This window comes from Micropterus salmoides, unplaced genomic scaffold (genome assembly GCF_014851395.1).
Source record: "Micropterus salmoides isolate LMB-PRFRI ecotype aquatic unplaced genomic scaffold, ASM1485139v1 Ms_hic_scaffold_17, whole genome shotgun sequence".
In the NCBI taxonomy this organism is placed as follows: Eukaryota; Metazoa; Chordata; class Actinopteri; order Centrarchiformes; family Centrarchidae; genus Micropterus; species Micropterus salmoides.
Genome location: NW_024040817.1, coordinates 2,817,665 through 2,878,612, shown reverse-complemented (window position 1 = coordinate 2,878,612; position 60,948 = coordinate 2,817,665). Strand labels below are relative to the sequence as shown.

Genomic DNA, 60,948 nt, shown 5'->3' with positions numbered 1-60,948 from the left:
GATTTTTAGATTCTGTATCTCATCTGCTTTTATTTTCAAATACACAAGAGGACCAAAGTCCTGCAGGCATCTGCTCAGCTAATTAAATGTTCACTCTGCAGTTCACAACACCTGCTCCCTTATTGATTTTAAAAACACAAACAGTGCTCACGTTTAGACGTACAAGCTGCAGGCGGTGTGTTTCAGCACAGCCTGTCCTCATGCGCCCCTCACTGGAGTTATGTAATAATTCACCATCTCCACCCAGAAAGATTTAGATTTCAATAGAAAAGTCCCTGCAGAAATGGAGCATATTTCAGTAGCTTACACAGTCGGTTGGTTAAGTTTAGAAAACCATCTTATTTTATGTACGGTGGAGGCTACTAAACACAGCAGCGCTTTCATAATGCTTGAATCAACGTGACTTCAACAATAACAGTTTGCTTTGCATTGGTAAACCGTAATAGGCTAGTGCGAATGTCAATTTGACGTGGACCCGGAATTTCCTCGTTTTAATTGGTTGATTTTTGCTGTCCATCAAAATACGCTGTTTTGATTGGGCTAATCACCTTTAAAGCCCCGTCTCTAAATCGTCCTCAACAGTAGGCTAGCTAGCGCCCCAATCGCACTCTCTGAATCACCCCCATTGGTTCCCCGCCTCGTCAATCACACCATTCTTTGCTGTTATTGGCTGCTTTGTCAGAAATGGGCGGAGGTTTTCCGGAAAATGCGTTTCCTCGTCTGTCATATGCGGAGCAAAGGGAAGAACCGACAGGCAGACTGACCGGAGACACAAACAGAATACAAATAACACCTTTCCGACGGAGGAAACACCCCTTTAATTTGAATTATAAATAATATCCGTGCCCAATATCACCGCGGTACCTTACAGCTAAATTTAGCCGCTGTGTTCTGCCTGTGTTTGTTTAGCTGCTCTCCAAACACACCGCCTTTGTGGCTATGAGTACGGACCTACTAGCTGATTTGGACAGTCGTTTCTTCGCTGATAACCTCCTGACAAGCGAAGACTGGGGTGAGTTCACATTTAAAGCCTCTGTAACGGAAAATAAACATCTATTTTCATCGGTAAAAAAGCAAGCCGAGGCGTGAAAACGACCCAGCAGCCTCCCTCCTCCTTCTCCTCCTCCTCCTCCCAGGCGAGACGGAGGCGACGCGAGGGCGTTAAAAACGTCTTTAACGGTTAAATTTCTCCTTTGCAAAGTCTTCAATACGCACGTTAACGGCTTTATTTAATAAAGAAGGCGTGAAATTGCGCGTGAGATGACCGTTACACGCGGTTATAACGTGTACGTGTGCGTAGGCTTCCTCAATCACACCCGGATATGTCAGTTTATCTTTAGCGCTGCGGGTGTAGCACAGCGTGATCCCGCATTAACAGAAGCAGCACACGTCCCCTCTTCTCTCTCTTTCACTTTATAAAACCCGCACTTTACTGTCCTGTGTTGACATGTTTCCTGTCGCAGCTCTTATCGTGGTCAGGCAGTTGCATGTGGCTTTTTAGCTGGTGTAGTTAGTGTCTTAAAGTAAAAGCAGTTCTGCCTTTTGACTGCATGTGGGAATATTAACCTGCCAGGAACTGATTAATACCTGTCTGATATTATATATACAGTTTATACACCATGCATGAATTAAATCTAAATTTCAGAAGTACAAGCCGATGAGTTTGTGGGACAGGAAGGATGCTTGTTTTATTTATTAAGTAGATACCATCCACATTGGCATGTGTTTGTTTGCATATACAGCTAGTTAGAAATATCCTGTTGTGTTACATCCTGAAACATAAGAACATATTCGACTACTAACTGTTCAACAGAGGAGAATTTTGTCACTAAATGATTTCTTATGATGATTGATAGGTTTCATTATCATGCAGCCCCACAGACAGACAGGTGCTCTTACATCAGGACAGGCAGGTTTTTAATCTGGCTGTTTTCAGACTGAAGCATAATTATTTGAAAGGTATTAGAGAGGAGAATAATTACCATGTTACCTATCAGTTAAATGCTGTAGGCTGTGGATGAACCACCTGGGTCTTTAAGTAAATTTGAGAGTCAAACACTGAGATTGTTGAGATTTACCGCCTGCTGTGGCTGGTTGACAAACTTATTTTACTGCGCTGTTGCTGTGGTGGAAGGTAGTACAATTACTGTACAAATTCAAGGTACTTGAATTTACATTTCATCTCTCTTGTACTTCTACTTCGATACATTTCAGAGGGCAATATTATAGTATTTACTTCGTTTATGTGACAAATTTATTCGCTTATTTCCCAGCTTTAGAACGTGCTGCATTGTAAAATAAACTGCTACCCCTATAAAGATTGATCTTAAATGGTAAATTGCTTTGTCAGTTAACAAAACATGAATCACAGACTGTTTTGATAACTTATTAATCATTTAAAGTAATATCACTTGTAAAACTACCAGAAACATTTCATCGTTTCAGCTCCTCAGACGGACAGTTTGCTGCTTTTCTTCATCTCGACTGAAGTGAATTATTTTGAATTTTGAAGTGTTGGTTGGACAGAAAAAGGCACCTGAAAGTGTCACGTTGAGCTCTGTTTAATTCTGAATATAATACAGAAAACATTGATTAATTAAGATAACTTATCAGAATAATCTATAATGAAACTCAACCAACTACAAGAGAAACATGCTGCTTAAACATAGTAATAATAGTAATCTAACAATATACTAACAAATGTGTGTACGATATACTGCACACACTCACAGGGGACATTTCTCTGCACTGAATAATTCTACATTTGATACTTAATGTGCATTTTCCTGATTATACTTTTGAACTTAAGTAACATTTTCAATGCAGGACTTTTACTTTAACAGAGTAATTTTACAGTGTGATATTAAACTCTGTTAGATTAGATGAAACTTTAATGATCCCCGTGAGAGAACTGGGTCAATGCAGCAGCACGAGCTAATGCAGACGAGAGGTAGAAAACCACAAAAGACATTTTTACATTTTACGAACGAGAAAGCACTAAATAAATAAATCAATGAAACAAGTTATTCTGTTCCTTTTCAAATGGGCCCTTAAAGGAAAAGGAAAAGGCCCCCAAACCACCCAGAATCATTTTAGCTTTGGTATTTTGGTGCATAACAACATAACCGGTGACAGGGAATCATAAATAAAACGCATACAATTTAATGAATAATAAAGAATATGTAATTGGCTACGATTTCAATTGACCTATAATTTATAACGAAGTCATACTGACATGTTTTATCTAAGTTTCCACAGTTTAAAATAGTTTATACCTTAAATCCGACATTTCAGTTTATTTGTCATATTTACAAATATTAGTTTAAAGGACAAAGAGAACCAAGCATAGATGACACAAAGCAAGTGAACCCTCCCGTTTCTGTGTCTTATCTATTCGTCTATCAGCAGGACTTGTGAAATGTGAAAATATTCTGGTGTTACGCGGCAGAGACGAGCTGATGAGATGTAAACCACGTGCTGCTTCGATTCACACCTGCTGTCTTTCACGAGATGTAGGCACGAGAAATGGCCTCAGTGTTTGTTTCAGTTTCAAAGTCCAGAGTTGTGTTTTCACCTCTACATCATCAAAGCAGGCAAAGCATGATGGGAGAAATGGTGTTGTTATAAATACTTATATTTGTGGAGGTGACAATAAGATGCCATATAATATTATTTAAAGTGCTTAACTAATCTGTATGCACTTGGTTGTCGTTGTGTTTGTTATCTTTGTTATTTTGCAATGTGTGGTGTTAAAAATGAAAATACTGAAGCATGGCAAATTTTTTATTTTTCCGTTGAATATATTGGCTATTAATATACTTCTGTTCATCAGTATTCACTTGTTCCTCTCTCTGCTCACAGCATGATGTGTTTAAATCCTGTGTCTCTCCTCAGATGCCTGCCTGTACCAGTGTGAGAGCATGGAGGAGGGGGAGGACGGAGACTTCGGCCGGGGCCTGAAATACGAAACATCGGTAGGGAGACAAAAAGAAAGCGTCGCTGCTCGCAGCTCTGGTTTCTGTCCGGGACTGAGAGTGTAACCGATGCTCGGTCTAATATGCAAACACTCCCCCTTCATACAGTTCACGGTTTGATAGGTTCAGAGCTCAGTCTGCGGGGGAAAGTCATAATTACTAAAGACCATCATTCCCTCTCAGTAAATGGCTCCTTGTAACCGTTAAGGGCATCTGAATGTGATTAGTCTTTTTATTCTATTGTGTTTTTAGTCATGCTGGTGTTGTCGGGTTAGTCAGTCCACTACCTTACAGTGAAATATCTTTACAACTATTGGATTGGATTACCAAGACATTTGGTACGGGCTTGCGTGCATGAATCTGAAAGGCTACGGTGATCAAAATACGTCTAAAACTAACAAAATTCCTGTCAGCTTCAGCTACACTTTGAGACTAAAGGCCAATTTATACTTATCTATGAGTATGTGAGGAGTGTAGCCTGACGGGCTCCTCCCCAAAAATGTAACTACACATCAAAGAGACGCAGAGCACAAGAACTGTGTTTGGTTGGCTTGGGATCATTGCATCTGGCTTGTCCTCCTTCTTCTGGCTCAACCGGTTCAGGAGCCATTCACACCATCTCTCGTTTCTGCGTTTTAGTAATTTCACTAAAAGTAACTGCTGTTTAACATCGATCAGCTCCAACTCCAGCATGATCCGCCCACTTTCGGTCGGCATTGTTTGGAGCACCTGTTTCATGTTGCAGATAAAATAGCCTTTTTTTTTTTTATTTAACAAGATAAACTTTTTCCATGTTACTACGTGCAGCTAAGGCTGAAGCTGATGGATTTTGAGTTTAGACTGTCAATGAAATGCTCAGTCTATGTCCCAGTATAGCCACCTTCAGAGGATGAACCCTTCACATTTAGGTAACAATGTGGCTCTGAGGAAACTTTACATGTTCAACCAGCTAAACAAAGTCAATGTTAGAAGTTATTTTTCTTGTTCTCCACGACTCGTGGCAAAACTGATTCCTGGTTGAAGCTGCCGGTTAACCAGGAAGTGTGCCGCTCTTTTGTTTACCGTGATCCGTGACCCGGTAGGGGCTACTTAGAAGTGAAATGAAGATGTGTTTACTGTTGTTTAAAGAACCAGTTTAATGCTCACAATTAATGGACTCAGCTGTGCTGTTCCCACGAGAATGCTTTCCAGAGTGTTTACAGTGAATATAATCAGTGTAGATAACATACTGACTGAACGCACCACAGATCGTTCATGCTACATGCTCACAGAACTTAACAGATAATTAAATGTGTGTAAAAATAATGTATCGCCCCCACGAGAATGCTGCTACAGCAAATACGATTACTGCTACCACTATTTGAGTATTTAAGGAATACTTTTATATATACGCTTACTGTAGACTCTGTAATTAAACATATTCACTTTGTGCAGCCTGCAATGCAAATCAGGTCTTTCAACCATCAGTGAGTACAGATGATGGGTCAAAGAATAATCAGGCTAATTGTTAGTCGGTTGGCTGAATGGAACAGGTGCAGATGTGATGGATCCAGCAGTTGTTTGGCCTAATTTTCCACCCGCCTTTTCTCTCCCTCCCCTTCCTCTGCCAACCTTCCTCGCAGTTTGAGAACGACCTCGTGCTCACCCTCGATCCTGACAACCCCACATCGCCATGGCAACACCTGGACGACAACCTTCTCACAGGTAACAGGACCAGCCGACCGTGGGCACTCGCCGGGGAAACCTTAAACCACCTTTTGATATGCGTTTTGCAGAGTATTATGCAGTAACAGCATAATAAGATACTATAATAATGTACAGCCTGGATTTATTCCTTATTTTTTAATTTATTGTGTTTCACCCACTTCGGACACTTGGTGTCATCTGCCATGTTTTGTTACCGCAGATTTTCTGTGTGAAGTTTCTAACATGAATTAACATGACACATAAATGATGTCATGTCTAAGTGTTTAGTGATTCTGTGCTGTTGATATAACTGTTAAACATCCTGGGTTTTGGTGAAATTCATGAGAAAACACTGAGTCATTTAAGTTTTCAGGATGAAAATCATCCAACTCAAACCGTAATCTTTATATTTATATTGTATTGCATCAGAAATCGTAATAATAAATAAAGGTATTATAATTACTAAATCTAAACTATTGAGTCACATTCCAGTCACATTTAAACCTCAGCTGCTGCCACTTTGATGTCAGATTAACTCTTGTCTTTGTCTTTTTTCTCTGAAGGGGAAGCTCCTGTGATTAAAAGTGAAATGACTATTACTCAGCCGTTACCAGTGGAAATGTGTAGGTCTCTTTTTAAATCTAACTCAGCTGTTGAATATGATTTCATTCTCTGCAGTTCTCATTTTACTGGTTGGTTTGTGTGTCCAGTGTTCCAGGTGAAAGCAGAGCCTCCCTCTCCTGCATCCTCGCTCGGGTCCGACTGCTCGGTGTCCTCGCCAGACCCACAGGTGTGTGTTTAAGAAAATACTTCATCTGTGAGAGGAATCTCCATTAATCAGTTAACTGCTAGTTGCAGCCTTATTGTGCATGGTGGGAATTATTGTTGTGGAAATGGACATTATACGACATTTATCAAGACAACATGTAAACATGGAGGAGGTTTGCATTAACTGGGGAAATGACAAGTCAAGGCATTTCTCTAATAGAAGGCCTGATTCTCTTTACGGCTGAAGTAAATAAACTTATACCACTACTTATTTCTTAAATCGTGGAAGTATTCTTTTAACTCTATAATTAAACATATTGGCGTCTTCTGTTCAGGTCTTTTAACCTCTTAACATTCCCGCAGGCCGTCAGGTCCTGTCCCACACAGCTGCTATGTTAACTTCATACTCATATGATAAAGCTAAAATCCTCGTGATTCGACCAATGCAAAGCATTTCAAGATACAATCCCCACAGCGGGTACAATCAGCGCCTCTGTCAGACCAACCAGTATAATCACAATTGACGCGACTCACCTATGAAGCCTCACAGTAACTTAATCCACCGATTGATTATATTCCAACAAAAATGGTCTTATTACGTTGTCAAAGGTCCAGTTCATCCAATCCAGCAGTCCAAAACACATTATTGCATCAGTAAATCCCCACAGACTGCTGCCGCATCATTTCAGATTTGCTGGCAGACGCGGCTCGTATGTCATTATAACCGTAATAACACTTAGAAAAACCTGTGTAAAATAGTCATTTTTCATGGTATTGGTATGAAATTTAATCTTGGACTGGGCCCTACAGTGTTTTCCAGCTAATAAGCCCCAGCTATGGTTGTCTGCATGCATTTGTTAGCAAGCATTTTCAGGCAGAAATGAAAAATATACTGTAAAACTTTGAATAATAGCCTGGGCTTTTATTTGAAGAGAAGTTAGCAGAGAGCGACGGACTTCACATGACAGGATTCACAATTTGGATTAATTTTTATGAAAAGCTGTTTTGATTCTTTTGATGGGTGGACCCTCACAGACTAAAGGAAGATAAATAATCAAGGAAGGGACACATTCGGGCTTAACGAGGCTTCAAAGGTAAAGCAGTCATCACTTTTATTTATTTTTTTCTTTCCTCTCTTGTACCAGGCAGGGTACACCGGTACATCCGGTCCGTTAAATGAACTGAACTATTGAATTGTGGAGAATCTAACCGATCTAACGATGTGTAGCATGTCCATACTGACACATTGATCATACGTTTAAGCAGCTTAGAAGCATCTAAAGTGGGCGACTCCGCGGGGTTTAAAATGTTTTATACATCCAAAGAACTTTTATAAAAACCAGACCAGGCGTTAAATTGTGGCAGGCGTTTATTTGTCAAAATGTGTTCCCACACCAGGCCAGTAAATGATAGGCGGAAGTTTTACGGTATTAGTTTTAGTGTGTTTAAACTTATATTAATCTATTCCAGTAGCACTTAGACACTCCAGAGCGTTGTCTTTCAGAGAAGCCCAAAACCAGGCGTATACTCCAAATGGTTCAAGAACTGCATTCAATTTACTTTGGATATGCCTTGAAGAGGCGTTTAGCATGAATTTTACAGGAATGTTAAGAGGTTTTAACTCTCAGTAAGTACAGATGATGGTGTCAGAGGATGATCAGGTTAATGCAGCGAAACCCATAAAACAAACCTGGATATCAGAATCTGTCTTCTCTCCCGTCCAGATCACAGTTAAAGGTGAAAACCCTCCGACTCCTCCATACATGTACGGAGACGTGCTCTCTCCTCCGCTGGGGTCCATGGAGATCACGGTGGCCACTTCAGCCGTACCCCCTCAGCAGACGCAGCTACAGACGCCGTTAACGACACAGATCCCAGCAGTCATCAGTGGACTCCAGACTCAGGCTACAGGTAGGTTCAGCCTCTCGCTGGGAGAGCTTTAAGCTTTAAGGTTGTGAGCAGAAATAAACATGTTTTCAGCCTGGTAGAAAAACCGGTTTGATCTCTAAAGCTAATTTCCCCGTTCATGACGAGGGTGCAGGGGGTCACTTTTTATATAACTCACCTGTTTATGTTAAAGTTATGCATATTTTAGGACGTGCCTCTCAGGTGGCTAGCTCACTAGGTGGTTCAGCATCCAGGCTTCATTTAGCTCCACCTCTTTGCACATTTTTGGATTAGCCAGTCAGGCCGCCGGGAGCTGAGCGTCACAACAGCTCTTCAGAAACCCATGTTTGAAGTCAGTGGGCACGACATCCATGCTTATACGGTCAATGGGAAAAACACTACTACTTTACTACTGTACTTTAACTATATGTCATTTTGTTCTATATGATGCACCAGATTTGTGTTGATGCGACGCTCTCTAACCCCCAAACAATATCTTTTTGGTTGTTTCATTAATTGTGATTTTGCCAACATATGCAATCTGCATCATACACACAAATACAAACAAAACAAAAACCCCTAAACATGACACCAAAGCAAAACAAGAGGGGGAAACAAAACGCAACGATAACACACATTTACATGTTACATTAACATGTCCGCCTCAGTGTCTTCATATCTGATCACTTTAAATATAATATAAATAAACAAACATGCATCATATCAGAAGTCTTTGAATGCAGATCATCTTTATCTACTACTCTAGTATTCTTCGACAGTAACTTCACTTAACTACATTTTAGTAGTAACAAAATAAAACAAAGAAAGCGACACCGTCAGTTAGGTTTGGGCGGTAATATTGCATATTACAGTATACCAGGGGGAGCTCCTCTTTATATTAAACTGATATGGGGGTGAGGTAATGTAGGCAGGTAATGCCGCGTGCAACTGCCTGACATCATCTTCAACTTGGTAACCCCTTTCATTATTCCAGCGGCGTGGAAACAGAGCGCGCACACACACACACACACACACACACACACACACACACACACACACACAGGAGCTTTATCTGCAGCCTTTATTCACTGACAAGCTGTAACCTACACCGTAAAGTTACAGCTCACCTTTCCCTCTGTATTCTCTGTGCCGCTCGCTCGCTCTTGCTCAAACACACTTTTACTACACTCACAAAAAAGAGCTACTTGATGGTGAGTGGTGGGGATAAAATAGATAAATATCTGTTGCACTTTACACCACTGTACTCTGCTGCAAAACTGTAGTCGTTTCCTTCTGAGTTGAAAGCAAAGTGCCGCCTGAATTGAAAGACGCTCTCATATCTGGAGGTCTTGCTCACATGAGGGTTAAATGCAGCGTGAGATCGACTGTCAGGTTGGTGATATCGGAGCTGAGCCTGAAGGTAAAGCTCATCAGAGGAGGTATTCAGTACTGAGACCACAGGACAGACCTACAACACAATGCACGGATTACTGTTTGTCTCATCTGGTGTGGGAACTCTCGTGGATCTACTCCGCTTAGTCTTCTTTCACTGCAACAATAGCGGAATAAGTATTCAAATCCTTTTGTTAATATACTCAACTACAAGTAAAAGTCCTGCATTTAAAATCATGTAAAAGTTATAACTTAAATTTAAAGTTCTGCTGCACAGATTAAGTAAAAACATTTTAAAACTTTTCTCTTTTTGGGAAATATGAAATAACTTCACCTGTTTGAGCCTCAAACAATTGTTTAAAGAAAACAGTGTGAGAAGTTTAGAGGGAGAACAACTCAAACATTTGAAACATGACAAGCGGCTACAATTAGACACTGATTTATTGTGAGGGGTCACAAGCCAAAAGCTTGGGAAACACTGGTTTAACCTTAACCAATTGTATTTGCTGAATTTATGAAAATTTTGAGCGTTAAACAGTTAATTTCCTGCGCTCTGGAAATGTTTCTATTTATGTAAAGAGAAACGCAAAATTCAGGTGGCAGGTGACGATTCAAAATATAACAGAATATAATGCAGTGCACCTCTCATGCGGAGACTGATGAAGATTTATTATGGTTCATTGAGCCCGGCCGAGAAGACACAGCGCCAGCTTACAACATGTGAACACACTGAATGCCAACACCAAATCTGAAGAATAACATCTTTTGGTCTTCCCCCTCGTTCATGTATGTTTCCCTTTTAAGGTCATCTTTAACTGGCTTTAACCTAGAACAACAAATCTATCTGATGTTTAGACTTCAATGCTTCACCAGGTCCACGAGTTGTTCTCTTATCGGTGGAGCCAGTAAATTCTTTTAGGACTCAGCCTTGCCAGATTCCCAGAGAACACCGATATCTGCCAGCCTGACGTCTGAGCTGCTGTCTCTACCTTATCAGTCTAACTGTTGCCTCCCTAACAAGGACAGTTACATGAGAGAAATAAGAGCTGGAAGCACTTGTGGGGTCAGCTAATGACTTTAAGCCAGACCTGTCTTACCTTTCCCTGTTACATCAACAAAGCTCCTTAAGAAATATCCTCAACACATCTCAACAGCAATCAGTAAATCAAATGCTCTGAAACAAAAATGAATAAAATCAGCTGTTTCAGGACTAAAATAAGCATGTGTTTTGGGGGAGTGTCTTTTGAGAGAGGCCTGAAGGGAGGGGGTGGGATTTGATTTGGTTGGATACTTTTAAAAAGTAGGTCTGCAATTTTGCAAGCACCTCAAAATTACAGACCTAGATAATAATAGGGGTTTAATGATACACCGAATCCACAGTTGGAGACATCATCACGTATTCATGACAAACGTGCAGTTGGAAGACAATAAATTGGTTGAAGGTGTAATATTTACAAAATAAAGACCTACAGCTGGCAGAGAAACACAGAGAAAGATGTTATCTGATATTACGTTAACGGGCACGGAGGAAATGTTACGTTACGGAGCAACAGTGAATGCACCACTGCAGACGTCACTCAAAAATGTTTGTTTCGATCCACATGCTGCGCACTTGAAAACTGAATCGCGGGTTATTTTATTAAACACGGCGACTTTGTGAAACGTACTGCTGATGGAGAAAGTCAGCAGAGACGCATGCAGGGAGAGAGAGACAGAAAGAGGCGGAGCCAGACGGTGAGAGACAGGCTAGGTTAGCTACTATAACCTACAGTCATATAAACACTGCTACGACCCCACCGGCCGCCGCCACAGTCTGCACAACTGTCCGGGAGCGTCTGTGTCGTGATTCTGTCTCTCGATTCCACGACACGAGACCGTGGACTTTTGTGTCACGGTTTCAGTCGCGGTTTCAGAACCGTTACAGCCCTATTGAATAATAAACAGCAGATAATGAGCGGATAGTTTGGTGTGTTTCAGGACCGCAGTAAAGAAGCTCCTGGCAGACACACACACACACCTGCTCCTCCAAACACCAGCTTTTCTTTGTGTGCATGCAAATGATTCAAGTGATAACATACTCATTTGTGTAAACTCAAATGACTTGAGAGTATGATGGGAGCGATCAGCTGGAACTTCTATTTGCATTGCAAGATTTTCCACTTCACGCCACAAGAGTACTGAGTCGTGTATTGTTGTTGTGTTTCTACAGTGCAACGCAGTTTAATGAGGCTGATGTAGGAAATGCATCAAACTCTGCTGTTGGTGTTTCAGAAAGATCCTGACGTCTGAAAATGTTTGTTTTTCTCTCAGTTCTGCCGGGTTCGGCCACATTAAAGGCCAGCACCATCCTGAGCACCAAACCTCCCATCCAGCCCAGGCCGGTGTGCGTCACCACCCTCCCCGTCCCCCAGACCCCCGCACCAGCCAAGACCCTCATACTGCAGGGCCTCCCCTCCATGGACCAGACCAGACCTGGTAAGAGGTGTTTAATTAAGCTCATTATCTATTTAGTTATAGAGTTTTGGGGGAACATTCAAACACTAAATGACTTTCTACTGGCCGTGTCATGCGGTCAAACTTGTTAAACTTTCAGCCTCTGGCATTAATACCAGAGGCTGAATCTAAAACCACATCACTGTTGTGAAGGCTTAGTGGTGGACAAATGGGATTTACAGGTTCTTAGCCACGCCCGTTTCACAAAAGCAGTTTGCAAGCACTGTTACATGCAGCTCACAAATATTGGTCTGATACCTGTTTCACAAATGACTGTCACACACAGACACTTTTGAAATCATACCGGCCTCTCGTATGTTCTCCCATGAGTGTGAAAGTGTAAACTTGTTTTTGTGAAACTTGTTAATCACAGCTTGCAGTTTGCCCTAACAGCTTTGTTCTATCCACCACCCTGGTTCAGAGTTAAATATCTGGACAATTGTTTTGGTGGTTGGCAACACATTTCATGGTAGCACAGCGGAGTCTAAGTGCAGCTGAGTCCAACTAAAGGTTGGACCAAGTTTGTCAATAATGCAAGGCTGAAATTGTCTAAAATGGCCACCATACAGAAGAGAAACCCCTTTTTAAATGTAGGTAACAGGGTCCTTTGAGTCCAACATCCGAACATCAGTTCTTTGAAGTCAGTGCCTTGTTCTACGCAGGGAAAACAACCTGTATCAGAGCAGCGATGATGCTTCTCTTCCTGTCTTCCCTCCTCCAGTCGTCCTGTCTCCGTCCGTCTGCCTCGGTTCAGCTCCGGCCATCGTCAAAATGGAGCCCGTCTCTCCCAGCATCCCCCAGCACTGCTCCAGCCCCACAGCTCCGCCCACTAGCAAACCCATCGTTCCGGCGACGCCGCCATTACCGTGCAGCAACTCCAACGACATTGACGTGAGTTCTGACTGAGTCCATAGTTTGGACGCCAATGTTGGCATTAACTGTGTCTTTAAAACTCATCACAAGCAGTCAGCCTGTAAGAGAAGTTTGTTTCTTTTACTCAAAAACATAACAGGACAGTCAGAGGGAGGTGAAGTGCAGGAACATCAGACTGAAGCTCTGTAGTTCACCTGACACCTCTTAAATAATGGCTGTGATATAAGAACACATCAGTTACTCTTAGGTTTTGGATTATATCACACACCTGTTGAACTTTCCCACTTTTGTTTCCTCTTCCTTACTTCTGCTCTACTGTTTTAACAACCTCTAACAATCATCTTCCCTCTTGCTTTCTCATTTCATCTTTGCATGTTTACTCCACCCAAACCTCCTCCTCGCTGACGCTTCTACCCATTGTCCTCTGTCCTCCTTTTATTCAAACCTCCTTTGTGTTATTTCCATCCCTTCTTCCCTTTTCTCTTCTCCTCTTCCTCCTCGTGCAGATGAAGGTGCTGAAGCGGCAGCAGAGGATGATAAAGAACCGGGAGTCGGCCTGCCAGTCGAGGAAGAAGAAGAAGGAGTACCTGCAGAACCTGGAGTCTCAGCTCAGGGAGGCCCAGCAGGAGAACGAACGTCTCCGCAGAGAGAACCAGGCGCTGAGGGAGAGGCTGGCCGGGAAAGAGGTGAGGATGTGACTCTTCATCAACTTTAGCTCCTCCTCTAACCATCCACCACACTTTGTCCTCCAAAAAGTATGGAGCACTGACTTCAGGGGTCCCTTAGAAAAGACAAATGTATGAAAGACGGACAACTTTTTAGAAACCTCTACTGTTCATCTTTCCTCTTGAGCTTAGACTTCATTTAGACAGTTTAACCGCTGCACTTTGACATTTATGTCATGACTAAATTTAGTAACATGTTTTCAGCCACCAAACCGTGCAGGTTGGTGTTACAACAAAGATCACACATGAAAAGGCAGAAAACTATTTTAGAAAGATCATTATAAAGCCAGTAACTCTAGATTAGCCGATAACACTAAACATTTAAAAAAAAATTGATATTTTCAAATATTAAATTTTGTTAATTTTCAAGTTTTATCGACAGAAGTGCTGTTAAAGTTTTTGAATTATCATAAAAAAATCTCCTGGTCAAAATGATAAAGTTTTACTGTCCAGTCCACATTTATCTCCCTAGAAACCCAGAAACTTGTTTCAGCTTTTCAGAAACAGTGATGAAACAATGAGAGAGCCAGTAGGTGACTGCAGCTCCTCTAATTTGTTTTTGTGGTGATTTTGAAAATCCTTTTAATAAGATAATGTGTTTACAGAGGCATTTGTTGCAGATCTTTAAATGGTCCAATCTGGTTTAACTTCCTCTTCTTTCTAATGTTCCAACTGACAACGATGGTCTCAAAAATGAGATTAATTAATGAATGATAAAGAAAGGAATAAATAGCTCATACTGTACTTGGAATATGGAAAAGGCTGGGATTAAAGGAAATATCCTGCTGATTTCCCCGTAGGCTCTGACTGCAGCACAGAGGGGTTTAAAGTACAGCTGCAGCTTATGAGTTCAGTTAACAACAACAGGTTGAACAGGAAGAAATAACTCTGAGAAAAGGAGAGAGGAGAAGATCCAGACTGAACCGCAGAGAACAAAAACATTCGAAGGGAGAGATCTGTTCAACCTGTAAAACCTGATGATGGAAATCGGTGAGAAAGTGTTGAACAAAAAGTCACACACTGCTAGTTTAGTTTAAACACTGAGCATTGGTTAAAGGAAATAAACCTCAAAGACTGTTTGTTTTCTTAAAATCACAGGAAAAAATCTTGTTAATCCAGTTCAAGTCACAGAGCAAGCAAGGAAAGAGCTGTAAGGTGCTTCTGTCTGCATATGGTTTTGCATGTAAAATATTTTGTGTTTTTCAGGGCAGCGACTCGGCGAACAACAAGAGAGCCATATGCGTCATGGCCGTCCTGCTGTTCATGACCTTCAGCTTCGGACCCGTCAGGTATCCTGCGCACTGCTCACGGCTGTTTCTGCATCTTTTTCATGATTTTATTACTTGCTTTTTATGTGTTTTTTACATATTTATCTTATTTGTTTATTTAATTTTTATGTCCCCTGAAAAGAAAAGTGACCTAATCAACTAAAATATCCAGTACTTCCAGGATCTCATGTGTATGATGACACTGAAATACACAACACATAAGAGAACGGTTAAATCCGTTCATTAGTCCCAAATTTAACTTGAAATCTACAAATCCAAAGAAAATGGTTTGATTCTGGAAAACAAGAGTTTTGTGACTGAACCGCCCCGCTGGTCTTCTTCACTGCAGCATCACAGACAGGAAGCTGACGGACCTACAGGAAGGTGTGGTGTCGTATACGGGCCGGCGGCTGCTGGAGATGGAACAACAAGACCAGCAGCAGCAGCAGCAGGAGGCAGCTGCTCCGCCTCCGAGCAGAGTGGACGACAGGACAGATACGGAGGAGGAAGCCGGAGACGAGGCTGCAGGGTCGTTTCAGTTCAGGTGAGATAAAAAACATTCCAAGACTGACTCGTTCAGAGTCTTTCTGTATTCATTCAACATCATATTTGAAACTATCATCTCCACAGTATTCACTTTCCTGAGCAGAACATGTTTATTTTTATACTGCAAGTTACCAGAAAATCAAACTCACAATGTTCATTTTTGTCGTTCAACTAGAGCTGAAACTATTAATGAAAAATAAACTAAAAATGAAAAATAGTGCAAAGGTTGAACACAAATGTAGTATTTTGTTTTTTGTTAAACTTTGACCACGTAATATAAACTAATTGAGACCTGATGCAGGAATCTTGTGAAGGAGTCTGTGGTGTTTGACTGCCAGATTTTAAATAAACAAAACAACTACAGAGTTCAGAAAACATCTCCAGACCACTGACACTGCCTTCCACCAGGTTTTCATTGACATTGGCTGCTTCTAACTTTGTTTGACGCTGGACAGTATTTATGAAGCGCACCAATCCGACACGGTTTTAATTGATATTGGTATTTGAAATGGTAACTCTGGTTTACCATTAAGCCGGTAACCGTTTTATAACCCTAGTGTCAGCTCAGCTTAGAGAAACACATGCTGACGTGTTCTTCAAAGAAATGCGTTGCTGACTGTGTCTGTGCAGCATCCTGATCTCTGTGTGTGTTCGCAGGAACCTGAGTGACGTGTTCAGTGACATGAAGGATTTGGTGCTGCAGGACATCGATCGTTACTTCACCTCCTCAGACTGCAGACAGTTCAACCGCTCCGAGTCTCTCAGGTCAGTCAAAGCTCTTAAAATCTAACAAGTTTGTGTTTGGCCGGGCAGTCAGTCCCGCCTCTGATCCTTCCTCATCCTCCTCATCTCCTCCTCCAGCTTCCTCTTAGATTAACTTGATATAAACACACATACAGTACCAGTCAAATGTTTGGATGCACTCTCTCATTTGAGTGAATGGAAGGTGTGTCCAAACTGCGACTTTCTTAACCTGCAACGCTCGGTATGAACTTCGGCAGCTCTAAAGATAATTTCATTTATACACATAAAAAGTAAAATTTAATAACCTAAACTTTGTTCATACCTTATAATGGAAATGCCAAAAATCGTGTAGCCATAGTTTACATGTTATGGTAATAATGTACTACATCATATCTCAATATTACCACAGACAAACACTACCTGTCACCATCATATATGGTTCTGGTGTTTGCTGTTCTATGTTACCCTGCATGTACTTTAAGTAAAAGTACAGTACTGAAAGCAACAATACTGTTACTTTTATCAAACTGTGATACTGTTGTTGCAGAAATGTTTGAAGGATATAAAATGATGCTCTATTTAAGACCGTTTCACATGTGATGGAAAAATGTATGTATGAGAAATAAATGTTAACGAAATGAAATGTTAAGATTTAAATTCTACTTTTTCTAAATTGGGCTAAAATGAGCGCCGCTGATATTTCTACCTACACGTCTCTTTTCTCCTGTGCTGAATTAACCTTTTCCTGTCTCCTCCATCCTCAGTATTTAAAGTATTACAGCTGTTAGATTTTCTCCTGCCGTTGCTTTTGTCTCAGGTTCATGTTTCTTGCTGTGTTTCTGTCCCTGTCTGGATTCTAAGCTGAACTGTTTTGTGGATTTCAGGCTGGCAGATGAGCTGAGAGGTTGGGTCCGCCGACACCAGATCGACCGGAAGAAGTCTGGAGGAAAACCAAAAATCGCCAAGAAGGCCAAGATTGCCCAGGTTCAGGAGACTGTTTTCTTCCTCTTAACACTGACGCTTCTTCTTCTTCTCTGTCGGCCAGTTTTTCAAGCTCCATTTGAATATATTTCAGAGAACATATTTGCTGCGTCTGTACAAGCTGCTATTTGCTTTGCATCTCTTAGAGATCAGCTAATCTGATTTCCATATTAGGATCATTAAAGTTTATATTAATTATGTTTCAATCTCACTTTATTTCCTGCAGAAAGCTCAGATGAGGAAGACAAACTTCTCCAGATATCTGCCGATCCAGACTCACCGCTCCATAGAAAGGTACTGCAAGCTGTCATTAGAGAAGATTCAGTCCAAGCGTGAAGAGAAATGCAAACTCTCCCGAAACTGAGAAAAAAAAAAAAAAATATATATATATAAAAAATTTATACTTAAAGTAAACCAGTGTATTTGTGTCAGCTGGGTGAAGTGAAAGACGAAACAGTGTACAGTTACATTAGAAACAGGAAGTATACTTGAAAGGTTTGCATGTTTCTTACATTGTTTTCTTACCAAAAAAAAAAAAGAACTACTGCTAACAGACTTGGCAACTAATAAAGTTACATAAAACATCCCTAAATGTTTAAAAGCCATTTTCAAGTTAGAAATCCAGTCCGACTAAACTGTTTGTGCGGCGATCAACAAATCAAGTGAACTGTCGCAGTAAATTTTAATAACAACCTTGATCTTTTTTTTCTGTCTGCAGTCAGCTGCAGGTGCTTCCTGGTCCTGAGGTCACCTACAGCGACTTCCTGGACGCCATCGACCGCAGAGAGGACACTTTCTACGTCGTCTCTTTCGGACGGGTACGAGGACAGCTCAGTCCAGGAAAACATTTCAACACAAACTAAACTTCTGTCTAAAAGGAAGCTGTAGCTGCGTGTGTGTGCGTTTGGCTGATCTCTGGTCAGCAACATTCACAACAGCTGATCAACTCACACAGATTCTCTACATTTGTTTTAAGGATTCCTGAAAAATAAAATACTACAGTATGTGTTAACCATAAAACATGTACATTGATAATAATAATAAAAACTTTGTGTTGTTTAAGGATATTTAAAAATCGCAGCCAGAACGTTAGTAGTTCAATTTCTTTTTTCATCCCCGTGTTTAAAAAGAAAGTTTTGAGATAGAGAAAATAGAAATCTTTCTGACTTTAGTGTCTCTCTCTCTCCACAGGATCACCTGTTGTTACCAGCCATCAGCCACAATAAAACCAGCAGACCTAAAATGTCTCTGGTGATGCCGGCCATGTCTGTGAACGGTGAGTCTGTCTGAAGGTTAAACTGCTCTGTTGTACTGTGAAATAATGAGATGGTGAACTGGGCAGAACTGCAGGCCAGAGGAGTAAAATTTGCTTAAAATGTCATTCAAAGCAACTGCATGTACTAAAATAAATTGTAAACTAAAGCAATGTGTTAATTCTTGTCATAACATTTTCACATAAATGAGACCTGATATAAATGCGTACAGTAGCGTCAGCGTCAGAGACAACAAGTTTGAATTGTGCCCTAAATTCCACACGTGATGTTTGTCAATTGAAAAGATAATTTTGCCAAGTCAAGAAAGTCGCAGTTTAACTGTGGTGAAACTGTGGAAGCAACATTTAGATTTGTGTGAAACCGCTCTGTGAACTACATCTCTCGTCTCCAACGTGTTAGCGCTGTAATGCTAAGCTAATGTTTGTTGCCTTGTTGCTACTAGCTAGGTAGCTTAGCTATGTCCCACGCACAAATCTCACCTGATGTGTTTAATCCAAAGACTCCTGGTCTTTTCATCACATCATTTACTTCTTTGACGTTAGCTTTAGTCATTGAGACAAACTGTTATGACGTCACATACGCGACTTTGGGGAAGGGAGGGTTCCCTTTCAGTTAAATCAGAACAAAAGTTAAAACTAATATCTGATTAAATAGTCAAAGCCTGTTGACATAAAACTGGAGTGGAGAGGACTCCCAGGATGCACTTCAGTAAAAAACATCCAGTAACTGATCGTCGTGAGAGTGTTTTGGTCACAGCAGCAGCAGCTGAGGCTCATGGGAATTGTGGTTTTCAAGGCACAAATAATCTAATCACAATCGCGATGTCGTCATGTGCGATTACATAACCGATTGTTCGATTTAGTAAAACTGTAAAAGTGTGCGTGCATGTGCCCCTGAAAACAGATAAGCCTGCGTGCGAAAAATGAGAAAAATAATTTATGAGCAGTGTGCGAGTAACTTTTAAGACAACAAGCTACCATAACCCCCGCTAATCGTTCAAAACATAGTCGGGTTCGTTGGCGGTGCTCCAGTCGCTCTGTGACAGAGAGACGTCGTCAACAGCTAAAGCAGTAAGACAGAATAAGATAAAGAAGGTTTGAGTTAACATTAGCTGGATCGATGACTTTTGTTGTTCAACATGCTCAACTTTTCGCAGAGCCGACATGCTTGTCAGCCGCTTCTCGTCAACCGACCAGTCGCAGCCTGGATGGGGCGGGACATTAAAAAAAGTTTGACGTGCTACAGCAAATCTTTAAATGTTGAACAATATGATTATTGACAAGTTTGTGCTCAGCATTAACAAATTAGAGACCAGTGTAGAACCTTTTGCTTGCACAAAGATTAAATTTAAAAAAAACAACCTACAGAAATGAAACAGCTGGAACTGGTTTTAATACTCAAGTAAAAAAGTAGACGGAGTGCCAATATTTGATGCTTCTAGCCGCCTCGTCCTGAGAGCAACACGCTCCCCTTCTTCTGTTTTACATCTGTTTTACTTCCTGTAAATATTGTTTATTGTTTAACTTTGTTCAAGTTGAGAAAAACACATTTCAAAATGTCAGCATTTTCTGCTTTCCTTAATAATTAAGTAGACTCGGCACCGTTTTTCTCCAAATCGTGCAGCCCTAAAACTGCATTTCATTAGCTCTGTACACGTACTTTGCATAATGACAATAAAGTTTAATCTAAAAAAGAACGTAAATAACGTCTCTCCCCCTTTCCTCCCTCCCTCCTCCCCCGTCTTCCCCCTCAGAGAGTCTGTATAACTCCTCTCAGGGCTACGAGATGATGATGCAGGTCGACTGCGAGGTCATGGACACCCGCATCGTCCCCATCAAGTCCTCCGCCGTGCCGCCGTCTCTCCGTGACCCGCCCCCGCCTCCCCCCTCCTCCCACCACAGCCCCCACCATCACCACAGCAACCACACCTCGCTGCGAGGGCGCCACCACCATCACCCCTCTTCCTCTTCATCGTCGCCATCCCCGAGGCAACCTTTACCCGCCCGCCGACAGACCGCCGAATATTTAATCAGCCAATCAGAAGGGGTCTGATGGAAAGAGACAGCGATGGCAAACAGAAAACATTACAGTTTGACGCTTAAAGATTTGTTTGTTTTGATGTTGTCAAAGACGGATATCTTTAAAAATAACGTCATCATCCCTGCGGCAGGTAACAAATACACATTTCTTCTTTCTCCATGAAACACCTGCAGAAGGATTTTAATCAGTGACCACTGTCACCAAGCTCTTAGAAAATAATGTCCTAATGTATAAATTTCTAAAAATGAAAGTCGGATGCAGACGCGGGAGCGCACCGCACTTTGAACGAGTGCTGCGTTTTAATATTTAATTGTGAAAATGTACAGTTTGAATGCATGTTGGACACGTCTCCACTTCCTCCCACTGTACAAAATGTCTGTCCTACCCAGTAGCGAGCGGGGCTCAGCTGTCAATAATGACGTGAAACCATCTTTTATAGTTCGTCCCCACCTGTACTGCAGCCAGCCGCCGGGGGCGATCGAGCTGTCATGTCTTCCAGTCTGTGGTTGTAACTGGTTCGGCCCACGGGTGGCGCTGCAGGGCTGCACAGTTACAGTGAAAAGTTCCCTGGATATCAGGATTAATATTTTTCTGCATAATCTCATCTGTTCTAATTCAGTCGGAGTGAAATATTTTCATCAGCAATAAGAGAAGCTAAAATCAAGACTGTGCAGCTCCGGCAGGGGTGTTTTCCCCGACACGTCTCCCGCTCGGTCGTGGTTCCTGTGGAGTTTCCGTTTGTATATTTGTGTTGACGAAAACCGAAAACATGTAGTCTGGATGTTTGAGATCAGTTCTGACGGCCGCTGCGTGAAGTTGGATCTTGATGTTAGCAGGAAGAAGAATAACTCCACTGTTTAAACATCTGATATAAATATGTCCGTCTCTGTTAACATCAGCAGAGGCTAACATTTCTCATTAATCACATACGGGAAAAACATGAAGAAACAGCATCTTTTAGTTCCTGACAGAAGCTCTAACAGCTAAAACACGTGTTTTAATGTTGAGTTGTTTTTCACAAAGAAGAGCTGATTTGTCATTCTTGTAGTTTCTTTATAAATTATACATCTTAAGGAAGCTGGACGGATGTTTGGCCTTTTGTAGAGAAGCTCACAGCACACCTGAAACAATTAGTCGATTTATTAGTTAATTAGTTTATCAAGAGAAAAATAAGTTGATTAATAGTTTCAGTCATTTAGTTTCAAGCCTAATTACCACATATTTGCTGGTTGCATCTTCTCAAATGTGGGAATTTGCTGCTTATCTTTCATATATCATTGTAAGAAACTTTAAAAATAGGCAAATTAATCCAATAAAAGAAAATAAAAATTGTAGGAAAAAGTGCTCTGTCTACTCAAGTAAGAGAAGTAATTTCACAATAGGAAAAATAATTTAAAATGTTACTTAAAGGACTTCATGATTCGGTTACAGCGTCTAGTGGAGCTCGCAAATCCTCGAGTTTGATGCTGCAAAGATAATGTGTCAGATGAAAGTGATAGTTGCATAAAAACAACAGTAAGTTAGTGGTTAGTCAGCGATTTGGCCGACTGGTTTGGCCTGCTCATCAACAAGACCTGATTGCTTCACTTTGCCCTAAAAAACAAAACAAAAACAAACATCACGCTCCTTCTGAGTCATATCTGATATCTCTGTCCATCACAAATAAACCGTCCGTAAATTAGTTTAAAAGTCGTAGGAATAAAGACAAATCGTGTAACTAACCAGAACTTGCCTGAGAATCATCACAGTTTTAAGTTTTGTTCAGGATCACAGTAATCCAGTGATGGCTGTTGGTACATCCGGGGGTACGCTGCTAACAGGAAGTGCTAACTCGGCTACTTTGGATGCCTCCAGTTTGCCAAATTAAGGCTACAAACAAATACAGCAAATAAAGTCGAAAAACCTCAGAGAAGCTGTGACCAGCTTTTTTTTTTTTTTACTAATCATTCAACAAAGTTTCAGATCAGCTGATTTCCGTCTCTGTCTGATAAACGCATGAACAGGGTGCTGATGGATTTTTGCTGAGCAGCACTTGATGTTTGGTGCCTTGCTCAGGGACTCTTTACCCTCCTGTTCAGTAAGATCCAACTTTGTGTGGCGGCCATCGGGTTTATTCATGTTTGTCCTTTTTTTTTTTTTTTTTTTTTTTTTTTTTATAGAAAAATCTCGTTTTGAATGGGGATTATTTAATAGTTGTAAATATCAGTGTTGACTTTGTAGATATATTGTTTGTTTGTGTCACCTTTTTTATAATTATTTAATTGCTTTTGTCTTTTTCACAACAAAAAGTAAAATCGAAGAAAAAAAGAAATAAAGTGGTTCCTGGAATAACGAGGCTCGCAGTGAAACAAAACAGACTGCTGTTGAATTTTATATTTTTGTGTTCAGTGGACCAACCACCAAGTCGCTCTGCGCTAGTTCATAGTATGAACTCAGGATATTCTGTCCTGATACAATATATTTATGGAAATATATACACTGCTTTGTACAGAATAAACTTGTAGGGAGTTTCAGTTCCTCCTGCAACTACAGAAAAAGTTTTGTTCTAAAAAGGTACCGAAACCATCCCAGAAAAGATCATTACTGCCAAAACAAGTCACCATTGTTGAGCCTCTTTCACCTGCAGACACGATGATTTTTTTTTTTACTTGTAAAATTGAGTTTGTAAAAAATAACAGAACGACATGTTTCAGGGTTTCTTTGTTTTATCAAAAAGACCTTGTTTTTCTTCTCGTCTTTGTGTTTTTGCGTCTTAAATTGAATCTTTTCATCAAATCAAAAAGCCTTTAAATCTAAGTTTAAAGTGTCATTCCAACAATTTTACATATGAAGATCAGTTTACTTGACATTCTGTAGGCTCAAAGTTTTTTTTTTTTTTTTTTAACGCGTTACAAAACATAACACTATAAAACAACATATTGACAATCAAATAACTAAAACTTGCCATTTAGCAAAAAGAACTACAGGAATATTTAGTATTTGCTGATGAAATAGGATTCAAAAGAGAAAACAGTTAATAATTTTTCATTTTGTTGCCAAGAGTCTGACACATTAACTCCCTGTAAAGTGATGAATTGTCGTTTTTACACTTGGATTTTTGTACAGTTTGAACAAACAGTATAGATGGTGTTATTCAGTGCGAGGTGGATTTTGTTACTTTTGACCAAAACTAGCTGTTTCCCCATTTCCAGTCTTTATGCTAAGCGAAGCTAAACAGCTTCATATTCTCTGTGCAGACATGAGTGGCATCAACCTTAACGTCTCTCTAAAAACTATTACTTTAACTAATCTGGGTATTTTTCTGTTTGTTTATTTTTTATTTAAACGGATAAAAATCATAAATATGTAAATAAATCTTTCTATTCCATCCCCAGTGATGAAAAGACAGCGTTTGAACTGCTGGAATGTTTTGTAGGAAACAAAGAGATGACTTTCATAAAGATATAATAAACTAAAGCTCAGTTCTCCTGTTGTTTGTTTAAAAAATGTTCTCGCATCAACACGCTAAACTTCACATCAGCTACATTAAATACAGAGACACATAATAAAGCTGTGTCCAGTTATTTAAATCAAGTAGAGACACAAAATATCTGTTGGCACATTTACTGAATGAGCTGAAAGTGATTAATCTGCTGTAAAAACAAACAGTCTGCAGCCATGATCACAGCTCGGTGAGACTGTACAAACTGACACAATGCTAACATTGAGATGTTTGCAGATATATTATCTTAGTTTGGTGTGTTGGCATGCTAACATTTGCTTAGTAGCGCTACACACAACTTACAGCAGAGGCTAAAGAAAATGTCATCTGTTCTACAGGGTCATTTACCAAATTGGTTGCATCCTCACAAAGCATGACTTGCATTTATTCAAAGATTTATTTGTACCATCAATACCCGTCTCAAAATGCTAACCATCAGCGCTACTGATGTTTAACAGGCATGTTTACCGTGTTCAACATTTACTGATTGGCAGTAAACACAAAGTACAGCAGAGGCTGATGGGAAATCATTTCTTTTTCAGGTATTTGGTCATAAATCACATTAAAATGTTGACCTGATGATGGCGCTAGAGGTGAAGTCAGGATCACCAAAGTTATTACAGTTCACCCTCTGAGGATTATTAAAGACAGCATGGCTAAAAACTTCAGTAAACAACACTAAAGAATGTTGAAACGTGTGAATAAGACGCAGCTTGAAGATGCTCCTGAAACTCTTCCAGTGGATATCTGACCTGCGACAGAGACAACGTGACCCAGCTGCAGACCACCTGAGGCCTTCAGCTCTCAGTCTGACAGTCTGATTGTGGAGCTGTTAAACGTTCAGTTTTACAGCGTCACTGAGCTGCTGTGGAATAAAGTTCAGTCATAAAAACAGCCGTGGTCACATGCTGCTGCAGCTGCAGCAGGTTAATGAGTGCACCTGAGGAGACCTGAGGGTGGAGGGCAGCACAAACGCTGCCAGGGGGCCCATATGTACAGGTGTCCTCACCCTTACCTGAGGGACATCTCTGGCTGAGAGAACTGGGAACGAGGTAACGTCAAATGTCTGTGTAGATAATTGTTATCCAGCTGCTGCAACAAATTGCAGCTTACAAAATTACTTTTCATCAAGTACAGTTTTGCTTTACTTACTTTACTTTTTACTGCACTACATTTATTTGATACTAGTTACTTTACAAATTAACAGTTTACATTAAACACATTTTATGGGCTTATTAAGGACGACAATTTAAAAAAAAAAAACATTGTGTAGTCTTTTCACAGTTCAGAGTTGTTGGCAGTTCCACCAAAGAGACATTTCACGTCTAAACTTCTCAAATGTTTTCATTTCAATAACAGTTCGAGATTTTCACAGACTTTGTCATCTTTCCCCTCCCTTCAGTCATTTCACGGCCACTCAGATTTATCTGGTGACCCTGTAGAGGGTTGGGAACCACTGGACTAAACTACACTGCATGCACAATTATTATTTCTTCTCCATGTGCTTTGTGAGCCCCAGTTGACTAGAAGCAACAAAATGTTTGATTGTCTCACAGGTTTAGCTATTTTACAAGCATCTGTCTGCAAGGCATTTTACAATTTTTGACTTTGAGTTTGAGATACATCTCTAAGAATCCGCCTAATAATTATGCACACCTTGATGTATCTCCTGAGGCCACAACCTCCCTCTTTACACAAAAACACATCACCTGATCTGCTTAAATCCAATGAAAATTCAACTTTATACAGCTTGGAGTTAGAAAATTATGATATGGTCACTCGCCTAATAACTGTGCATGCAGTATAGCTGACTGTATATAAAGTAGTTAAAACTATCTCCACCTTGAGCAGCTACAACATTACAACACCAGCTAATAATGAATCATTCACAGCAGAACCACTTTAACTTGTAATCCTTTAAGTATATTCTGCTGAGTGGTACACAAACTGCTTTTAAATGGCACTTCACCCAGGAACTAAACTGAACACTGACTGTGTTTACAATCTGTTTTTGACTGATATCTCCTTGTTGCTGGTGGTTCGTTCAGCAGCTGGAGGGCGACGCTGCGCTGCAGAGAGAGGCTGAAGATCATCCTGCTGCTCCTGGAAAGTGACCGTAAGTACTGTCAACTGGTGTCGGACATACTTTTTACATTTAAAAAAAAACAGGCAAAGACAGACTGATATTTGCTGCCGACGTTGTTTAGAAAAGTTTGCACCACTAATTATAGCTCTCTTCTCTCCAGCGTCTAAAACCCATGAAAACACAAACAACATGTTCAGATCAACAAGTTAGTTGAAATGTAGAAAAGTGCAGAATAAAGAAACATATCTAAACTGTGTAAATAAAAATTACACATTCTCATCATGTTTTTAATATTTTAAATATACATATTTGTATTAAATCAACAGTATTAAGGATGTTTAACCCCCTTAAATGTGTCTCAGAGGAGCTCAGAGACAAACAACAGGTTTATTTTAACCTTTGCAGGATTATTAGCTGTAACTGTTTGAAGGAGGTTCGTCGCAAGGAAGAGATGCGAGTGAATGAAGAGCTGCAAGCTGACAGCCGTCTGACCTGTTTTAGTGCCCACGAGCAACAACACTGAATCCCAGACAGGTTCAGAGGTCACTGCTCTGTTTGACCTCCGACAACATTTACCCAGAGAGAATTTTTTTTTAAAGTTTCACAACCATTAAAACAAAACAGACAAAATATAATTGACTTCATAAATTATAAATAAACTGCAGATGGACGAAACGCACGCACACACAGTGAACTGTCTGCCAGGGAAACTCATCAATGAGTTGATTACTAATCCTCAGCATGATATCATATCCTAACTGTGTGTGTGTGTGTTGGATGAAGTCATGGTGTGTACTTCACTGTCTGGTTTCTTAGCTCTGTATTAATGATTGTTTTCCTCCTCAGCAGCCTTTAAATCTGCAGCTGCTGACAGATGCTGGCGAGAGAGAGAGAGAGAACACGCTCTCTTAGTCTCTCGCCCACTCCCTCCCTCTTTCTCTGACAACTCCCCATTTTTCATGGAGGATCATTAGCGACAAAACGGGGGCCAACATGCGGTTTTATTTTAAAAGAGTTATGGCTGATTTAAGAAAATGTGTGCGTCCTTTCAGAGTCAATGCAAGTAGGAAATAAGACAGAGGACGGAAGACAAAGCACAAACAACTAAAAACAAATTGCCTTTAATGGATTTAAACTATCTGTAAATCCAGATTTCAGGCAGTCTGAGGGACATCGTTTTAATTATCTATGGCTCTTGATTTGACTGACCTACAGTCCTTTTGCTTCTTATCTTCGCAGCTTTTTACTCTCGCTTTGGTTGTTTTGTGTCCCTCACAGATTTGACCTGGAAGTGAAGAGAAATTCTGTTAAATATTACAATTTTGGTCTTATTCTTAGTAGTACTGACAGTCATTTCTATTGTGCTGTAACCAAGTTCTTTTCTGAGATCTGGAAACACGGTGACAAACTGGAAAGTAAAACAGAAAGTGAGTAAAAAGACCTGTCGTCGTACAGGAAAACTGTGCACACAACAGTACAGTTACAGCTCTGTGTTAGCCTAGATTTGTTCACATGATGGCAAACCGTCGGCATTAAAAGTATATCGAATTAGGTATTAGCATTTCCTGTGTGCAGTGCACCAATGTATGCACAGACAGCTATCACTGGATTACTGTGATACTGAAGAAAACTTAAGATCTTGAGGATTGTCAGCCAGGCTCTGCAGATTTATAGATGTGTGTTTGCAGAGAAAGTGACATTATCATTTGCACATGTTTACGCTTCCAAATGAGACTAACCTGGAGGATTGTTTCCAACCTGTTTGATAATTGGACTGTTTCTGGTTCTTACTTCATTTTAAGCCCCCGTCAGACCAGAAAGTGGCACGATGAATATATCGGTGTGTCCTCACAAAACATGACTCCTCGCAGGGATAGTTGGCGAACTACTGGAGCAATTATGCTTGCTTAACTATCAGTTAACTTTTAGCTAGTTTGCTTGGTCATCCTCTTGAGGACCGGAGGCAGCACGCAATTCTCGCGCAAAATGCAAATGGAAATTTCATGTCTGAAACTAGTATTTCATCACCCTATCCAGGCTACACACCTCTGTGAAGCTACGAGGCTCAGCTAGAAGCTCAAACCAACCATTTCTATCCAGATCAAACACACATCAATCACCAAGCATCTAAATAAGCTTATATCACAACATAAATCGCTCTGTGACACTGTACATGGCTGCAGTTATAAGCATCCAGTTATCTCTAATCACAACGTATCCTCATGTCCAACCTTTCAAACCAAAGCTAATCTCTCCCTGAGATCAGCTGCACATCACTCAAATCACCAAAATTATAGACTAATTATCTGGATAAAAGTAAGAACAAACGAGCCAATATAAATATACAATTACAACCGCTGACTCACTTTTGCCGATTTTTGCCGTTTTCAGTCCAAAAGTCAGCTGATTTCTTTCTAAAAATATCTCCAGGCGCCATCTTGATTATTGCACAATACCTGGCGCCCTGCCTGCCTTCTCTGACCTTTTTCTGCAGAGGAGAAGCGCCGCTTTGGAACACCTGGTCTTTATTGCGGTCTGGCGGTCGACCCGTAAGGCAAGGCAAGTTTATTTGTATAGCACATTTCAACAACAAGGGTAATTCAAAGTGCTTTACATAAAACATTAAAGCAACTGGGAAATAAGTTAAATAGAAAAAAAAAACAGGCAGGTCTCCCACCTTTGCTTATTTTACTTCCCCATCTCCCACTCTATCCCCCCTTTAGTTACTTGGGGACTCTAACTCTAAGGGGACTCTTGCCCTTTAACAGTTAGGGACTTAGGGACCATAAAGCTACATAGACATCTAGGGTATCAAATAAAAGGTCTGCTCAATCCGGATCAATATATCCAATATATACGACTGTAAAGCACGGGAGTGCTTTTGGTCATAGGAATATTGATCAATATTTACTGTTTTTATCAATATTTCAATGTTTTGGTAACTTGTTATGTTATTTGGAACGTGGTTTTATAGACATAAATAGTGTTATAAAGGTAAAAGTCAACAGTTAAACAGTAAATATTGCCAAAATATGGACAGAAGATATTCAGTTTCATTATGATCTATATTATGATTTTTTTGATGGTTTATTGCATTAATTTTTTTTTTTTTTTACCAGACGAGGATGAAAATATCATATTTTTCTTTATTGCAACTCCATTTAGTCTGTAATGGTAAAATAAATATGTTAATGGATACAATGGCTTTATATTCCTTAGCTTCTGACCTTTCAAAGGAGACCAGAATTATCCATCGAGGCCAAATGGTTATGGAGTTATTCCTGATTCATTTTGGGTTTGTTATTTTAGGCCTTTTTCCTGGAAAAAGGCGGCAGTTTCCAAAAGGTGTCAGTAAGTGAATTTTTTCAAAGCTGTACTTTCAATACCTGTCTCATAATGCCAAACATCAGCACTACTGATTTTTAGAAGCCATAATGTTTCCCATGTTCACCGTTTAGTTTAGCGTGTTAGCATTTGTTAATTAGCAGTAAACACAAAGAGGTGTCATTCGTTTTTCAGGTATTTGGTCATAAATCAAAGTTTTGGACATATTAAAATGTTGACCTGATGATGGCGCTAGATAGAAAGTCAGAGAATCACCAAAGTTATTACAGTTCATCCTCATTTCATCACAATCTGTCCAACAGTTGTTGAGACGTTTTAGCCTGAACCAAAGTGCAGACAAACCACAGAGTCGAAGACGGAGACAAACTTTTAATAAAAGACAGACACTTGAGGATTATCAGTTTAACACCTGTCTGTCTGTCTCTTTCCAGTCATTCTATTACGGCGCTGACAATTTTTAAAACTGCAACTACAGATTCCCATCTCACATCATACGTCTGTGAAATAACCTGAAGGACGTTTATGTGAAAACACAGAAAAAAAAGATTCAGACACACGTTTTCCCAGACAGACATATGACCGATAAAAATATAGTGTTTTCCGACTGGTAGATCATCTGTGTGTGCAGACTGGTTTACGTTCAGTTCACACCAAATTACTTTTAAAGGAAAGGAATAAATGAGCAAAATCCTCTAATATGGATGTAATTCCCAGTAATACTCAGTTTTGCCCCAAGCACAAAGAAAATACAGCCTCCTCTTAATGTATTATCATTTTATTATTCATTTAAATTTAGGTCTTGTAAAAATGAAAAAGTCTCAAAGAGCTGTCAGTAATTCATTTTGGATAAGAACATGAACTTGTGTGTAAAGTCAGCAGGTAAACAAAACAATCTTTATGTTTAAATTTATAAAAGTTACATTTTGTGATGCAGTAAAAAAGTGTGTTTTTAAACTTAAAACTCTCCCATGATGATGCATCTTAATAGTTTTATTGCAACCGGAGAAAAGCAACTGTGGCCGCCCGACTAGGTGCCTACAGACGCCTTGCTCCCGCGAGGTTTTAATGTCATGTGACATGGTGACGTTTTGCAGCGCCGGCGAAAGTCGGACACAATTTCTAACCAGCATGCCTTGTTTCAAGTCCAGCATGCATCACGTTAAGTCAGTGCTGCTAAAGTCAAACACACCTTGTGTGTGGACACGCACTTACACGCCCTGGATATACTTGCTTTTAACTACACATTTGCGTACGCAAGATGGCTGCCATGCAAATCCTGCGTTCCTTTGGAGCGTAGGTTGTGCACGTCTCCAGGAATTAACGCTACGCGTCCGCAAGATGCAATTCAACACATGAACATGAGTATGTCGATCTGACCGGCAGGTCAGCAGCAATCTACCAGCCCAGGTGGTGGCGGTATGCAGTTCGTTTGCCAACCGTCATTAAACGCAAAAGAAGAAGAAGAAGAAGGTCAGCAGCAGACTTTAAAAAAGGAGCTTTATGGCGGGATGTTTACAATAACACTCCTGGAGCTAATCTGTAATTATCAAGATCGTTATGATGTCCCATTAAAATCACAACCTGCTCGAGTGTCACTATGTTTGGTTTGTTTACGATGTGCAAATTTGGAGGTTGTCTGGTGTTGGCGAGGGATGATCTGGTCCTGGCCTGCCCCCTGGAGGATTCAGGTTTAATCCTCCAAGTACACGCAAAGTACGCAAGCAAGTATGTGAACAATGCCGTTTGCGTTGCCGACGCCTGTCTACGCCTATGCATTGTTAAAAAGCAAGTATATCCAGGGCTTTACAAGCACGGTCGTATGAGGTCACCGAAGTCTGGACCTCCGTAATTATATGTACGGATGTATAAATAAAATCATACGAATAAAAACCATTGGTTACACGATCAACTTAAATGAAGGCCATGCAGGCGCAGCTGATGACACCGTCGCTACACGCATTTCAACTTGAAAAACTGTTCCACGCTTTGGGCGAAACTTTTTGTGAATTTCGGGGTGCGTGAAATAATGTGAAGCGTCTCCACATTAAAAGAGACGCTGTGCAAATTTACGCACGAGACACAGCAGCATAACTTCACATTTCTATCTCCAGACGTGCCGACAGGATCAGTCAGAATCTAATGTTGATTCATATTTTGTGTTCTTCTCACACACAGTCCAGGTTCAGCGAAACTGTTTGGAGTAAAGCAGCCGTCCTGCTGATCAATCCTGAGCTCCATCAGAGTGTTTAAACTATTTCAGAAGCTAAAGGTTGAATTCTGTTTCCTCTGCAGTTTCCTCTGTCTGTCCTGTCAAGTTAAAACTACAGCTTTTAGTTTTGCTGCATAAATGTGCCACGGTGACTTTACCTCGCCCATGGAAACGTTTAAAATGACTGACAGCAGCCTTTCTAATCATGAAAGCAAACCGTTAAAGAAAAACACTCATAGGTTACATCAACCAAATAAAGCAATCACCTGGAAAGTTAAAAGGACCCGTAGAGGTGGGATAAATCTGAGAAAATAATTAGTTGGGTTGAGTGCGGGTGGATGATTTTTGTGCACATAATTTTTCCGATCCGCACATCACACAAATGTAGCTCCTATAATTGTGACAAAAAACAGCTGCTAACTCAAATTATTAGGCTGTAACTTCAAGAGCAATAAGCATTGTGCAATGGTGCCAATTATATAGTCTGCACATGTAATTTGCACATGTCATTACAATAAATTTACACATTTAGCTGACTTTTATCCAAAGTGACTTACAATTGCTATACAGCTCAGAGGTCGCACTCTGGAGCAACTAGGGGTTAAGTGTCTACAGAATGGCAGGCCTGCCTTTAACCACTCGCGTCTTACTTAACATTTTTTGAGAGATTTAGGTGATGTTTCTTGCTTTCGATGGTCGTCCCGGCGGCTTAATGTTTCTCTCGACCTCCTCAAAGCTTCACTGTCTTCATCCCTGAGGAGCAACACGAGTGTAGATTTACACCAGCGTGTCTCAGTTACAGGATCAGATTTAGAGCTTTTGTTCGAGGGCCAAACGCTCCTGCAGCCTCAAACACGAGTTCGGAGAGAAAAACACAGAGGACGTACAGTAAGACTCTGGTTTGGGAGAGCTGCACTTGTTAACTCGGCCGCCTCAAATGGCACCCGAAGGCAACTCAAAAACGTGAAACCTGAACATGATTTTTAAAGAAAACAAGTTTTACGTTCTCCTTGTGGATGAGATCAGACTGAATGTTTCGTAAAACATCATAAACACTCCCACACAGAAACAGGCAGCCAAGTCCTGTCTTTACTCAGAGGCCACACACTCTCCTTCCCCCTGTTAATAGCTGTTTACTGTTTATTATTATTTTAACACACTTGCAATTAGGATACTTATCTATTTATGAAGAGCCATTAAGGAAATGTCTTAAAAAATAACTTGGGCTCTTTGGCGCTGCTGTTTTGACAGACTATAGCAGTTTTCTCCTCATAAGAGGAGCTATAGCTCGTAACAGAGTCTTTAGAGAGGCTGTATATGTGGAGAAATATATATATATATATATATATATATGTGTGTGTGTGTGTGAGAACTCGAGTACATTATGTGTATGTGAAGGTATTTTCCGTTATAAACATGCTGCAGTGATTCGCTAAACAGGCAAATAAATCAGCATGCAAGTGGCTGAGAGTCCTTGGAGCTGCAGTTGTTGTTAAACAGAATAATCTTATTTAGTCTAATAAGAACCAAACATCAAGATTTGTTTTTTAAAAGTTTAGTGTATTTTAAATGTATTTAATTTGATGCATTTTGTTTTCTGCAGCATTTAAAAGCAGCAATTGTATCATCATGACTGCTTTGTCAGTGAGGCGGTTGCACACAGTTTGTTGTATTTGACATTCAAAACTGCTCTCACACACACACTCCTGTAATCCAGCAAAACATGCACAGAATATGCTTTTTTAATCTCAACTCAACTTTTTTTTGTGTTTGGCCAGCCTAATCTTAACTTTCCTGACTCCAAATGTACACTTCATGCTACTTGATCACTGAGGTATGTTAGAAGGTTTACTCTAAACTTAAGGGGGAACTCCAGTGCAGTCCAGGGCACTACGGCATAGTACATTTAGTGTGTCAGAGGAAACGGTGTATGACAAATGTGCTCAAGGGATGTCACATGAGTCAGCGTTGGTTGGGGCTGAAAATGAAAAGAATCAGAATCAGAAGGAGCTTTATTTAAGTAGTGTTTTACACATAAGAGGAATTTGCTTTGGTGATACACGTAGACAAACATACAGTTGACATAAATAAATGTAGAAATATATAAATATGGAATAAACAAAGGGAAGTACTATAAGAATAATAAAAGATAATACAACTATTTGCAGACAGTGAGGAGTTAGAAAGAAGTGAGCTCACCAGACCTCTGTAGCTGCTGCTCATCCCTGCTGCAGCTGCTACCAGCTTAACAAGCCCAAAAAAAAGACTCAGTGGTCAGGTTGCATTGTGGGTAATGTAGGCGACAGGTTTGACATGTGTATTTTGATCCTTTTTTTGTTCTGACTGTCCATCATTAGCAGAAGAATATTATGCAGAACTCTTTTAAAAAGGAAAATATTTTCTGCTGCGTGCCCTAAGGCTGAAGCACTGGGGACGTTTTGCTCAAGAGCACTTAAGCTAACAACGGGAGGAGGGTGTCAATTCAGGGACTCACACAGCTGATTTCTTTAAGGACGCTATTTTCTTCTCATAACATCATCCTGACAGTGCGATTTGTAGTCTGCTGCAGAGAAGCTCGCATTATAGAAAAGTGGTTTGAAATGGTAAATGATGGAGCAGATTTACAGTCGCTGTTATAAACCAGTGAGAACAGTTTGTCTTTTCCTGAATAAAAGCATTTTATAGACGCTCAGAGGCCTGCCTGCTGAGGACGGCCATGTTTGACGTGTCCCAGGTCTCAGATGAAAAACTCATCAGGGTCCTTTAAGTCAACGACAGTTCAGTGTCCTGAGTTTCCGAGCCACTTTTCTCAACGTTTCCAGCAAGTCATTATGTGAAGAACGAAACGACAAGAGGCCAGTGAGGGCCACAGATGATCTTCTGCTCTTCACATCCACCTCAGTCTGTCAGTACGAGACTTAAATAGACAACAAAAACAATTAACTAAAATTTTAAATGAATAAAAAAAAATCTGTTTGTGCCTGTTTAGTAATGTTTTGTCACATAAACTGATTGAACCCTTGATAAATACATTTTCATTTTACATTTTCAAACGTGAACATTTAAAGGAATATGCAATAGAAAGAAAAATCACTTAATATAATGTTATATATGTTTTAATAAGCAGTTATTATGCAGCTGAGAATCATGTTTACCCATCCTGTGATTATCAACGATAGTATTATACGTTGAATCTCAGCTATAGCACCTCCGTAGAGCCTTTATTTTGGAAGTATTCTCTATATGTTGCACCTACCAGTGATTTCATGCCTTTGATTATGACAGATGAAAATCTAGCTAGATTTTCATTGATATGTAGTGCAAATTAATAAAAAGTGTGTAGCTTGTCACGTCTCTCGGCCGAGTCACGGCAAGAATTTATGACTCTATACACGCCTAATCGGACACAGTGACCATCATAACAACCATTTACATTAAATTTACTCATTTGGCAGACGCTTTTATCCAAAGCGACTTACATTTGAGGAACAACATACAAGCATCAACAGAGCATCAACTACAGATCTACAACTGACAATACATACTAGTAAGAGCATCAATAAATACTAGTAAGAGCTCACAGTACATATCACATCAATGGGGTAGATACCTAGGGAAGGAAGTAAGAGTTAGCAAAAGGTGCAATCAATACAAGATCATTGTAGGGGATAGAAGAAGAAGAGCACAGGAAGTGCATGTTAGATGTTAGGAGTTAGAGGTGTTATAAGAGGAAGTGTTCTCGGAAGAGATGAGTTTTCAAGAGCTTCTTGAAGTTAGAGAGGGACGGTCCTGCTCTGATGGCGTGTGGTAGCTCGTTCCACCATCGTGGTGTCACAGATGAGAACAGCCAGGACTGGGATTGCTTTGTGTGAAGGGATGGCAGAGCCAGGCGGCGTTCGTTGGAGGAGCGTAGCGGCCGAGAAGGAATGTAAGTTTGTATTATGGAGTTTAGGTAGATGAGTGCAGACCCAGTAGTCACTCTGTATGCAAGCATTAGTGACTTGAATCTGATTCTGGAGGCCACGGGGAGCCAGTGGAGGTCACTGAGTAATGGAGTGACATGAGTCCTTTTGGGCTGATCAAAAACCAGACCCGCTGCTGCGTTCTGAATCATTTGTAAGGGTTTCACCGCACAAGCTGGGAGACCTGCTAGGAGGGCATTGCAATAGTCGATGCGAGAGATAACCATGGCCTGTACCAGAAGCTGGGTGGCGTACTGAGTGAGGTAGGGCCTGATTTTCCTTATGTTGTATAGAGAAAAGCGGCATGACCGACAGTAGCAACATGGTCTGAAAAGGACAGCTGGTCATCAATCATGACACCCAAGTTTCTCACCACCTTGGCTGGAGTGATGGTTGCGGAGTCAATTTGTAGTTTGATGTTATGGTGGATAGATTGCTTGGCTAGAATGACCAAGAGTTCAGTCTTAGAGAGGTTTTGTTGAAGGTGGCGAGCCTTCATCCATGCAGATATGTCTGATAGACAGTCCGTGATCCGCGACGAGACAGTGGGATCGCCTGGCGGGAAGGATAGGTAGAGTTGCGTGTCGTCTGCGTAGCAGTGGTAAGAGAAGCCGTGCGAGCGAATGATCGGCCCCAGTGAGGTGGTGTAGATTGAGAAGAGAAGGGGCCCTAGCACTGAGCCTTGGGGCCCCCCTGTGGAGAAGCAGTGGGAGGAGGATAATTGTCCTTGCCACAAAACATTGTAGGAACGCCCCGAGAGGTAGGATTCAAACCACAGGAGTGCTTTACTCGAGATGCTCATTGCTGAGAGAGCGGATAGCAGGATCCTGTGGTTGACTGTGTCAAAGGCAGCTGATAGGTCAAGCAGGATAAGAACCGAGGATTGGGCTGCAGCTTTAGCTGACCTTAGGACTTCTGTTACAGACAGAAGAGCCGTTTCAGTAGAGTGGGCACTCTTAAAACCAGACTGATATGGATCTAGGAGGTCATTCCCTGAGAGGAATTCTGAGACCAAAAACATAATGGAGTCAGTCCGACAGAGTTATTTTCACGCTGCAAGAAAGATCAGGGACGAGTCACCAAAAACATAAAGATGCATCCTCTTGGAAAGACGAAGCATGATGATGTAGAGGCATCTCACTATACATCCGAGTGTTGAATGGACAGAGCAACTGACATCACCGTCCCTCAGGCTTCACCACTTGTGAGGTAAAGGTAAAATAATATATGGATGTTGGCATCTAGCAGCCAAAGTAAATTCCAACCTTTCCTCCTGCCAGCAGCAACGCTGAGATCAGTCAAAACAAATGAGAACCTCCATATGTTGGTCGTATAACTTGTTCTCTCTCCGTCTTTATGGCTTTTCACAGTTCACGTGTAGATGGAGGAAAAATGTCAGAGAGAGATCCGTCTTTACAGAGAGAAGTAAACATCAGGAAACACCTCCTAATGTGATTAATTAATGTTAGATGTTAGAGATAAATCGCTCCTTTTGAAAATCCTGCTGTTTATTCATCTCCACTTTGAAAATAACAAGATTCAACAGGTTACCAGTCTGTTTTATATAAAGCTTCACTTGTATACTTCATTCGAGACATTCATACAATATGTTTCACAATATAAACTAACTAACTGTAAAGTCCTGGGTATTTGTGATTGTCTTCTATCAGCACATGGACTCCACCACTGTTAGCTCGTCATTTAGTGCTTCAAGTTCCCCTACAGAACTCCACCAGCTGAAATGTCAGTTTCTTCGTGGCATGACACAGATAGAGACAGTTTGATCCTGGACACTGGATCCTCAGACTTGCTGACAATCTGACATTTTCTTCAACCTGGAAATAAGTACATGAAATCTAATTCTGGCAGCAGTGAAAAGATCAGACTGATTCACAGTGTGGAAACCCCTGATCTTTATGGATAGGCAGTTGTCTTTTCGTCTGCTGTCTGAAAAAGACAAAGACGTCGTTCTGTGTTTTGGCTGAGGTGGAATATTATTGTCACAGCTATAAAAAAAAAAAAAGGAGTTAATGAGAGAAAGGGGGAGAAAACATAAAGGCAGTGGAAAAGAAGAAAACAAGGCAGGGAATGTCTGGCAACACCAGCGTGTAAATCGGTGCTAATCTGTTCCTGGGGCTTTTAAAAAGGAAATTAAGTCTTTTCCTGCCCCGTAGAACAAAATCATCACAGTTCATCTGCAAAAGACTCAACCTGTGTCCCCAATTCCAAACTTCACAGTAATTCTAAGCAGGTTTTCAGTCTTTAGTCTGTTCACACTGGAAAAGAATGAGCAAAAATGTAAGTGTGCAAACTAAAACAATTGATTTTTCAACGTTTCATGCAAAGCCTTTTTTTCCCAAAACAGGAAAAAAAACAGCACTGTGGCAGTGATCAATAACTCAACTCACGTCTTGATCATTTGGGTGAATTTTATTTACAACTAATGAACAAAGCTGTTGACATTGAAGGAGCTCTCTTTCTGAAAGGAAACATACTGCAATCAGGAGGAAAACAGTTGCACCTGTTGGAGCCTGAGGACGTGTGCACAGCTGCTAAAAGGTCGGTAAAGTGCGGAAAGTGGTGACACATATTGTGCAGTAGATATAATGTGACGATTTCTGTAAAACTTTTGTTAAGGACACCATGTTTAATTTCTGGGAATTTAGATTTTTGAGGAGTTCGGTGTGTGCAAAGCTGCCAATAACATGACCGTGAGTAAAGGTGGAGCTTATTAAAAATGAATGAGTTGCAGCTTGATTACAGGTCGTTACAGGTGAACAAAACTTCATCTGTAAAATGTCAGTTCACCACTGAGACAAACAGCTTCTGAGATAAATCTGAGGAGGTGTCCATTAGTATATAATTCTTTTAAGTGGCACATATGCAAAGGAATAACAAGCCTAAATGGGAAATTTGTGAAATGTAAATTATTGATAATGCCAAATGTTTTTCATGAAGGCTGCAGGAATCAGTTAATTATAAAGGAATCACTGTCTGATCAGGCAGTCTGCCCGGATAGGTGAAGTTAACCCACTTGACTGGTCCACGTAGTTCAACATTGATCAACTTTGAAGAGCATATTTGCTCTGTTGACCAGTAACCTTTGTGGGGACAAGTCCGATCGAGTCAAAGTAGAACAGCTTCTTGGCTGTGTTGCATCATTCACTTTATTTTACCTCTTCTGTTGGAGTAAAGACAGTTACAAAAGAGGAATTGTTTGCACACAGAAGATGCCTTTTGAAAAAACTGTGAGAAGTGTCCCGAGCTAAGCTAATGAGCAAATAAGATTGTGGTTTGAGGTTTATACAAAGCAGAGGAGGAGGAAGACGGAGGAATCAGAAGACACTGTTTTCTAAACACTGATGTCTGTGTTTGAGTGTCCTGTCAGTGTTTGTTGAGGCTGTTTTGGCTCGTCGCTCCCAGCTACCGCTCCAGCCCTCTGTGATGACCTCATCCAACCCCATTTCCTGGGTCAGGGAGGGCCTCCAACTCCCACAATCCAACATTCCACAAGCACGTTTGCAGGTCGCCGGGTGACCAAACTATTTGTGTGAGTCTGACTCCTGTGGAGGGTGAAATGTGTAAGATGAAGTTGTAAACCTGTTCTAGGTTGAAGTACTAATCTGCCTTTTTGCCAAAACATTCTTTGACTTGTAGGCGTTTCTTTTTTCAGTCTTCCGTGTTACGACGCCACAGGAAAAACAGTTTTCTCCTCAGACCAACATCTGCCTGCAGTGTCAGATGGTGTCAGCTGTATCAACAGCAGCTCGCCACACAGAGCTGAACCGCAAACATTAATCTTCAAAGAAATAGTTTCACTTTTTGGCAAACTGTTTAAAGATTAAGGCAACACCCTGCAGGTGAATAGGTGTGGTTGATTACTAACTGTAAGACAATATTTTTTAATATTACAGGTGAAATATTGTGTTTAAATTTGCAAATGAGGCAGTATCTAATGAAATATGCATCTCTTTCAAGAACTGAAATCTGAACCCTGGATTAAGTCAAGCTATGAATGATATATGAAAAAACCTTCAGAATATAGTCAGGAATACGACTTTAAAGTTTTGTGTCTGTATGTACTACTGAAGTGCAGATTTTCGGCTCAGAGTAGGAAAAACTCATTTTGAGAAAACAGTCTGTAAAGATTTCAGGCTTAGCTTAAATCCGCCTCTTTGCTTTCACGATTGGTTGCTTGTACAATAGAAATGACCATATTTGGATCCAACAACTTAATGCAGCAGAGAGAGGGCCTTCCAATGGTACTGGGGACGGGTAAGGTGCAGACACCGACAGGCAGGAGGTGTTGCTGCACAGGTACAAACTGTACTAAGCCCAAAATCTTAAAATTGACCAGTGCATGATAAAACAATGTTTTTGCCTTCTGTGTCTCGCCTTAAACAAACAACATTTTGATCAGTTAGCTTTAGAGATCTTGGTGAGTGTATCTGTTTCTCACTGCTTCCATTATTTATGCTAAGCTAAGCTAATCACCTCCTCGTTCTTGTTTGTGCTCAACATGAGATTAATTTTCTCATGTCACTCTGTCGCTTTTTAACACCCTGGGTAGCCCTTTAGTGTTATTTTATGTAGGGCTCCATGGTCAAGTTAGAAACAATAAATATGCAACCGCATTCTCCGGTTAGACTTTCAAAATAAAACGAGTGGTTAGAACTGTGAAATGCCACAATTTGGTTAGGTTTAAACACCAAAGACTACTTGGTAGGGTCTAGGAAAAGATCATGGCTGGGGTTAAAATAACTATGTTACTTACATAACTTATGTAACATATGTAATAAAAAGTTACAAAGCGAAGGTATTTGATGCCCTGGGAATGAGAACGGGGTGCTGCTGTAGGTGTTGAGCTAATTAGCCAGGTGTTAAAGCACACAAACACATTTAACATCACAAAATTAAAATGAAGAAGAGTATGACAGTAAAGCAGAATCATCTCTTAATTTTGCACTGTACAAACTTCGGTGAGCTTTGACACACAAACTTGTGTAAATGGTGAAATTGTTGAGTTCTTTAACATGCTTTGTTGTTTGTTGGTAAAGTGGTGAGCTTACTAACGGGTTAATGTACTATAACCACACTGACAACAACCGTAGTTTCATTTAAATCCCAACACAAACGCATTTTCATATATTTGCTGTGTTGTTTGGGTTTAGAAAGTAGTAAAGTTGAATGTTTAATTTGGAGAAAAGGAGCAAAGCAGTTTGTGATGATGGCAACTTGAACATTAAGCGAATGGAGAATTTAAAAGCAATAATACTGGAATTGTTCTTGAAGCGTTTATGATGTCTCAAATGTCTCCCCTCTACAGAGACAAATCATCCATTGCCTGAAGCTCATCATTCAAAACATCTTAACTCTTTCCTCAGCTGCCAGTGTCAACCAGCAACTGCCATTAAAAAAAAAAAACCTAATAAGTTTTGAGTCTGTGCTAACAGCCATTTATTTCAGTCAGACGCTGTCTTTAAGGATGGAACAATCCTCTTGATTTCATGGCACCGGTTCCTGGCTAAATTGGATCCATCCAATTATAAACCCATTGAAAAGCTCACTCCTTCCTTTCAACTAGTTTTATTATTCATTCTAATCACCAGCAACGCTGTCCCCATCTTCTGCAGTATTACCCGAATTGGTCGGACATTTTTAAACGATGAGCTCGGCCCATTACTGTTCATCAAATAAAAGTCACTGCGCCGCGGCCACCTCACTTGTACCCACGTCCTTTTATTTTCCATTGCAGCCCAAACCACCGTGACCAGCTCCCTGTTCCCCCGAAAAACCATTTCATCTGATCCCAGAGCTGCTCCATCATACTTAATTATTATCTGAAAACCAAACCACATCTGCCTTACATTCATTATACATGAAAATGACCTCAAGTGACTTTATTATTGATTAAATGGACTGACACAAATATTCCAAAGTTACTGTCTGCATTAAAGAAATCTACCAGAGGTGGTTGGTTTCACTGAAAAAGAAAGAAAACTTTAGTGGTTTGCATGTTGGACATAAAAAGCACGATGGACTGTGATCTGGCCAATAGAGACGTGTATTTGTGGCTAAGCTTCTCTTGAAACAAGCTAAAATAGGATCCAAGTTGAAAGAATGATTGGCGTTTACATTTGTCCCACTCCCATTCAGACACACCTGCCCAGGTGCAAATACTACTTAATTAAAGGCCCTGCCCACCCTCATGCAGGTGTTTTCAATTAGACCAGTCTTCATCTAAAGTAAATACTGTTACTGTGGAAAATATAGACTCTAGTATTTTGTTTTACAACCAACAATGTTTCCAAGAATGTAAATGTATGTTTTGTTTTTGTTTGTTTGTGTATGTTTGCTATTTAAGCTCGTCACATTTGGACGCTTAAGCTGCGTTCCATTTACCTTGGAAGTTGGAGGTCCGAGTTGGGTATGATGTCACACCCGAGTTAACGGTGTTCCGGTTACAAGTTGGTTAGCTATTTCTACCAACGGCAGTTGATTTAAAAGATAAAAATAAAAACGCATACTAAACTCAGGAACAACACGTCCAGCAGTTGGACAGCACTTTGGGTCAGAAAATTTCTATGAGACCAACCCGATCTCATCTCATGCGTCACATGTACACGCTTTGGAAAAAACGTGGCTACTGTACGCAAAATGGCAATTTTGTGTGTGTATACGCTGCAGTTTGCAGTAGCGTTGCAACACAAAGGAGGCTAACCCTACCTGCTAGCTGTAGGGTTAGCTGGTCGATATTCATATATTTAATGACTTCTGTGACGGTTAAGGTTAGGGTAAGTTGCCTCGGGGGGCTGTCAACTCTAGCTACAACGCTAGCTAGCTACTTAGCGACCGGAAGTCCGCTACTAGCATTTCCAGTCACCCCGGGGCATCATATAAACACGTGGCCTGGATGCGTCTCATACACAAAAACCTGGGGTGTCTCCTACACACGCAAAATCGCCGTTTTGCGTATAATAGCCTCGGCTTTTCCAAAGCGTGTACACGTGACGCCCGAGCATGAGAACAGCTGATGAGACACAAGTACACAGAAATGCTAATAAACAGTATAAACTACAGCTTTCACTAACTGTTGACACTCAGAGCAGCCATCTTGGATCACAAAGTCGGGGGTAGTGCGGTTCTCCCGACTTTCCTAGTCGAAAATCCGACTAAAGGGGGCGTTCCCTTTTGAAATTTCCCATGTCAAATGGAACGCACCACTAGTTAAGATCCCTTGGTCACTTTTTTTAATGCACTGGGTGACCCTTTAGTATCATTTCTGGACGTACCAGGCTCCACAGTAAAGTTAGCAAAAATAAATATGCAGTGTCTTGTTGTCTATTATCTTGGTTGAAGATACTGGAAGACGTTTCGTCCCTCATCCAAAGGACTTCAGTGTCTTTTAAAATATAACACGTGGTTAATGTTGAGAAACGCTAGCAGTTTGGTTAACTTAGTTTAGGAAAAGATAAATATGGTAAATATGTAAGTTACAGGACTTTAGTTATATGAAATGTGTGTGTTACGTAGTTTAACTTGAGTTTGTTTGTTGCTCTTTATACTACGTCCTGACACACAATGTATGTGGAGTTAAAAAGTGACACCACGGGGTATGGATTAAGCATCCATATGTGACCGGTTGGGTAAACAGATAGTAGCTCCTCTCCTTTTATGGTAATTCAAATGTTTTCTCTTTTATTTGTATCTATTTATTTATATTTCATTTTAAATTGGAAACGTCTGACTGTAAATTTATTTCTTTATATCTTTATTTTTTTAAGTCCTTTTTATCAGTGTTTTATGGAAACAGTATCTTACATCAAAAAACTAAACTCAATAAAAAAAATAATGTAATATACTAGTTAATTAAATTAAATATAAATATTCCGACTGAATTAAATGTACATGTTGAGTAAACCTGTTTACTTTTTCTTCTTCACCTTCTCATCACAAACCACATGCCGTCTGCACATCTTTGGACTAAATTATTAAACCATTACATTGAATTTAATCTTTGGAAACAGTGATGAGGTTTTTATTGAAATAACAACAAAATCTTACAATAAGCTTTTGCTAGATAAACAAATGGGGGAACCCTTCACCTGGGAACCATTAACCTGACAGCTGTGTTTCCAGGGGGTGTGCGATGCAGTCATGTATGCCCAATAAATGTGTCCCCCGTCCCCCTCAGCCAGATGTTCAGGTTTGCACTGACGGTTTTAACAGCTGTGAGTGAAATATGCATCTCTAATGTAACACAGGCACTTGCAGCCTGCTGTGTGTGTGTGTTTAGCTCAAGGTGGTCTGTTGTGTTCTGTCAGTAAGCGTCTCACACACACAAACACACAAACACAGACTGTGTTTTTATTGTCAATTAAAGGTTAATTGCATTTACTTTAATTACATTTATAGCTACAGCAGTTTGTGTATTTTCTGTCAACCTGTTTGTATTTTGGAGCTGAAATGATAAATCAGTTGCTTACTCTATGAAAGAAAATTAATCCACAACCACTTTGACACTCGATTAATCATTTTAAGTATTTTATCAAGAGAAAACATCTTCTGTTTTTTGCTTCATCAATGGGAGGATTTGCTAGTTATCTCTGTTTTTAGCTCATTGAATGCCTTTTATGTCTTTATATTCCAGGTATAGTGGAATGTAAGTATAATATATAATGTGAAAAAACTATTTTGTGTTTCTCAGCTGCAAATATAATGGATGTTACGTTAAAGAAATTTACTCAAGTAAAAGTACTTAGTATTGCATTGTGCTGTAAATGCCAGACACACTAGCAGCTCCAGACAGACAGGTGAACAGACCTTTCTGGACATGGAGCTCTCCTGTAGTCGCAGACAAACCAGCAGCTTCTTCTCTGCTGCAGTACAATACATGAGATAAAAAAGTAAAAATACTGATTTTTAAAATACACACAAAAAAAACCCTGACTCTATTACATTCACAATTTTTTTTTTCTTCCACTGCTGCATAATTTTTAATTCCAAAGTTGTGCTTTTTCTTCAAAAACAAGGCCTTCAACTGTTCAGAACAATGCATTGAAATAACCAAAGACTAGCTCCACATCGGTGTCCTGGGCATTGTCTGGGAAACCCCGCTGCTATAATTTGTTATGTTGTTATGTTGATAAAAAGGGGAGAGAGTTTCCCCCTCAGCTCTGTTTTTTTCACCATCACAGACCATTTGACTGGAAGAAGTAGAAGAATTTATCATGTCATAAATCCATGTTTTGAAATTCTCCAGACTGGTCGGAGAGCCAGTTGGCCGGCGGTCGACATGTTTGAAAACAGGAAGCAGATTTAGATAAAGATGCAGCTGGAGTCAGACGCTTTGATTCAATCCCACTGGGTCGCTCCTACACAACACACTTAATACACAAACACACAAACACACTGTTTCAAGCTCAGTGTCAGAGAGCGAACACTGTCTTTGTGCTCAGGTGCTTTCCAGACCGCTCAACATCTGGTCTTAAAGACACTAAATGTCAGCCCCAAAACGACTGATCTTTTAATACAGTGTTACTCAACCTGTGGGTCGTGAACCCTGCAAGGAGTCGCAAGACAAATGTCTGGGGTCGTGAGAGGATTAGATTAATAATGAATAAGAACAAACAAGAAAAGCATAAAAAAATTGGTGCTCAAAAATCCCGTTCTCTGGGGGGCGCCCTGTAGCGTCGTTGATGATCGCTAAAGGTAGCTGTAGTATATAAATAACAGAAAAAGTTAGGAGGTGGTTGTGGTGGATGGGTGGGCCAGAAAGCAGACTTTACCTCAGGAAACTGGTGTTTGTTTCCTGTGTGAAACTAAAAGTCTGCATTGGTTGTTTTTAGTTAACGTTACTTAACTTATGTAACTTAAGTCATGTACATAAGTTATTTTAACCCCAAACCATGAGGTTTGCCTAAACTTAAGTAGATGCGTTGCCTCAATCTGACTAAATTGCTACATTTCACAAAGTTAACCACTAGTGTCATTTTGAAAGTCTGACTGAACGTTGCATATTGATTCTTGCTAACTTGACCGTGGAAGCCTATACGTCCAAAAATGATGGTAAAGGGTACACAGAGCGTTAAAAGGCGACACCAAGCGGTCTTGCTCAAGCATCCATATGTGACAAGTTTGGTCTGAGAATGTTTTGGACTTTTCACGAAATTGAGTGTGAGATTCTGGATAGATGTATATCTCTTAATCTCTAATAATTATTCAAATTAAATAATCTGAGAAGTTTTAAATGAAAAAAAATCACAACTCAAATGATATAACATTTGCCAACACCTTAAAACTGTTTAAAATAGAAACTATTTTCTAATGCTGTTATAATAATATTAATAAAAAATTTGATTTTAGTATTCAACGAGTTTTACAAAGGGCCAGATGAAAATAATTGGTTAAAAAGAAGAGCAGGGGAGAGCGTGGAATGAAATTAACTGGGGACTGCAGTGTTGAAAAGGTTCTTTTTGAGGGCCTATTTGAAAGATGGTGTGGTGTTAAGGTGTGTGTTTGTGTGTTTGTGTGTGTGTGTGTTTGTGTGCAACATGTATTTTACTATTCATCAAACTGTCCTGCAGATTAAGTAAATATTAGTCATTAGGCTGTTTCCTTTTCCTTTTCCTTTTCCCAGGTTTACACACACAACTTAAAATTCACTCCCATTTAAACTCTGTAGTGTCTGTCTGTCGCCCCTGAATCTGAACACAGAGCGACTTGTTGTGTTTACTGGATAAACAAGTCTCTGGGTTTGGTTTTTATGAGATTAAATATTTAACATGTCCAACGCTGACTTCCAGCGTGAGACACAAAAAGGACGAGGTCTGTAGAGTTAGAGTCAAATGTTGTACAGAGAAGACCAGCAGTGTACCCTGATGTTTAAATTAAATAAAAGTAGCAATACCAGAGTGTAGAATTTCTACAAGTAAGAACTTTGCTGCAAGTAAAAGTCCTGAATTCAAAACTTTACTCAGCACAGAAGCATTAACGTCTAATTTAAATACCAAAAGTAAAAGTATTCATTATGCAGAATGACTCATTTCAGAATATATATAATATTACATCATTAGAATTATTGCTGCATGTGTTCATCACTTTAATCTTGCAGATGGTAAAGGTGGAGCTCTTTTTAATACTTTTGCCCCCATTCATCATGAGCTGAACTCAAAGATCTAAGACTATCTCTATGTACACAAAAGGCCTATTTCTCTCAAATATTGTTCACAAATCTTACTAAATCTGTGTAAGTGAGCACTTCTCCTTTGCCGAGATAATCCATACACCTCACAGGTGTGGCATATCAAGATGCCGATCAGACAGCATGGGGATTGCACAGGTGTGCCTTAGGCTGCCCACAATAAAAGGCCTTAGGCTGGCCACAATAAAAGGCCTTAGGCTGGTCACAATAAAAGGCCACTTGAAAATGTGCAGTTCCATCACACAGCACAACGCCACAGATGTCACAAGTTTTGTGGGAGCATGCAGTTGGCATGCTGACTGAAGGAATGTCCACCAGAGCTGCTGCCCGTGAACTTAATGTTCATTTCTCTACCATAAGCCGTCTCCAAAGACGTTCCAGAGAATTTTGCAGTACATCCGCAGACCACGTGTAACCACATCAGCCCAGGACCTCAACATCCAGCAGCTTCACCTCCAAGATCGTCTGAGACCAGCCACACAGACAGCTGCTGCAATAATCGGTTTGCATAACCAAAGAATTTCTGTCAGGAACCGTCTCAGGGAAGCTCATCTGCACGCTCGTCGTCCTCATCGGGGTCTCGACCTGACTGCAACTTCGCACAGCCATTGAAGAGGAGTGAACCAACACGCCACTGGCCACAATCAACCACCTGATCAACTCTATGTGATGGATATATGTTGCACTGCGTGAGGCAAATGGTGGTTACACCAGATACTGACTGGTTTTGACATTTTCTGTTGTTTTTCTGTGTTTGTCATATGATGTGTGTCAGTGCATCAGGATACATCTTTGTTTACCTTCCCAGCATCACATCAACTGAAAAGCACTGATTGGATTTTTTGATTTGTACCACAAATTTCTGCAATGCTACAGGACATGCTCAGTGTGTGTTCCACTAAAGAGTAGTTTAAACAGGAGAGACTAATCAGGTCTTAAAGAATTGTTAAAAGTTGTTATAGAGTGCATAATAGGTAAATATGTAGTCGAGTCGGAATCGTCAAGTCCTGCCTATAGTCGACTGATCTGAATCATGTGTTTTTGTGCGTGGCGATTGCAAGCCGAAGGTAAACTGAGGCATTGTTGACCATTTTCTCTCTCTCTCTCGCCTGCCATTCACCGGTGTCGTGCAGAGTCGTGCGGGTCTATTTCAAGTAGCCGGCTGTTTAAGAAGCGCTAATATTCTTTGTGTGGTTCATCAACAGTGATAAATTATCCGAAAGTCCCGCGAGGTGCGGACAACTCGGCACAACACCAGTGAAGCTGGAGCTCCGTCTCTTCAGTAGTTGTTCCTCTGCTGCCACTACACACACACGCACACTACGCCTACACATGCACACTGACGACCCAGGGTTAGGGTTACAATTTTGGATTTATTCACGCACTTTAAAAATATTTATTTAAAGTTTTATTCTTTTTACATGTTTATGTGCAGCATTAAACGTTGAAATGTTTATTGTAATAGGCTGTATATTAACATATTGGGAGAAAACAGGTAGTTCTATGTAAAATCAGACTTTGAGCACCCCCATATCGCCAAAATGGCGTGATCCGTGTTTCGCTGCGAAGCTTCAACTGTGAGATTGACAGTGGAATCAGGCTCCGCCCATCGAAGCATCGAATCTTCGACTATTAGGGGTCAGCCCTATAAATGTGTAAAGAGTTTTGGCCATTTGAACACTGTTGTGGTGTTGTTGTTTACAGGGGCAGTCTCGCCATGCGAAGTATAGGAATATCCTCCAGAAGGATGCGGAAGGCGGTAAAGCTGAAACAGTAGAGGATGTGGACGATCATCTGACACTGAAATGACAGCAGACTGCAGCAGAGGAAGGACCCGTTATAAATAAAGAGTACGAAAGAGAGAGAGTAAGAATGAAGATTCCTGATTAAACTTTCACTTACCTTCATAGTAGTTTTCTTTTAGGTGGCCACATGTGGTGAGTCTAACCAATCACAAGAAAGAATAGAAAGGGTTTTAAATGTATATAACTGTTGTTAGAGTGATGAGTCTTTGTTTTAGTGGCTGTTTCTGTTTGTGAACCACCTTTTACCCAAAAATAAAATCATACTAACTGACTTTTCTTTGTTAAAATTAAAGTGATTATTTCCACTCTCTCTGTTGTTGCCCAGGGACTGAAACCAAAAACTCTGCCTTCAGAGCTACCATAAACCAGACACACAAGCACCTGCACTGTGCTTTAATTTACTTATTTAAGCAGGAAAGTCTTTGCTCCGGTTTGGAGAAGTGCACGAAAAATATTTGAAATGTAAATCAGCTTTCTTTGGATATAGTTCTGTGACCAGGGAGAGAGTGTAACCTCGGACAAACACACATTCATTGGCAAGTTTTCAGGGGGGGAAAGAGGGTTGGTTTCTCTATTTACACTTTCTGTTTTTGATATTAAATGGCAACATGAAAACGTACAGAATAAGTTGTTTATATTGAGCATCACATGTCAGAGATAACGGTGTGAAAAGTGTAAAAATGGTACATGTAAGAATGGGTTAAAAGGTGTTCACATGATGATAAAAGGTGACATCTAACTCTGTTAAGGGCAGAGAAGGAAAATGAGCTTCCTGTGTCTGGGTTATGTTTTCTTACTTTATGGCTGCAGTTAGTGTGATGAGAGAAGGTGTTAGAAAATGACTGTTACTGTTAATTACTGTTCACCTGGCCTGGTTACTGATACCAGCCAAGAAATAGTTAGTAACTTGACCTAAAGGTTGAAATATTGTTTTTCGACATAGTTTTTTGTTCGGATTTAAACAAACACGAACCTCCGGGTCTGAAAAGTGAAGCCAATGCGGAACCTGCATTCTCTCTAACAGCCAGCAGGGGGCGACTCCACTGGTTGAAAAGAGTCTGACTCCATTAGAAATAATGGCAAAATGACGCTATTTCCCATTTTCTTTAGGGTGGGACCATCTTGTGTGTGACCATGGCGCTACCATGGTGACCTGTCAACACGTTCTCACTCCCGACTCGTCACATTTTGACGCTTGGTCAAGGCCCTTTTGTTGTCGCCTTTTAACTTTTGACTTCCGGTAAAGTTAGCAACAATAAATGTGCAACGTCTTTTTACACTTTCCAAATAAAACGCCAGCGTTTCGAAACATTGCCATTTGGAAACGGCGCGTTATTAAAGTTGTGAAATGTTGCAGTTTGGTTAGGTTCAGGAAAAGTTCATGCTTTGGGTTAAAATAAGTACTACGTAATTTGCATAAAAACAAATACTTAATGTTTACTTTTTGTTTCACACGGGACACAAACCCCGGTCTCCTGGTTCAAAGGCCCTGCATCCACCCCAACCACCTCCTTATTCAGCCTTTTCTGTTAAATATCATATACCTACCTTTACCTCCAAAAAGTGACGCTACAGGGCTTCCCCCACTGCGTTGAGCTGTGACGGTAAAGGGATCCCCAGTGCGTCACAAACTGATGACTATGGCTCTTGACCAGTCGTCCATATGTGACGACTTGGGAGTGAGAACGGGTTGACTTGTCAATCAGGCTAGAGCTGACTTGTAGCCGTAGCTCTGTGTGCATTTAACCAGCGCTGTTGAAAAAGCTCATCAGGAGTTGGCTCTTCATTTTTCTACGTTTTCTAAGTCTGTTTTTCCCAAGCCAAAATTAGCATCCCACATCAGGTGCCTGATGGCTACAGCTTGAATGCCAAACTCAAGGCTTCAAAACAGTGGTCCAAATAAAGTGGGTGACGTCACGGTGACTACATTCACTTCTTTTACACAGTCTATGGATTAAACTAACAAAGTGTTATTAATAAGGGGCTGGAAGATAGATTTAGTCATGCTACCTTTAGCCAGGCTAGCTGTTTCCCCCTGATCCCATTCTTTATGCTAAGCTAAGTTGCTTCATATTTAAATGTACAGACATGAGAGCTTTCTTCTCTTCTAGTTCTCAGCAAGAAAGCAAACAAGCATACTTCATAAAATTTCAAACTACTCCTTTAAGGAGACACTCCCAACAAGTCTCCCCAGAAACTCACTTGCAGAGAATGTTCTTATTGCTGATTTTGTGCAAATTTGACCGGTGGACGGCCCTTGAACTATGATTTCATAGTGTACGAGGACAGACTGAAAAGAGAAAGTTTCCCTGCAGCAGTCAGCAGAATATCACACAGAGAAGAAAGATCCAAGTCCCCGACTGTGAGGACAGAGTGTGTAGGCGATTTTTTCTCCATAACAAAGGGTTTGTCCAACACAAGCCCAACAGAAGCAGCGATGATGGAGTTGATCATGATGATGATGATGTCTTTGTAAAGTTGCCTGCTGAACCTGCATAACATCACTGTTGCTCTTTGTCCTTCCAACTGCACTTACCTTCAGATATTTAGTTACCAACTCCCCTGATGGTAAAATAAACTCACATTACAGATGTGACTCCCGGAGCTGCTCCCGTTGGCTCGTACAAAAAGAAGTACTGTTGTGTCTTTAACGAGTGCGGTCTCAGGTGACAGACTGGTTTTCACGTCTGGATCTCATACTGGAACCATTTAGGAAGTGCAGATTCACATCGGTCACTCAGACTCGGTGCAGAACGGTGTGCTGTGAAGGCAGATTAAACTTCTCACATATATTTTCCATATTGATAATGACTAGAAGTGAGTGTCAGAACATTTCTACCTAAAGTGCTTCAAACCTAACAACAGGTTGGCATAATTTGTCATTAAATATGACGAGTGCTGGGGATGACACACTATAAATTCAGGGATTAAGTTATCCTGTTGGAAACTTCCAGCTATTTGCCCCTATTTCCAGGAAAAACGCCTAAAATAACAAACCCAAAATGAATCAGGAATAACTCCTCAACCATTTAGCCTAGATGCATAATTCTCATTTATTTTACCATTACAGACTAAATGGAGATGCAATAAAGAAAAATATGATATTTTCATCTTCACCTGGTAAAAAGGCAAAATTTTAATCCAATAAACCATCAAAACCAGAGAGATTATAATGCAACTGAATATCTTCTAATAGACTTCCACTGCAATTGTAACTGTAAATCTGATGAAAGTAAACTCAAAATATACCAGGCGAATGTCCATATTTTGGAGTTTTCTTTAAACACTATGTCTGTCCATACAACCACGTTCCAAATAACAACATTGGAATATTGATAAAAACAGTGAATATTCATCAACATACCTGTGACCAAAAGCACCCCGTGCTTTACAGGCGTGTAACATCCCACAGTGATGGGGGAGAGGCATCAATTGACACGCTGGATGTCTATATAGCTCCTATATGGGTCGGCCACCAGACCGCGAAAAAGAAAAAGTGTGTTCCAAAGCGGCACTTCTCCTGCTCTGCAGAAAAAGGCAGGCAATAATATAATTATTAATAATATAATAATTATAATATTACGCAATAATCAAGCTGATTTTTGGACTTAAAACAGCAAAAACGCCAAAAGGAAGTCAGCGGCTTTAGTAGTTAATCTGGCAAGATAGCAGACATCCTTTACTTCGTGTAAGTCAGTTGCTAAGCACTGATCTTCTTAACTGGTTGCATGTGGAAACATCAGCTATAGGAGCTCATCATGTTTTAATGTTTTCATAGAGGCAACTGTGCTAATATGCCTCTGCTCAGGTCGCTATCTGATCATTAGCAGCCAGAAGACTGTCAGGTACCTCCGGTTTCTATTTACTTTCTTGTATTTCAAATAGTTCTACTTTTTTAATTACAATTATTTGTAAAAAAAGATATGGAGTATAAACGCATTCTCATCCCAATGGGTCATAACTGTCGCTTTCAGACAGCGTGACAAAGCGTAAGGATTTTACGCTAAAGGTACCCTTCAGCGTCCGTATGAAACGCCCCCGTTTGCTACGTTGCAGCAACACAAGAGAGGCTTTTTCTGAAAGTGTTTGTATTGGACGCCCTGAGATGACAACGGGCTCGTTGTATGAACTTGTTAGGATCTATGCTTTACTTGTAATCACATAAAGGGAATTCTTGTTAGTCGCCTGCAGAGTTACGGGTTACGGGCCGTAGACGAGGCTTTGCAATGACGGTAGAGTCAAGACATTCAAAGGTAGACGCACAGAAGACTAAGCATCCTCTGGTCAATATAACCAACATGCATCAGGGATCACTGAGGAGTTTTCATTTTTAGTAACACAAAAGTACTATTTTCTCAGTAGGTAATGTTGAAACTTAACCGATTACTTTTTAATGGCAGTAATCTTGCAACAGGTTACTTTCAACCAACACTGCAAATGAGATATATCAATACAACCATGTTCTGACCTGCCTAGTCAGTGTTTAAGTTTTATCATGAGCATGGTTAAAAGAAAATGTTTGTAGTAAATGCAAAACAAATCTCCTCAATCAATGTCACCTGTTGAAGAGATGGTGTGACAGACTATATGTGAGAGTCTGAACAGAAATTCAGACACAAAAAGCCAAACCTTGTATGCATTAATTGTGCACAGGAACAGTGCACATCAAATCCGTACTGAGATGTTTCTACATGTAAATCCCGCCTTAGTGTGAAAATACAACAGGAAACTTTTCCACGAGTCACCTGCTGAAGAAAATACACATCTGAAAGTATTATAACATATAAATGAAAAATGCATTTCGTAAAAACTAATTAAAAATATCTCTGGATTTCTGTTGGATAAAAAATTACATTTTCTTGCAGCCTTCGCCCGTGGTCGTTGGCACTGCTTACTTTTCCTTTTTTGCAACAACTCTGATATTTGTGTAACATCTCCCACTCCTCTGATTCCCACTCTTTGTGACTCTCTGCATAACTCAGATTCTCCTGCTCCATCTGTAATTGAATAGTTTGAATTTCACTGAGGAAAATCCTCTTCCTCCTCTTCGCTGTTACAATGGCTCCTTTCTGCTTCCTGGGAACAGCGGGCAACTCATTTCCTGGGCCGCTGATCCACTTAAAGGTCCAGTGTGTGATATTTAGGAGGATCCATTGACAGAAATGCAATATAATATCCATAACTATGTTTTCTGTGGTGTATAAAGACCTTACATAATAAATCGTTATGTTTTTATTATCTTAGAATGAGAAATTTCTATCTAAATACACTGCGGGTCCTCTTACATGGATGCCGTCATGTTTCTACAGTAGCCCAAACTGCTATGAAGTAACGTTTGTAGTAGTAGTAGTAGTCGTCATCTAGTTTATTAGAAGTAAGAAAATAAGAGAAATTTGGACAAACACACGTATTATTTAGCACAAGAGCCGACAAAGCTTAAGATATATATATATATATATCTTGCAAACATGTAATGTGTAATGTGGTTATAAAGGATAGTTTGCTGTCCATGTAGAGTGAACTAGATGTCGTGTTGTTTACATGCTCTGATAATGTTAATCCAACACGTGTTTGTAGTAACGTCCATGTTGATTCCACATTCAGACTTAAGAGCCGCTGGTTTCAATCAGCATCCCTCACCACTAGATGCCACTAAAACATACACACTGAACCTTTAAAATTAGAATTTTGATGTATAATTTTGCCTCAAACTATCTGTGTTTAAGGTAATTTTGAATGAAAGTGACCTGTTTAAATTTACTACATCAGGTAATCTTAATTGCAGAAAACACTAAAATACAAGTATGACAGTATAGTTTTGAGAGGAACTTTGTGTAATATAGAGCAAACAAAATTAAGCTGCTGCAGGCTTAAAATCTGTATTCTAAATAATTTATTTCATGTGTGATCGGATACAAATACCAATGCAAGTGGCTGCAAAACGTGCAAAAATGCTGAAAATCACACAGGGGCTCAAAACCTTGTCACACTGCTGACACCCAACAACAGTCTGTGTTTCGGTGACATATGAATAACTTCACAAGAATCCCTGTGTCGGCCCACAGAACGTCTTTTACCAGAGCATTACTCAGCCAAAACAAAGGCTGCCCCCGTCACTGGCGTCTATCCAGCTCCACAGTGAGAAACATTTAACCTTTGACAGTGCAAATGAATTATTTCCCTCACAGACAGACAGCTGGGAAAGAGGGGGAGCTGTTGTCTAATTGTTGTCTGTGCCTGGGAAAATAACATGCTGAGATCTATTTAGAAGTTAACCAGTGCATTGATCATAAAATCAAATTCAACTGCATCAACACATTCACTCCCAACTCATCACATACGGGCACTTGCTCACGACCCCTTGGCTTCGCTTTTTAACGGCCTGGGTACCCTTTAGCGTTTAAGTTTAACATCCGGTTAAAGTTCCAAAATAAATCTAGTGGTTAACGTTGTTAAATGTTGATCATGAGTTTTGGTACAAATAACTACTGACATTACATGATGTCACTTATCCAAAAAGAATCAATGTTGACTTTTTGTTTCACACAGGAAATGAACACTGGTCTCCTGGTTGAAAGTCCAGGTTTAAAACTGTCCATCCCACTACATCCCACAATTAAGGAAAAAAGACTACTTAATTAAAACCTCTGCAGTGGGAAAACTTGCGCTGACATAATGTGGGGTACTCTGATCAACAAGTTGTGGCTAGTTTTGGTGACGTATATTTAATGGGACGTATATTTAATGGGTTTACAGTATGTTTTGGCATGTCGTTACCGAACCAGAAGTCCTGAATAAATTGGTTATTAAGCTAATGATTATAATAATACACCCCACTGAAAAGGCCAGAATTCAGACTGAAATGGCTCAGTTTTTGTTGATGAATCCATTCGAGCAGTTCCCCTACTGTTCTTTTTCGTCATCATCCATGTTTGTGAGGAGGATAGCAGACGGTCAGGAAAATAAAAGGCTTTAAGACTTCCACTCCTGGACTTGGCTTCAGGCCACTGAACACTACAACAGATGTGAGCGTCACATTTTCACCTCACAGCTGACCGATTCGGGATTTCACCTCTTCCTCTCAGATTGCGGTAAAACTTTACAATAATAGCTTTTATAAGAGGAGTCCTTTGCACTTATGATTGCAGTCAGGCACTGGTAATATATTTCTCAGAGACTACCGTGTGCGCCTGACGGTGCAACACCTCTACAGTATCCAGGTGCATTAAAATGCTGTTAAACCTCCACTAAATTTAGAAAAATTAGCTAGAAACAGGGATAATTGTCTTCTGTTTTTGTTCAAATATATTGTGAAAATACCTTTTGCATTATTTTTTGCTGTTACAAAACAAAATGTTGAAGAGCCAACAAAATAGAGTCCATCACTGTGTTTATTTAAGTTTGGCGTTGAAACCCATGTGTCAGGTGTTGGATGTTTTCTTTTTTCATGACGTTATTTCAAAGTGTTGTTATGGTTCTTCATTCATTAGTGTTTCTGCTGTGTCTCTTCCCCTCTTCTGTGTTTCTGTGTTGTTCCAAAACAAGATGTTGGCCAGTCTTCCCTTCAAATGTGATCACCTGTAATCACCTGAGGCTCATTCCAGTAATCAAGCTCTTCTGCATTTAATCCCCGGTCCTTCACTCCAGTCTGCGCCAGACAGTCAGTTCTCTCTTGTCGTACGGTTAACCTCCTGAATCTAGTGCGTGAATTTTGCGTCATTGCGGCAAACCTGTTTTTGCCTGTGCTTCAGATCTTCCGCCTCCCTTGGAGAGTCGTGCCTCAGTGCTTTTCCTGTGTGCTCAGCCACCAGCCCGGCTCTCGCCACACACCGATCTCTCAGAGAAAACGTCAAGCGTCAGCAAGATTCAAGGTTTCTGAAAGTTTTAAAATAAACTGGACTATTAAAATGTACTCCTGCTCCCTGTTTGTGTTTTTACACAACAAGTGGATACATTACTTCATCTAAAATGCATGTTTTATGCTTTCATATCCCAGTAACACCACTTTCACTAACATTTGAAGCCCTCATTTACTTGTTGGGCCACAGAAAGAAATGCTTGAGCGATGAGCTATGTCGCTGTTTGGTAGATTTGGTTCATCAAAGCACAGTGCATAAAATAGTAATTGTGTTGTGTTTTGCGTTGCTTTTTATTTCTCTTGAGACCGTGGTGACAGACCACCTGATGCTTCACACATATAAGTTGATTGTCTCATGTGATGCCTATTTCCAGGTGAGCGTAAAGCTTTTCGGACTGGGGTTTTAAAATGTTGTAAAATTGGGGCCTTTTCCACTCTGCTATTTTTATTTATTTTTTTTTACTTCTTCTCTTCTGTTCTGGTATTTTCTCTCTCCACTCGGTTCTTTATCTTTAAGAGGTCATGCCTTCCACCTTTGGCTGCTCCAGGTTTCTGTCCTTCAGGCTTTTATGAGATGAGCCCATATGGTCAAAGAATGATGAAGAGGAGGACAAAAAGAAAGACATTTTTGTCTGTCTTATAAAATCTGCCCCCACATCCCTCTCTTTACCCCCGTCTCTCTCCGAAGGATGATAGCTGTGTTGTTTCTTGATGTTCTTCCAGTCACAGTCAGTGTTTCTCTGAGATGGACAAACCAGAGTTTCAAGGCGGCTCAGTGGCTAACGTACCAGGTAACTACCAAAATAAAGGTAAAAAACAGCCCCAACCGCTGGGCATACTATCAGATACAGATCGTTCCCACATCCCCCCATATATCAAATAATTCACTTTAAAAAGTTTAACAGGTTTGGGTCATGTTGATTATTATAGAAAGGCAGAAAATCTAAAGGATGTAGCTGAATTTCAAAATAAAAGGAAAATACAGCTGCAATAGACGTCTTTGTATTTGTAGTTTTTTTATCTTAATCTTATTACAATAAGTGAAATTACAACAAGCATGTCCCTGCCACGCTCTAGTCCTGCAGTGTTATCCGCCTTCCGACATCCCCTGACTCCCTCACTCACCTGTGCACCTGTTCTCACTTCCCTTATCAGCTCCCCAACATATACACCTGCCGCCTTCCCTCTTTTTCTTTTTGCTTTGTTTGCCAGCTGGAAAAATCTTTTCATATATACTATTCTGTTTGTAGCCAGTTGTTGGGGTTAGTTTCATCATTGAGCGTTAACTGGTAACATAAAACAAAGCATCTGTATTGTTACTATGATCCCCTGCAGTTTCACATTTATTGTTTAACTAATACATTATTATGATGAGGATGGTGGTTAAATTGTTGACCCAAACTACTGTGTGTTTAAAATGTCCCCCAAGCCTTCATCATTGTTATGGTGTAAAAATGTTTAAATAGATACGACTCAGGCCAAAATAAATCAATGAAGGCTACAATAAAACATATGACCTTACCCATTACCAGCTCAACTCGCTTTGCCTCACCTCTATTTCACTTGCTTCTGGCGTCCAGTACACCGTTTTCCATTGTACATGTAGTAGCCCCTCAATTTAGCTAGTCATCATAGCAACACCACACAAAATTACCGTGACGTAATGTCTGCACCTCCTCATTTGACCACGGTGGGGTTTGGCAGGTTGCCATAATAAACCTAATTTAATAAAGTACAGAGTTTCGTTGAAGTTGAACTACAAACAGTGGGACACCCTATCTGGCGCACACAACGATGATGCAGTGACGACTCTCTCTGACCAATCAGCAGTCTGCAGAGTTTTCACGTCACCTTTTGGTATCGTCTCGGCTCGTTTTGAACACCGACGGAGGTGATACCAAAAAACCTACCAGATACAACGCACCAGAGACCAGATTTGCCCAATGGGAAACCAACAAAGGCGAGTTCCATCAGGAGGAAATGGGACTATACTGAACCAGTAGTTATGACACCTGAGACATGATGATAGTAAAGTGGTCAGACTCTAAAGGCCCTGACTTTATTATTGAAATCTCAACTGGTGAAGGATAAAAGATGGGTATACTCAACAGAGAGAAACTGTTTTTGAAGAGTTGAATATGATGAATGTTCATTTCATATAAAAATAATACATATACTGAACAAAACTATAAACCACACTGGCCTATGTGTATATTCTTTGCTAAAGACCAGGTCTAACCAACTGATTTATCCGTTTAGTGCGGGCATGAATGTGAAAGAGTTCTGTGTCTCCACATCTGCCCAGTCTGGCAGGCAGCTTATTGGTGGAGAGATTTCCCTCAGTGCTCTGTATGGATTTTATATGGCTCCATCTGTGTGTGTGTGTGTTGTACATACACATCAGCCTATATGACCAACGGTGGGGGGGGATTTTGTTCACCTCAACTGTCCACTCGCTGCTGAAGCTCGCTGTGTTTCAGTGGAAACTGTGAGTCAGAGGAAACAGTCAGTGGTTAGATTGGCTCTCTGTGTGGCCAACATGTGCCCATCTAATACCAAGTGTGTGTCGGCCTGCACGAAAGTCATGCACGGGAGATGGTGCATTTGTGGTATGTTCATCTGCCATGTATGTGTAGGATTTGAGAAGGAGCTCAGGGTTTTCTCACCACATCCATGATGCTTGTTTTTTTTAAACAAAGTTGATTCTGTGAATTCGCATGAACTTAAAACCACTTAAAATATAAATATTGGATTCTTTCAGAATGTTGAGATGTGTCAATTTAATATTTTTTAAACAACAGAAGTGACATAAGACTACAGAGCTGTACAGAATTACAAAATCGCCCAAATGATAATCAAGGCATTATGTAATATACAGTCGCAGGAAAAAGAATGTGAACCCTTTGGAATTAGCTGGATTTCTGCATAACTTGGTCCTAAAATGTGATCTGATCTTCATCTAAGTCACAACAACAGAGAAAGTCTGCATAAACTAATACCACACAAACAATTGTTTTTGTGTTATTATTGAACACTCTGGAGTCTAATCAACATGAAAAAGATTGGAGGTGTTGGTTAGAGCTCTCAGAAAGCCTCAGATTAAGAATTGTTGACTAGCAAGAAGCTGGAAAGGGTTACAAAAGTATCTCTAAAAGTCTCTGTACTCTCCCTAGGAGTGGCCGTCCTGCAAAGACGACCGCACAACGTAGAATGCTCGATCAGGTTAAGAAGAATCCTAGAGTGTCAGCTGAAGACTCACAGAAATCTCTGACAACTCTACGATACGTCAAACACTGAACAAGAATGGAGTTCATGGGAGGACACCACGGAGGAAGCCACTGCTGTCCAAAAAAAAACATTGCTGCGTGTCTGAAGTGACCAATTATGGCCAATTTATGCAGAAATCCAGCTAATTCCAAAGGGTTCACATACTTTTTCCTGCAACTGTATACTATGGTTGAGCAATATTATGAATAGGATCCCTACAAAGACCTTTGTCATTTTTGTTTAACCAGAAACAGTCACCATATCATTCTCGTCAAAGCCACCAGACTCTTGACTAAAACTGTAATTTTCCCTCTCTGGTCTACCGCTTCCTTAATCAGCTAGTTTGTCTGATTGTGCGACTTTGGTGTTTATAACCCTTTAAAACACCAAAGCCACACATTAACACAAACAAACAACAAAGTCATCAACAAATCTTACTCTTTAAAAAAGGTCTCTCTCTGTAGGGATCCTTTCCATGATGCCGCTGTCTATTACTGCACTCCCCGGAGAAATATTGTCTAATTTTAGGAAAAATTGATCTCAAAAAGGCAGTTTTGCAGTTGTATTATACATTTGAAGGTTGTTTTCAGGATGTCAAACTGACGTGAGAAAAATAAAGAAGCTAAAGCCTACAGATCATAAGTGAACCATCGTATTACCTGACTATTGAGAAAGAGGACAACGAAATTAAGGATCAACAATGCTCCTGTACAGCTGGGTAGGTCTCTGTTCACTGTTACAATCACTAAAAAACAGAACAGTAGCGTTAGCTAACTAACATTACATTAGGAACAATTCATAGCCTACATATTACCTCTCTGGGCAGCGACTGTAACTATTACAAGTGACTCAGGAACAGTATTTGAGCATATCTTGGAAAAATACAGCTAGAAAACAACTACACAGCCATTGACGTGTCCGACCTCAGTTAAAGGGAGTCCTATACTGCGCTGCGATTGGCCAGCTGCGCTTTCAGGGCCAGGCACTAGCGATGGGTCAATTACTCACATAGACACAAAATACGGGAAAATAAGCTCCAGGTTTAAATATAATAAAGTTACCCTTTAACTCAGAGTGAACT

The 60,948-nt window shown here is 40.3% G+C and overlaps 1 protein-coding gene and 1 long non-coding RNA gene across 2 annotated transcripts; both read left to right on the top strand.

Annotated features, from left to right (window-relative positions):
* The first annotated feature begins 736 nt into the window (after positions 1 to 736).
* On the top strand, positions 737 to 24,107 carry atf6b (activating transcription factor 6 beta). Its single transcript, XM_038724893.1, has 17 exons — positions 737 to 1,012; positions 3,895 to 3,974; positions 5,597 to 5,678; positions 6,224 to 6,283; positions 6,371 to 6,450; positions 8,153 to 8,339; positions 12,018 to 12,182; positions 12,922 to 13,091; positions 13,580 to 13,759; positions 15,005 to 15,087; positions 15,416 to 15,610; positions 16,270 to 16,377; positions 17,241 to 17,340; positions 17,564 to 17,631; positions 18,056 to 18,155; positions 18,529 to 18,613; positions 20,365 to 24,107. The coding sequence occupies exons 1-17, from the start codon at positions 940 to 942 to the stop codon at positions 20,661 to 20,663; spliced, it is 2,115 nt and encodes a 704-aa protein (XP_038580821.1). The 5' UTR covers positions 737 to 939; the 3' UTR covers positions 20,664 to 24,107.
* Positions 24,108 to 24,759: 652 nt separating this feature from the next.
* Positions 24,760 to 49,360, top strand: LOC119906706. The gene is made up of 3 exons (XR_005445009.1): positions 24,760 to 25,184; positions 26,181 to 26,248; positions 48,642 to 49,360. It is a non-coding gene; the product is annotated as an uncharacterized LOC119906706 (long non-coding RNA).
* Positions 49,361 to 60,948: the final 11,588 nt, after the last annotated feature.

What these genes read in the sequence shown, in the direction of transcription:
- atf6b (XM_038724893.1), top strand. Translation starts at nt 940, where the DNA reads ATGAGTACGGACCTACTAGCTGATTTGGACAGTCGTTTCTTCGCTGAT. An exon ending in GGACGACAACCTTCTCACAG is followed by an intron (nt 5,679 to 6,223) that starts GTAACAGGACCA and finishes TTTTCTCTGAAG; the next exon opens with GGGAAGCTCCTGTGATTAAA. An exon ending in AACCGCTCCGAGTCTCTCAG is followed by an intron (nt 16,378 to 17,240) that starts GTCAGTCAAAGC and finishes TGTGGATTTCAG; the next exon opens with GCTGGCAGATGAGCTGAGAG.